Below are 72,089 nucleotides of genomic sequence, written 5' to 3'. Positions count from 1 at the left end.
TTTTTTTTCCTTCATATTTCAATTTTTATGACTTGCTGTTTACGTTTTCATAATCAGTAAAACATTATGGGTTTGTAAAGTTGGGAAACAAACTTTATATTCCAATTGATATGGCAATTGAGGTGACATTTTCTTATAGGGTCATGTGATAATTAGCTTTTAAACTTTATTATCTCTTATTCAATTGATAAATTTATATTGGTATCATATATCAATTGATGTTAATACAAACTTTGTAGTATGTGAGTACTCTTTCATAATATAATTTGTTACTTCATACATTGTTGTCAAAATTCAAATTTTAAAAAAAATAAATAAATAAACAAGTTATTCCAACTTATTATAGGTTTTAGCAAAATATTTTGAAAATCGTAAATACTTAATGGTAAAAGCAATTTGTTACAATTTGGTTTTGCAAATTGCTTTAATTTCTAGCATTTTGCCTCGTGGGATCAATTAATTTGCTCCAGAAGAATGCAATAAAGGGATCTTATTATTATTTATCTTAGTTTAAAATATTATTATTGATATAAGAACAAGAAGAACTTGAGCTTATTAATTGCAACGTGTAAAATTCATCATTTTCACAGGCTTTTGCTTATTTATAATTTAACAACAGATCTTCTAATTAGCAATTAAATAATTAATGCTTGGTAAGTGATAACCTATCAATTATACAATGAAACATTATATGTTACAAACCTGATTTAGAATCTTTGTATTCCATCTTCAGAATAAACAAATAGATAAATAAATCGATCCTTCTCGATTTTCATAGATTCAAATGATCAACGCTAAAATGTGTAACATGCAAGTGGTTGACTGTATTTGACTCGATATATGCTTCTCGAGTGGAGTGAAGTACTCCTAAAAATCAATTAAATAATTAGTGTACTTGTAACATATAATTTTTTATTTCTTTATCAATTTGATTCCCGCAATTACACCATTAATTTTTTTGCTTATAAATACTCATTACATCAGGCATCCTTCACAAGAAATACTTAATACTTTAATATTGTCTCTCTCAAAATTAGTTGCTTTAACTTGATCAGTAATCCAATGGAAGTGGCATCTCGATCTCATAACAATGAGAGTGCTGAACCTTCATCAAGTCATGTGCTAGGGTGGATGAAGGCCATTGTTCCTCACAGAATCATAAACAAAATCGCTGAGAAAGCAAAAGAGGCAAAGAAATTGGGCATAGATGACCCAAGAAGGATTATTCATTCATTCAAAGTAGGTCTGGCCATCACTTTGGTCTCACTGTTTTACTACTTTAAACCACTCTATGAGGGTTTTGGTGTATCTGCAATGTGGGCTGTTTTAACTGTTGTAGTCGTCTTCGAATTTTCTGTAGGTAAGCTTATCAACTCTCCTGAGATCACTATTAATTATTAACTGTGTATCATAGAGATTGATTTTCTTCTAAATATTTAAAAGTATATTTGGCCGATTCTGGACCCAGATATCCAAATCGCCATCAAATAAACAGCTGATTTAAGAGTTAAAAAATGTAAATGTATTTAACATTTTTTTCTTTTTGGTAAATTTTTCAGGAGCAACACTAGGAAAAGGATTGAATAGGGTATGTGCAACGTTGCTAGGTGGTGGTCTTGGTGTTGGAGCTCATTGGTTAGCTTGTTATTCTGGAAAAAATGGAGAGCCAGTAGTAATCGCAGTCTTTGTGTTTATAGTAGCTGCAACGGTAACATTTGTGAGATTTTTTCCGAAAATGAAGGCAAGATATGACTACGGGCTAATGGTGTTTATCCTGACATTCTGCTTGGTTTCTGTATCTGGTTACCGAGAAGATGAGGTTATACGCATGGCTCATGAAAGGGTAGTCACAATCGCCATTGGCAGCTGCACTTCTTTGCTTGTATGCATTTTGATATGCCCAGTGTGGATTGGAGAGGACCTTCACAATCAAGTAGCTGACAACTTGGAAAAGCTTGGCAAATTTTTGGAAGGTATTTAACCACCAATAATAATTGTATTATGTTGCATATGCAAATAATGAAATTGTATATAATTCACTGATTATTATTGTATTTTTTAATTTATCAATTTTGCAGGATTTGGAGGTGAATATTTTAAAATATCTAATGATGCCCAGTCTAATACCGACAAGTCATTTCTGCAAGGATATAAAAGTGCCCTCAACACAAAAAACAGTGAAGAAAACATGGTGGGTAATAATTAAGCTCGATCGGTCTCCTACATAAAAAATAATTATCAAGAAAATATAAATTACAATAATAAACTTAATTTTTTTAATTTTAATTTTCAGGCAAATTTAGCTAGATGGGAACCCCGACATGGTCGTTTCAAGTTCCGCCATCCTTGGAAACTGTACCTTAAAGCTGGAACCCTAACTCGTGATTGCGCCTACAAAATTGAAGCTCTTAGCAGTCACCTTAATTCAGAGAATTCGGTAAATAAATAACTCATTATTACGTATAAAACACGATATGACTCGCATAATTTATTTTCATTATTTTAAAATTTTGTTTAACTAATGTAGTTATGTCAGATTAATTTGTACAAAGAATTCGTAATTTTAGTTTTACAATTAACTACGTAGTTACTTGACAAATGTTTTTTAAAATTTTCAGACTCCATGGCCAGAAGAAATCCAAAGCAAAATTCAAGAATCATACACAATGATAAGCTCAGAAACAGGAAAGGCCTTGAAGGAATTAGCATCAGCAATTAAAACAATGGCGAGATCGTCATCAGTTAATACCCACATTGCCAATTCAAATGCTGCAGCCGAGACCCTCAAATCCCCGTTCAAAATATCCGTTTTGGAAGAAGATACTGATCTGTTAGAAATAGTTCCAGCTGCTACAGTTGCGTCACTTCTAATGGATGTTGTCACATGCACTGAGAAAATTGCAGCGTGTGTTAATGATCTTGCCTCCCAAGCAAATTTCAACAGCCCAAATAATAACAATAACATGATTCCGGGAAATTCAAGATTACTCCACCGAGGGTCAGTACAGCCAATTTCCGGGACTGAAGGACCCCATCATGTCATCACGATTGGCGAATAATTAGCAGAAATTGAACTACAAATGATAGTGCAAGGAAGCATACTAACTCATAACAATATGATGGTCAAGTTGATTTGGCGGTACTAATCTTGTCATTGTTAAGAAATTAATTTAGAGTTAAATATTTTTTTTTCTTTGGGGAATTTTAACCTGTAAACATGTACTGGTGATCTTTCTTTTCATTTTTTTTTTGAGCCATCAGTTGTATTTTTCCTCTCCTTATTGTTCTGTGAAAAAAAATTTTAATGAGTACTCTTATAAAATTAATTTTTTTTGGGCAAAACTTAATGCAGCAATAAATGAGAAAACTTAAATGTAAATAGAATTTGGATCATCATCCAATGCAAGTTCTATTGCGTTTTTAACGATCTTTAATCAAATATTAATTAGTAATAGTGTAGAGTTAATATTTAATTATTTTTCTATTCGTACTTATTAACCATCAATTTTTCCACATAATTTTGTTCAAGAGAGAGGGAATCTTTGTCCATAAAATAATTAATTGCCCTGAGCGTGAGAATAATTACTGTGGTAAAATCGGTGAAATACAAGTGATGAGAAAAATTACCGTGCTTAATTTTGGTGGAATATAATCAATCCTATAAGTGGCCCTTACCCAACCCACATGCACAAGTTAAAGAAAACAATGATGATACAGCCATAAAAATTGTTAAATTTTATAGAACATTTTTATGGCATGGATTGATTGATTGAATTTAAGAGCAATTATGGAAGTGATTGCGGGCTCCTTTTCCAACCAAGCAATCAATCCATGCCGTCTAAAATGCCAACTCAGTTTCTTGAATAATATTTGTACAATCCCTTTACAAAGTTTGTGTGAGGTCATACGGCATGTGCACATGCGAAATAGCAGTCCACTAGTTTTGAATAAAATACAACAAAAGCATGCCCAAAATTACATTTCTCATCTCCAGTATTAAATGAAAATACTTGAAAAGCCTATCAAATTAACTAAAGGAAAATTAAATTACCCCGTTTTAAAGTCTGGCTTCGCCACTACCAATGGTTACAATTTTCTTATGAACTATTGATCTACAGTGTGATCAAATTTATTCAAGCAACGGCCGGGTGATTGGGGAGGACGAGCAACTTGACAAACTGTCTAACTCAGGTTCAAGCTTAACATTTTGACTAGAAATAAGAACCTTTAGCTCCAATGCCTGGTAGAATAGAAGCCCAGCCCAATCTACCGGATACTAATGATCATAAATCAATGTATACGCCTACAATCTCAGCATCATTAGGCAAGAAACATTCTAGATGTCTCTATCGTTGCAGGTAACGGAAGTTATCAACAAGATTGAGCCATCGTTTCGCATAAAGCCAAGAGCAAAACAAAGCTTCGTCGGAGTCCTTTGCCCTTGGGCTGTTGTGCTTTTTATTTTACTCTTGCGGTACCAAGATATGATTGAAACTAATGGCTAAATGCTCCATTAATCTCTACAATTCAAGTTAATTACTCAATTAGTCTTGTATTTTAAAAAATTACTCAAAACCACCCTATTGTCACAATTGCTAAATTTTTGGGAGTACAATAATAATTCTGTCTGATATAGAAAAGTTAAAATTCAAATAAATCTAAAATGTGATGTGACGTGAAAATAAATAATAATTCAATATATTTTAATAAAAACATATATACAATGGATACTTTTAGTGTAATTTTTTATAATATTAGGTCTAATATATTGCTCAAATTATAAGGATTAAAATAGCATTTATATGAAATTAATCATAAAAAATTATCAAAATAATGTATATAGTTTCTAGAATCATTATCTACTAACGGATCTCTTACTAATCTCTTACTATAAATTAGTAATGGACAAGTTAAAGGACAAAAAAATACAAATCTCAATACACCACAGGACAAAGTAAACTATATTAGAGTGTGTTTTTCTTGTTTTTTTAGCTTATTCCTTACATTATTAAAGTAAAGGATCCTTTACTAGATTCTAGTTCATACTATCCGTATAACAAGTTAACAACAATACTTATAAATCCGACAAAAGTAATGTCACTTATTTGTTAAATTTCTCACCAATTTTTCTTATTTCTAAAAAAACCTTATTTTTATTAAAGAATAAAAGATCTTTTCAATTACGTTAAGCCACATCAGTCTGCACAAAGTTATTTGTACAAATATTTATGGTTGTATAATTATTCTTTAATATAAGTCTAGAAACTAAATCATTCTTATTGTTCTTATTATTCCACGACAGTAATTTCGTAATTCCGTACATCCGTGGTGGAAACACAATGAATTTTTCGAGTGTAAAGCCATTGTTGCTTTTCTGGCGACACCAAATCATCCCCGGTCTCGAAAGGAACCAGCTAAGGCCAATTCATGGACGGCCTTAGCAATTTTCTCAGTGCATTCAACCAACTCTATTAAAAGTTTAGCCACTAGTATTATCTCCAGGAGGAATGCTTCTTTCCACAGGTTTGTTTTGAGATGAGAGTTCAGTTTCTCCATAGCATCTTTTGCTTTTGCAGTGTGGGGATTTGCTGATTTTGCCTGCGTCATTTTCTTCGTTGATGATGCTATTTCCAACAAAGCTTTACCAGATTCCTCGCTAATCTCTATGCACATCTTTCGATTTTTGCTTCGGATTTCTAAAGAAGTCTGCAGCCAAAAAAGCACAAGTTAAGTTTATTAAGATTTTCTCAAAATATGAGCTTTTGAAAATCTTAGGCAGGTGAAGTTCAGGATAAGAGAGGATCTTTGATCCAAAATTGGAACGAATTAATAAAATAAAAAATTACAAGTATATACGTACTTGGATATCAAAATTAAGGCAGCAATTAAGAGCTTGGATTTTGTAGCCACATTCCCGAGCTAGGGTTCCGACTTTCAAATACCGTTTCCAGGGATGACGAACTTGAACCGGCCATTAACCGGTTCCCATTTTGCTAAATTTGCCTGCAAATACACTATCTAAATTAGTAAGATGCTTATTTCTTGGAGAAGGAAAAAAAAAAAAATGAATAACATGGAGCTTTTTTCTTTTTCATTCTCCCCACCATTGTCTCTTCACTGCTGTTTGAGTTGAGAACGCTTTTATATTCTTGAAGAAATGACTTATCCTCATTAGATTTCTGATGTTCAGACAATTTAAAGTATTCTCCTCCGAATCCCGAAAAGTTTTGTATTAATGTTTCTGCACTAATGGTGCATTTCAATGTTGTCAGCAATAAGGTTGTGAAGATCCTCTCCAGTCCCAACAGGGCAAATACAAACACAAACAATGATAGTAGTACAACTACCAATAATTATTGTCAATAGCCTGTCATGAGCCATGCGTAAAATTTCATCATCTCGATAACCAGATAAAGATATCATGCTGAAGGTCATCATGAAGATAGTCATCCCATAATCATATCTTGCCCTCTGGAGCAAAATCGGATGAATGTCACTGTTGTAGCTGCACATGCATTAAATTAATTAACCAAGAAGCATTGAATTATTAATTATTTAATTATTACTAGAAGTAGTAATTGCTATTATTGATCTGATGAATTTACCAACCCATTATAAAGAGGAAGATTGCTAGTAAAATGGGCTCCTCCGTTGTTAAGGAAGCTCATAATGCATTCAAAGAAGTCACACACTCGGCACGTGTGAGTAGAGAACTAGTCAGCAAAGTTAGTTAAGAGTTATGTCAGCTCTGCAAGTTTGTTAAGCATGCCTTACGTTCCGTTTTTATTGTTGAATTAGTAGTTGTATTTAGTTTGTACTTGATATTAGTTTAGTATAAATACTGATGTAAATCTCATTTTTGTAATGAATAAGAGAATTGAAGAAATTCCAGAACATTCATCTTCATTTTCTTAGCTTCCAAACAGATTTTACAGTCTCTATAAAATTTCCACATGGTATTAAAGCAGCAAACAGAACAAGTTCCAGTAACCAACAAGCAAATTCCAGAAACTTAATAACCACAAATGCAAATCAAATTCATAATCAACAAGCTCAGATCAATTTCTCTTTCAATACTCCTATCAAACTAGATATATAGATCCAACTATTTGCTATGGCGATCACAAGTCTTAGCCTCAATTAGAGGCAATCGTTTGGAAGGCTTCATTGATGGAACAAATCCAGCACCTGATGAACATCTTGTTCTTGCTGGAGCTAACCGATCAACTCAAGAAATTGCCAATCCAGCATATCATAACTGGAGATCACAGGATCAAACTTTGCTTGGATGGCTCTTATCATCGATAAGTGAAGGTACTCTAAGTCTCGTTATAAACTGTGCTAGTTCCTTTGATGTTTGGCGAACTCTTGAAAGAAAATTTGGTGTACAATCTGAAGCTAGATTTCTTCAACTAAGATATGAGTTGAACACACTTAAGAAAGAATCAATGAGTGTTGAGGATTATTGTATTAAGATGAAATCAATAGCTAATAAATCAAAGAGTGGCTTTAAGCAGTAAATCAAAGACACCAATGTGAGAGCTAGGCCTACTTTGAGTAAATGAACAATCCTTCTTGGATCATCTTTTCCTAGTCTGTTCGACTTCTCAAGCATTGCCTTCAAAAACTGGCATGCTCCAGTGAGAACTCCATTAGCGTTTGCTTGCTAATCGGGGGTGCCATTAGCTTTAATTTCTATAGAATCGAAAGCAATGTCTAATGGCTATTGAAATGAGGGACAATGCAAAATACTTTATTTATAAAGTTAAAAGATGTATGGTGAATCTTGGATATGCAAATCAGGTGTTAACCAATTTGGATATGAAACATTAATACCAGATCTGCAATACATACCGGTCAAAATTGGAAAGGGAGTAGTGCTACACGTTCTAATTTTTTTTATTCTAGAAAATTATCCTAAATAATGTGATATCATCAATTAGTTGGTGAAATAATATAATTAATTCATTTTTATTTTGTAAAAAATTAGTGCCCACTCAATAAATGACACATTATTTAGAATGAAATTTAGAATACAAAGTTTGAATTGTTTATCATTACTAAATAAAGCACACTGTTATTATAAATCAAAATTGTTTTGCAATGTGAAAACGCAGAGAGTTTAGAGAGGAAATTAAGAGGAATTTGTCCCTTTTTTCCGTTCCGAGTTGTTATTTGCTTTATTTCCCCTTTATTATCATTACTTTGCTTTAATTTATTCCTACATTATGTGGGAAATTAAATAATTTAGGTACATTGTTTGCACTTATGGTGGATAATAGCATTATCTCACATTTCATCTTCACATATACATTAATCATTTGACTATTATAGAAAGTTGGACTTTTATGTTGACTTATGTATTATATGCTCCTTTAAAACATCTATATGCTTTTAAGTTTCTCTGTATGTTAGCAATTAGTAGGGAAAAAGCCACCGCACTGCTATGGTTTGCTTCAAAGATCACATAGACCCCCTTAGTTTCATAAATACCATTATACACTTTGATTCTAACAACTTAAATAAATATAAATATAGTAATAAGATAAAAATAATAAATAAATGTCATATATAATGTTAAATAAAATATTGCAATCAGCATAATTAATAAAATATCATATATAATGAAAATTATTTTTAATATTAAGTTATTATTAGTCTATCCCGTAGAATTTTATTAATACTAAAATCTATTAATTCAAAATTTGACTTTAAGATTATATTAATATAGACATAATTAAAAAAGATATTATAAATAAAATAATAAAAATTTAATAAATTACTGTGAATGTTAGTTACAATTATTTTAACATTATTAATATACTAAATAGATTTTATTATTAAAAAATGACATATTAATAATGTTAAATAACTTTCCTAATATTCAAAATAATTTATAAATTTTATATATTATATCATTTTAATTTTAGTTTATATTATTTATTATAAAATTTTATAAAGTCAATTATTGGGCTGTGGTAATAAAGGGTATAATAGTAAACAAGGGATCTATGTGGCTATTTAAACAAACTTTCGGGGTGTAGATTCATTACGGCATCAATACTGTGATAGATATAAATATTGTAAATTGCACATAGAACTAGTAAATATAAAGTAAAACCAGTAAATTCTTACAAGATTATTAATTATTTAAAAAATTAACATTGTTTCTACAGAGTTTTAGTGAAAAATATTTTATTCATTTACAAAAAATATTTTCTTTAATTAAACAAAGAAAAATTACTCATTAATTAAACAAAAAAATTATACTAAAAAAAATGGAATAATTTTTATTGAATTCGTTTAACCATAAATTATATATTTATTCTAGGACATTTGTGTAGTTTTTTTTTTCTCATTTTCTATAATAATATCTATTTATTACACAAGTTAATTAAGCATAAAGCATAAAGCAAAAAAAATAAAAAAATATTCTTATATTACTAGATACATATATGATATATCAATAAAATTAGATCTTATTTTGAGTCTTATGAATATTTCATACAGTTTCAAACTTTTTACTTGTACTTATAGACGATGTAGGGTTGTTATTGAGGAAGCGTAAAAAGATGCAAAATAATCTCATCTTACAACAACTATGAAAGATATTAAGATAATATTTTTTTTCAAAATTCGATTTTGAAAATAAATTTCATCCTTAATAAAACATCACATGTATTACAAAAATGCAAAATTAACATTATTCAATTTAATTAAAAAATCAATAAATATATAAGGTAATAAACATTATAATAAGTTTTTATTTTACAATTGTGATTTTTTTTTTGCAGTAACTCTTATATTAATTTACTTATTTTACCTTTTATTCATAAGTTTTAGGCATAATATACAAAATTTATGTTTTATTTTGCACTTAGTTTTGTTTTACTTGTTTTATGTTATATTTGTGAGTTTTTGTTTTATTTTCTAGTAATACATCAATTTACCAACTTTATAGTAATTTACTTGTTTTACTTTCCTTTTACAAATCTTATGTTCTATTTCCAAAATTTATGTTTTATTTTACAGTTAGTGTTGATTTCCTAGTTTTATATTATATTTGCAAGTTTTTATTTTATTTACCATTAATACATTAATTTACTAGTTTTTTATTAATTTACTTGTTTTCCTTCTATTTACGAGTCTTATGTTTCATTTCCAAAATTTATGTTTTATTTTGCGCTTAATATTGATTTACTAGTTTTATGTTATATTTCTAAGTTTTTGTTTTATTTACTAGTAATACATCAAATTACAAGTTTTTATAGTAATTTATCTGTTTTACCTTTTCGTTACAAGTCATTTGTTTCATTTCCAAAATTTATGTTTTATTTTACAATTAATGTTGATTTACTAGTTTTTAGTTATACCTACAAGTTTTTGTTTTGTTTACTCGTAATACATCAATTTACTAGTTTTATATTAATTTACTTGTTTTATCTTCTATTTACAAATCTTATGTTTAATTTCTAAAAATTATGTTTTATTTTGCACTTAATGTTGATTTACTAGTTTTATGTTACATTTGCAAATTTTTGTTTTATCTACTAATTATACATCAATTTATCAATTTAATATTAATTTACTCATTTTATCTTCCATTTACAATTCTTATGTTTAATTTCTAAAATTTATGTTTTAGTTTACAGTTACTGTGATTTACAAGTTTTATATTAAATTTACAAGTTTTATGTTTCATTTACATAATTTATGTTTGATTACGGTATTGATATTTATATTTAGATGAAGAGAAGGTAGTTGGTGTTTTTGGAGTGCTACTCTATAATCATTCATTACTTACCATGTATATATGCAAATTATCATGATTGGTTGAGGCATACATATGCATAATTTTTTTCAAATTATTTTGTATAAATTAATGTGGCATAATAATATTGATTGAATAATTAAACACAAAATGAAAAAAAAAATAGTCTACTAATAGTCTGAACTCATAAATTTATAACAAAACCTAAAAGTTAGGGCTCTAGGGAGAGCTTTATTTAAGAGTGAATGAGGGGTGAATCGAAAGGCTTTTAATCCATTCCCAAACTTAATGAACCAAAACTTGCATCAATAAAAGGATGAGTAATAATATATCTACAAACTCTTGTACAATTATTTTTTCTACAAACTGATGTAGTATGATTTAATTAGTCGGATTAGATGTCTCTTGGTCCACATGATTTGTTTTTATTATTTTGTATTTTTATTCAACCAATGAATTAATATCAATTTAGTTTATACAAAAAAAGTTTATATAAGAGTTTGTGATTGTATTATCACTCAGAAAGGATATATATTCTTACATTTCTCAGTGTTGGCATTCATGACGATTTGTTTAAGTAGATGCAAATCCACTAGATTTCCCAAGCTAGTAAATTAAATTATGAAGGCAACAAGGAAAATTTCTAATGAATTATATGATCTCAATATTATTTTAACGACAAAGATATAATCAATGATACAAGAAGCTCTTTTCAATAATAGAAGAAAACTAATTTATAGAGTACCAATGTAATACTACTACATCGCAAAAAGACAGAAGAACACAAATTCAGCTCAATGAACATCAAAACCCTCACTATCAACCTATGGTCGTCTTCTATCTAATATGGGTGATAATATATAATACTTTGGGCATCTCATTCTGGTAAGCTTGATGGCTGATGAATTGTAATAACATGTTCGGGTTCACTGATCTTTGAACTTGTTCGCAATGGTGCTTGTTTAGGTTTCTCACTCTTGAATTTTGCAAACGAAGCAAGTTCTTGAACTGATTCTGCAATTTTCTCAGTGCAAGCAACTACATCAACCAATAAAGAAACCACTGTAATTGCCTGCATCACTTCTGAAATTTCAGTTTCCTTGCACAAACTAGCACTGAGCAAGGATTTTAGATTTTTGGCGGCAATTTTGGATTTTGTTATGTGGGAATCGGCAGAGCAAGGTTTTGTCATTGTTTTGATTGAAAATGCCAATTCTTTCAATGCCTTCACAGCTTCAGAACTCATATTTATGCATGCATCTTGCATTTTGCCGCGGATTTCTTCTGGTATCTGCAAGTAATTGATTTAGATCAATCAGCGCACGTCAGTGGCTGAGCCAGAAAATTGGCTCATGGACGGCAACATAAATAATAAATTAAATAATTAATGAAATAAGATATTAACTAACTATGTCATTTTTTAAAATAGTACCTTAACAAATTTAAGGACAAATAGAAGTCTAGATCGTCAATTGCATACTCTGGGGTGTGAACAAATCCGCCTCAGGATTCTTTTTTTCAAGGCTTCAACAATAAATTTTGAAAAAAGGGGAATTTCAGAATTACCTGTGTCTCGGTATTTAGAATTAGATAGCCATTAAGAGATTCAATCCTGTAGGCACAATCGCGGGTTTGGCTTCCAATCTTTAGATACTTTTTCCAGGGATGACGAAACCTGAACTTGCCGTGACCAGGCTCCCATCCAGCAAAATTAGCCTGCAAAAAATGTAATTGAATTCTCATTTATTTTTAATTTCATTATGTTGCAAATTTATGTGATTTATGTAAATCAAATTGGTGAATTTTAATCGTGAGAACTCACCAAGGATTCTTCAGTTTGTTTCGAGTTGAGCACACATTTATATCCTTCTAAAAATGTCATCTCCGGTTCCCCTTCTTGTGAAATTTTCAAGTACAGAGGCACAAAAGCTTCAAAGAAATTGGCAAGCTTGTCAATGTTGTTAGCTACCAAACTGTGAAGATCGTCGCCAGCCCAAACAGGGCAAATGAAAATGCAGACAAACAGTGCCGTAAAGATGCCGATGAGAATGGTTATTACTCTTTCATAAGCAATGCGCATCACTTCATCGTCGTGGTAAGCAGAAACAGATATCAAACTGAATGTCAAGATGAATATCATCAGCCCGTAATCGTATCTCGCCTTCATTTCAGGGAAAAATCTTAGGAATGACACTGCTGCAGCTGCATATTATATGTATTGATCACAACCCATAATTTTAATTTCATAAACTCGAAAAAACATTCTTGTCACAATGGGGGAACCCTGGGGCAGCTGCGCCCCCCCCCCCCCCCCCCCCCCCCCCGGTTCAAAAAATTCAAATGACATATTTTATTTAGTTAATTTAAGTTATATATTTTCCCTCTTGGATTAATTATATACATCAAATTCATTTCAAAATAACAAACAGATCACGTAAATAACATTATTTTATAATTTATTAGTTCAATTGCATAATTTAAATGCCCAAAGTCCAGTTGAATCCATTAAAAATAAGGTCTAAACATCTAATTTGATATTTGTTCTGATTTTGCCCAAATGCCCAACTGAATACCAAAATTAAATGTATTATTTAAAAAAACAAAAATTTCTAAAACTATATATCTACTCTTCAATCTTCACGATTTAGCTGCCATCTCTTAAAGTCTTTTAGCTTCTTAAGATTTGTAAGGAGAAATATTAATAAGATTAGAAAAGTAGTGAAATAAGATTGTAAATATTTTCCTCGTTAATATTTTATGGCGGTCATTTTGCCCCCCGATTTAATTTCCTGGCTATGCCATTGATTCTTCATTGTAAATTCAATTCAATTTGAGAAAAGTACCTAGTAGGAAGACGAAGAGCCCAAGGAGTATGGGCTCACCCTTTTCTCCGGGGAGGCTTGCTAAGTGGTGAGCACCAAATCCTAGAGCTGAAGCCAGAAATGTAGCTAAGCCTCTGTTTAAACCTCTGCTAAGTGTCCCTCCTGTGACATTATAATGTAGCACCCACAATTTGTTAAACTATATAACGAATTTGCGAGATTTGTAAGTGAGAGGAAAAGGCTTATACCTACAGAGAATTCGAATACAACAACAACAGTCAAAACAGCCCACATAGCAGAGATACCAAAACCTTTATATAGAGGTTCAAAGTAATAGAACAATGATACCAATGCAATGGCTAGTCCCACTTTGAATGAATGAATAATTCTTCTTGGATCTTCTCGTCCTAATCTCTTTGTCTTCTTTGCAAATTCAACGAGTTTGGCCATTAATTTACCAGGCAAGGACTTGATGCTCCCCCGAAAATGAAAGATCATTCCTTCCTTGTTATCAGTATCAACTGTCTGAGATGCCATTCGTACAGTAAATGCTTTAGTTTTTGCAATGGAGGTGTCCCTTTTTATAGATGCAAAGAAAGAGTGTCACGCCTATGTGTTAACAGAGAAAGACACTAGTCTAGATGAATCTGTCGAGTTATATACTTACACTCTTTCAGGTGAGATTGAGAAAATTGTTTATTCGCATGTTTTGGTGCGTAGCTAGCTGTCATTGACTCATTTGTACGTGCCCTTAGACCAGGGCCGGCCCAAGGACATGTGACGCCCTCGGGGGAAAATATGAAACGCGGCAATGAAGGAAAGAAGAGTGAAATGGACAGTGGCTACCATGTTTGTGCGACACATGTCTTTCCTAAAGTATTTAAAAGTCTCACCTAGAATGGTCTTGGTTGACCCCGTGGGAGTTGGTTGTATCAAACGCCAAACTCTGATTCATGAATCATGATAACAAAAATGCCGATATTACAAACCCCTTTCTTCTTCTTCCTTCTCATTTTTATCTCCCACTCAGGCACTCACACCTTTCTGTCTCACTGACAATACTCGCTCATTTCTCCATGTTTAACACCTTATTTCATCAATGATCATTATCCTCTCTCTCAAACCCTCATTTAGCACACCACAAATTTAAAAAGAGAAAAAAAAAGATAAAAACAGAAAATTGTATTGACAATTGTGTTCTTTATTTTGTTAGCACTTACTATCTTGTTAAAAATTTTTAAATTGATTTTTTATGCCTTTGAATTAAATTCCTTGGTCCACCATTGGATAAGGCCATAGAAAACTGACTAAGTTGCCTAAGGGATCTTTGTTTTCTTAACTTAATGATTTAGAATGACTTGACTTAATTAATTAAATTAATTATAAGTGTTTATTTTATAACGGGGTGTAATACCCTAATTCTTCTAAGGGTATTTAAGTCTTTTTAATTATTAGTGATCTTTTTACCCTAGCATAAAAAGAATAAGATGTCTTTCCCATTAAGAGAGAGAGAGAGAGAAAGAGAGATCGGCTAAGATAAAAAAAAAAAAGAGAAAAAGAAGAAGAAAGTCTTCTTCTTCCTTCTCATTTGCAGAAAATATACTAACACGGTGTTATTTCGAAAATCATAGGAATTTGTCAAATTTATTTTGATTCTGAACTTTGGATATGTTAAACTAGACATCTTATAGAATGTTTTCAAATTTGTTTTAAGCTAATCGGATGAGATTTCAATTAGTTACGATTTTTCAAATTCAGGTCTGAAAACTTGGCAGTTTTTTATTTTAGTGAAGAACATAAATTATGAAATTATTTTTACCATAGCTAGACTTCTTCAAAAATTATGAAATTTGGATCAGTGATTTTTATATATGTCTAGTGTGATTCTGTAAATTTTCATGATCTTATGATAAAACAATAAATTATTTGTATTTTTAAAGCAAGTATGTTCAAAATAGAAAATTGTTTGGCAGTATTGATGATGTCTGAAACGTAAATTATTTTCAATAGTTTTTGCAGGACTTAAGTTATGAAATGTTTATCAATGAATTTTCAATATGTCAGCATATGGTCTGTAAAACTTGAGATTCTTTCAATGAGGGAATAATTTATTAAAAATCGGAGAACATGGACTGTTCTGTTTTGAGGGCTGAATATTGAGGACATTTGAGGTTGGGTTTAGAAGCTGTTTAAAATGAGATATTTGAGGACATTAGAGTTTATGATTGAGACTTGATTATATCTTATGAGAATTTTATTGATGATTTTAGGTCGATGATTGTTGTGAGCGAAATGCAAAATCAAGTGCACCAAAATAATCACAGAAAAATAAAAGACACAAAATTTAACGTAGTTCGGCAATATGTCTACATCCACGAGAGTAAGAGAAAATAATTGTATAACTAATAATTATTAGAGTACAAAATTTGAATAAAGAAAACTCACTTTGCAAAACTCAAATACACTAGTACTCTCACACACCTGAAAGGAAAAACCTCTCAATTACAAATTCTCCAATTGCTCATTTTGTTAACAATTCTACAATTGAATTGTTTCTCTCTCAATTTTGGGATGCCATAGAATGAAGAAATGACTTCAATTTATAGGCTTCAAGCTTGCACTATTCCACCTAACCCAAGCAATTTGTCAATGGCGCCCATTTATCTCAATTTGACAAATATGCCAACTTTTGCATTTTTCTTCATTTGGTTGGTGGCCTTTTGAAATTTAGATGCTACATGCATGTGCCCAACATTGATTTTTTCAACAATGATATCAATATGCATTTTGTTACATGATGATGCCAAGAGGTAAGTAAACTAGACTTTTAAATGAATTACAATAAACAATATATATGTTTGATTAGTCTGAAAAGCCTAATTTTGATATGTATGAATATGGATTTATAAGTCTCTGCCCATATGTTTATGTGATGTGTTATTATGTGTTGAGTGTGATTATGTACATGAACATATGTATGTGTGAAATTTCATTGACATAAGCACGAAAATGCATTAAGTTTTCTATGATTGAGAAAGTGGATTTTAACAAATGAAATTTATAGTTTATGAGATTTTGCATTGAGGACCACCTCTTGAAGTTGTGTGGGGGTCACCTCTTGAGACTAGCGGAGGCCACCTCTCGAGGACCGACGTGCTGCGAAGTGCCACGCATAGTGCAAAGTGTCACATTACAGGATATGTATTTTGTTAAAAGAAAATGTGAAAGTTTAAAAATGACGGAAAGAGATTTTTAAAAATTTGTTTCAAATATTTTGAAAAGATCATGGCATATCATCCATTTGCATTATGTATAAGTATGTATGTATTTTGGTATAAGAAAAACTAGTTTGCTTACTAAGTTTTGTACTCATTATAGTTTATTGTGATTCAGTTTTCAGAAGTTAGGATTGATTTATGATGAGCAATGAGGACTTGAATTGAGGACGATAGATGGTTTGACCAAATTTTTAGATTATTCCGCTGCCTATTATATTCGAGACTTGAATTGTTATCAATTGTAAGGAGATATCCTAGTACGCAAGGGAGTTGTGGTTAGATTTGCCCTCAGAGTTCGTGATGGGTGTTACACGAGGATTTTATTTTATAATGGGAAAATCCCTAGGTTTTATACAATATCCGAAAACATCCTTCCATTAATTCACCGTATTTTAATGTTATTTGCTAATAATTTATTGAGGGGAAAATAAGATATTCAATTAAAATGATACAAAATATTTTAAATTAAAATTTTTACAAAATTAAACAATACTAGAAAATATGAAAAATTCATTAATTTTTTAATGAAGTCAACGATGATATAGTTTGATATAACCAGTGAATTATTGTCATAAGCAACAATTATAATAAACACAATGTATTTAAATCATTGGAAAAAAAATTCAAAAATACCACCAATTTTTATGTGCTTGCACTGTGCTGAATATCTTATTAATTTTCAACTCAATTCAAATCATTTCACCAAATTTGAGCATGCCACATGACTAGTATTCTAGTAAACACCAAATGTTTCAATATAATACAGAAACAAAAAAAGACAATCTACAACGGGTAGATTGTTGTTGTACAATTTTCAGCAATTTATTTTCATGTCACAAAAACTCATCTCCAATTACAGTTGCATCATGCATCCTTGCTGCCATAGTAAACACAACTCTTATAGTTAAATCATATCTTTTTTTTTTTTTTTTGTGTAGATGAATGTTTGTTGTCTAAATCATACATTTTCTATCATTACGGTTAGAATTTCAGTATCAACAAACACAATTTCCATCCCATAATAACAATCCTTGTACACACATCCACATTATCATTACCTAGTATGAAAGTTAAAAAAAAAAAAAAAACCGCTACTTAATATAGAAGCAAAAAGAATTAATTCAACTCATGTTACGATAACTGGTGAAAACACCATTGAAATTTCTTTGAAATGTCATTATTGGAAATAAAAGAATGATTATTTGAGAAATATGTCGCATCAATATTAACTCAACTTGCTTCCGAAATTTATTTTGAACTTTACCATCATTCTTTTTTTTACCATTCTTGTCTCCTCAAGTCGGCTGACAATATAATTAGAGAGTATACTTATACGAATATAAAAATGTGATTATTTTTTGTACTTAAATCTAAGGTTTATAGGGCTTTTATGGCGCCAAAATGAAGAGTGGAGGGCAGCAAAATTGAAATAAGTGCAAAATGATAGCTTGAAATAGAAGTTTTTCATCTTTTTTGGGATTGCGTATTTAATAGGATTAGCTAAAAATCATTTTTAGTTACATGTCAGCTTTTTTTTTTTTAATTTTCTCTTAATTGAAAATCCTATTTTGCCCTCAATGGATTACTAGCAAATGACATTAAGCTAACAGTGAATTAAGAGAATAATGTCTTAGGCTATTATTTAAAAATATGGGTGAAATGAGCTATTGCACGAAATCCTATGGGTGAGAAATATTTTTTTCCTTTTTATAATTTAATGAGACTTTTCAGATGATTTTGATGGAATAAAAGAAGCCATCTTTTTTTTTTGCTTTTTACTAAATGTAAAAATATAACTACTTTATTATTAGTTTTCCTTACCTACTCCCAAAATCCACGCATCATCTACCCAACTAATATAAACTCATTATTATTATTATTTTGGCCGACATCCCTCCTCATTTTGCTGTTACTTCACTCGTTAAGTTCTTGAATTTTCCATGCATTATCAATTGTCATAAATATTATTCTGAAGCTTTTTATATAATTATACAACATGTATTTATAAATTTTTTTTAATGAATTGGATTCTAATTCATGCCTTAGTGTGTGATTCTAGGTTTAGGCCATTGGGGTAAGGAAGTGCTCTATCATTGTCCAATTTATATTGCTTTTGCTTATAATTTTAACATTTAAATTTGATAAGGGTACAAATGTAAAAGCATAGGTTTTCAGTTTTTTAAAGTTAAAAAAAAAGTTAACACTTATTTTAAGATATTCAGACAATAAATAAACATGTTATTCAAATTTAGAAAATAAATAAACATGTTAGTTAGATTCAGACATTCAAAGCCTATTCACAATTGAGATTACTTGGATCTATTTAGATTTCAAATAAAAAAATAAATGCCACCTAAGAGTAATTTGGGGTAAATGCTCATTACCTTTCTATAGTTTGTAAAATGCCTTAAACACATCCTTCATTCTCAAATTTCCCTTAATTTGACAATTTTATTCTTGATATAAATTTGGATAATAATTCAAATAAATGAGACAAATTATTAATGAATATTTAATTATGAATGATTAATAAAAAAATATTTTCACTATTATTCAAATTTACTCTGTAATGTAATAATCATGTAAAATGAATTTGTCTAAAAGAGAGAATATTTGAAAACAAATGATAAACAAATTTCTAATTTGAAATATTAGAGGTAATTATCTAATTTTCTAAATTAAATTAGAAGATATTTTAAAAATTCATTCATTTTATTAGAATTTAGTGTTGATCAATATGTAACATACAAAAAATATTAATGTGAAAGGAATTAAGTAATTAACAAGCTAAAAATTATTTATATTATAATATTTTTTTTAAGATAAGTTAAAATTTTACTTGACAGAGAGAAGCATGAGCCAGGAATGATGCTTGTTAGACGGATGAAAATTAATCTTAATTTGCGCATATAATCAATATGAGGTAAAGAAATGAGAAACTAGGTTTTAATTTCCGTAGGAGAAGCAAACTAATTTACAGTACACATATAATACTAATACACTGCAAAAAAACAGAACCCTTCTGTCGTTGGCTAGTGGTACATTCATCACAAATTCACCTCAGTGAACATCAGAACATACAAAATTAATCATCACCATCAAAGTATCAAGCTATGGTTTTATATATAATACATTATATGGTCGATAATTAATACATAATACTATGAAGGCAATAACGCATCTCATTCTGGTAAGCTTGATGGCTGATGGATTGTAATAACATGTTCGGGTTCACTGATCTTGGAACTTGACCGCGATGGTGCTTTTTTAGGTTTCACACTTTTGAATTTTGCAATAGAAGCTAGTTCTTGAACTGACTCTGCAATTTTCTCAGTGCAAGCAACAGCATCAACCAATAAAGAAGCCACTGTAACTGCTGGTATCAAGTCTAAAATTTCAGTTTCCTTGCACAAACTAGTACTGAGCAAGGATTTTAGATTTTTGGCAGCAATTTTGGATTTTGTAATGTGGGAATTGGCAGAGCAAGGTTTTGTCATTGTTTGGATTGAAAATGCCAATTCTTTCAGTGCTTTCACAGCTTCATAACTCATATTTATGCATGCATCTTGCATTTTGCCACGGATTTCTTCTGGTATCTGCCAATAATTGATTTAGATCAATTAGCATACATCAGTGGCGGAGCCATAAAATTGACTTATACGGGGAACATAATAATTAAATAGTATATTAACTATGTGATTATTGGGAGCAATTATGTCACCAACTATGTAATTTCTTAAAAATATTTACAAACTTAAGGGAAAATAAAAGTCTACCAGGTGAATTGCATGCTACGTGCAGAGAATAGATTTGTCCCTGTCACACATATTATTTTTTTCCCTAGAATTTAACAATAAATATTGGAAAATAGGGAATTTCAGAATTACCTTGGTCTCAGTATTTAGATAGCCATTCAGAGCTTCAATTCTGTAGGCACAATTGCGGGTTAGGCTTCCAATCTTTAGATATTGTTTCCAGGGATGACGAAACCTAAATTCGCCGTGACCAGGCTCCCATCCAGCAAAATTAGCCTGCAAAAATACAATTGAATTTTCATTTTTTTTTTTTGGGCATCAAGTCACAAATTTATGTGATTTATAATGAAACTTGTGTACTTAATTTCGAAAGCTCACCAAGGATTCCTCGGTTTGTTTCGAGTTGAGCACACATTTATATCCTTCTAAAAATGTCATGTCCATTTCTCCATCCTGGGGAATTTGAAAGTATAGAGGCCCAAAACCTTCTAAGAAATTGGCAAGCTTATCAATGTTGTTAGCTACCAGATTGTGAAGATCAGTGCCAGCCCAAACAGGGAAAATTAAAATGCACACACACACCGCCGTGAAGCCACCGATGAGAATCGTTGATACTCTCATATGCGCCATGTGCCACACCTCATCGTCACGGTAGCCGGAAACAGATATCAAACAGAATGTCAAGATGAATATCAGCAACCCGTAATCGTATCTCGCCTTCATTCGAGGAAAAAATCTGACGAATGTCACTGTTGAAGCTGCATATATATAAATTTCACACAAACCAATTAGACGGGGACGAGAAATATCACCCAGTAAACACCAAAGGCAGGTAATAAGTTTACCAACTTGAAATAACACTCTTGATATACATTGTGTACGCAAATTTATTTTAGATAATTACCTAGTAGGAAGACAAAGAGCCCAAGGAGGATGGGCTCACCCAATTTCCCGGAAAGGTTAGCTAAGTGGTGTGCACCAAATCCTAGACCTGCTGCCAAAAATGTAGCCAAGCCTCTGTTTAATCCTCTGCTAAGTGTCCCTCCTGTTACGTATATAAAAATAATTTAGCACCCACAATTTGTTAAATCATATGTCAAACCCAAAATTTGCTAGATTTATGTGTAAAATGGGAAGCCCTTACCTACAGAGAACTCAAATACAACAACAACAGTCAAAACAGCCCACATGGCAGAGACACCAAAGCCATCATAAAGTGGTTCAAAGTAATAGAACAATGAGACCAAAGTGATGGCTAATCCCACTTTCAGTGAATGAATAATTCTTCTGGGATCATCCTGTCCTAATTTCTTTGTCTTCTTTGCCAATTCAATAAGCTTGGACATTGATTTTCCAGGCAAGGACTTGAGGCAATGCCAAGCACCAGAGATGATTCCTTCCTTCCTATTATCAACTGGCTGAGATGCCATTTCCATGGCGAATTTTCAGAAAGGACAAAGAGCTTTATTTTTCGGTTTTTGCTGTGGAGTTGTTACTTCTTATAGATACTGAAGAGTGTCACGCGCACAGGCAATAGTTATGACTCTTTATAAGCTTGTGTTTATAGGTGAGAAAAATGTTTGCGGACAATTGAAAATGTCATTTTCACACATTTCACCGAGGTAAACACGGTTTGGTGTGTAGCTGGCTGTCAGTTGATGTGTTGCAGAGCATCCAAGAAAGTTCACTCTGCAGAAAGAGACTTAAAGGTGGAAGGTTATTTTGGACTTTAGGAGTATGATTTTATATCCTAAAGGAAAATGATAATCAAATTAAACAATGACAGAAGGGTGATAAAATTATTGATAAGTTAGTGCGAGTTTATTTATATTTTTTAAATTAAATGAGTAAATCGGTGTCAATTTATTCTTACTTTATTATCATTTTGTTTTCTTTTTCTGTCTGAATATCATTACAACGTTCCAAAACGTAACCCAGAATTTGATACGTTTAACATTTTTATCAAATAAATATAATGAAAAACTTGTGATCTGTACTTAGGCTCCTTGGATGTGACTATCAATTTAATTTGAGTCTAGAAAATTAAGGTGATTTTATTCGATTGATATCTATTTTACACTTGAAACTTTGATCTCATAACAACAATTATTATGGCTCTCTAAAAACTAAATATTAAAGAAAAATCACAGTCACTCTCACAAGTCTTCTGGCTTATGTCATGTACAAGCAACAAAATTGATAAATAATTTTATTTTTATCTTTTAGTAGCACAAGATAGAATAAAGAAAGGGTAATTTTTAAAAACCTCCCCTGAGGTTTGAGGCTGTTGCAAGTAGATGGTGAAAATCATTTTATTTGTAAAAAACCCCCTATCGTCAGTTAAAATTTTCATTGACTAACTGTTGACTTTGAAAAGACAATATACCCCCAATAATAGTTTATAGACCGACACAACTAAAGTACAAGGGCTGAAACTTATGATGCGTAAACCACAGACTTTATTTTTTTGACATTTTTGCCCTTTACAATTCCAAATATTTACAATTTCATAAGTAATTAAAACAATTATTTTCACCATGATCAAGTTATTGATATTTCCTTAAAATCTTAAAAAAATTAAAATTACAAATCTTAAAATTTATAAAAAATATGCTACTGTTTTTCTATTAAATTTTCTGCTGTTTCTCGGTAAATTCGCTGTTATTTTGTATATGGCGCTTGCCGGAAAATGGTCACGATACCTTTTGAATGGGTAATGACGGGGATTGATAGTAAAAGTTTGTATTTCTTAAATTTTTTTACATTTGACAACTCACTAATTCATGTGTAGGTCTATTTAAATTTTGTTCTTGTTTATGGAGCTTGTTGGAAAATGGTCATGATGCATTTTGAATGGGTAATGATGGGGATGGGCAGTAAAAGTTGCTTGTGTTATTTGAGCTTTCAGAATCCATTAAGGTAGTGTTTACTTGTTGGAGTGGGAGTGTGGAGTGTGGATTCCTCCCACTCCAGTGTTTACTTACCTTAAAAAAGGGGGGGGGAGTGGGAGTGGGAATCCGTGGGTCTCACTCAATTTTGGAGTGGGGAGTGGGATTCCCACTCCCATGGGGGGAGGTGGGAGTGGGAATCCACTCCCCCCCTCTTCCCATTTTATCCTTATAATTAAAATTAAAATAAATAAATAATATTTAATAAAATAAATAAATAATATTTAATAAAATAAATAATATTATATTTATTAAAAATAATAATTATATCATATTTATTTTATTAAATTTAATAAAATAAAAATAAATAAATATTATATTTAAATTAATAATATTAAACATTAATTTTAATAAATATTAATTATTTATTTAATTAATAATAATAAATATTTTATTCTAAAAATATATTAATTTTGTACTATATTATCAATAATAATATTTCATTTGTGTTGCTATTATTAATAATTTTTATTCACATAATTTAAATTAAAATTAATAAAAAATTATGATTTACATAATTAAGAATATTAGTAATTGTTATTAATTTATAAATATAATAAAATATTTATTTTATTTTCCAAATATATTTTTTATTAATTTTTTAATTACAAATTATAATTCTGTACATAAGGATAAAATTGTAATTTAAAACAATTTACTCCCAATCCAAGACAAAGTAAACAAATAATTGAGATTCTGATTGACAATCCATACTTTCATTTAGTCTAAGTAAACACCCTACTCCCACTCCCACTCCACACTCCTAATCCAAGGATTCCCACTCCTCAGGATTCCCACTCCAATCCAAAAAGTAAACGCAGCATAAGAGTAGAGGGGAAGAAGAAATGCAAATTGTTTGTGTGTGTGCCGCTTGTGAGCCTTAAATTAATGTGCAAGCCAATTGTCATATTGCAAAACAATTATATATATATTTTAAGTTTGTAATTTTTTTTAAAGATTTTAAGGAAATATCAATAACTTGATCATGGTGAAAATAATTGTTTTAATTACTTATGAAATTGTAAATACTTAGAATTGTAAAGGGCGAAAATGTCAAAAAATAAAGTCAGTGATTTACGCATCATAAGTTTCAGCCCTTGTACTTTAGTTGTGTCAGTCTATAAACTATTATTGAGGGTAATATTATCTTTTTAAAGTCAACAGTTAGTCAATAAAAATTTTAACTGATGGTAGGGGGTCTTTTACAAATAAAATGATTTTTGTCATCTACTTATAACAGCCTCAAACCTCAAGGGAGGTTTTTAAAAATTACCCAATAAAGAAAAGCAAAATTTGAACTCCTCAGAAGACAGGGCCGCCCACCTGCCTCTGTCCTGCTCTCTCTCTCTCTCTTATCTGTATCCCTATTGTCAAAGATTTTTCGAGTTGTAAACAACATTGAACTGAAAGTGACCCAGCTTTCATCTTGATGGCGTTAGGTTTGAAAATAACTATAGTATTTAAATGTCATTCAACTAATGAAAACGACAACCTAATAAGAGCAGCTTTGATTCTGTTTCTTATAGCCCCCACGCTTATAAAAGAGGAGAAATTTTCTCCTCAAATATAGGTGTCAACCGGAGCCTCAGTCATCAATTAGTGATTACGTCTCTGAAATAAAATTTTCTTTACATTCTATATATAAGATAGATGTGAACGATTATTATATGAAATTTCTATGATATGTTGACCTAATGATCAAAAGTTAAAATTTTGTATTTGGTTTGATGTAATATTTGATGTGTCACTTTGTTAATTCATAAGTTCTATAAGACACCATTAATAAATAAATAATCACATAACTAATTAATTGAAATACGAGATCGAGATGTGCATAATAGGTAATGTCACTTTAGAGGAAAATAGCGGGCCAGAAGTCTCAGTTGGATTTAAGTTGTAACTGGGCCTTATCCTCAAAATCTAGTAGAAGCAATGAGTAGGCCTGGCCTCTTGACACCCCTCAAAATTCCTTGTAAAATCCATTATTTTAATTGAAATTACCTAAATAACTAAAAATAATTTAATTTATTTCTTATTTTTTGAATGAAAATTTAATTGAACACAAGAAAAATATTATTTTAACAAGCTTTTTTACACCCACACCATTTCATAATTTATATTTAATTAAAAGTTATTTTTTGAGAAAATTATAAGAGTTTATAGTTATGAAAATAGAAACTGTGTGATAAAATGAAAAATAAATTAAGATTTTAGGATTTGTATGTATTTTATAAATGAAAACTAAAGAAATATTTTCTTTAGGATGAAACCTTATGAAAATATAGTTAATTTTAATATATAAATTTGTATTTTATAACTGGGCTTATTTTAAAAACCAAAATTCAAAAGAGGTGTTATAAAGATTTGAAAGGGATGTTAAAAACTCCACTGATTAAGAATTTTATAATGCGAGTTAAACTATTGCACTCCTCCAAAAATCTCTTAAAACTCTTTTAAGTATTTTATTACTTTGACCTCCATTAAAAGTACATGAAATGATTAAAAAAAGAAAAGTCTAATGAAACCCACTTTTTTTTTAGCAAAAACCCAGTTATAAGATAGAATTAATTTCTTCTGCTAAAATTCTCTCCATCCACATATTATTTGTATATTTTTTTCTTGAAATTTTTTTACACCCGCATGTCATAAGTCCTATCTTAGCAACATTTATCTTTTTTAAGAATTTGAAATTGAGGAGAAAATTATCATGCAAGCAGAAGGATTGATAAAAAAAAAAAGGTAAGTTTTTCTTTAATTGTTTTTCATTATTATTTGTGAACAATTTTTTTTATTATGTTCGATTGTAATTATGAGAAAGTTGAAGAAAAAAAAATGTTGAAATGGTGTTCAAGGAGGAATAGCCATCATTAAGGTTATTTTTTTAATCATTAATGAAAGTGTTATGAGAAATTGTAGTGTTTTTAAATATTTTAATGGGCTGATTAAAGAAAAGGGGTTGGTAGAGAGTTTCGAAAAGATGCCAATAGTCCAACTCCTATGGTGCGTATGATCCCATGGGCTTTCGGCTTGGCCATTTACAGCAGTATGATGTGGGCCTGCTGATGAAAGCCAGGCAAATGTTGTAAATGAAACAGAAAGCATTGTTAATAGTTTGATGTGTTATCAAATCCAGAGTGCTACTAGATTAATGTATCTAAATATGATGATTGAACAATGTTCTGTCATTTTTTATTTTCCCACTTTCACAGTGGGATATATAGTTTGCATATCAAAATATGATATTTGACATGTTATTTATCGAGAGAAGTTATAAATATGATGATTGAACAATGTTCTGGAGGCTGCGAACTTACTAAAAAAGCCATGCTTAAATATAAGTGGAACGTATTTATTATCCAATCTTAAGATGGCAAATAAGGATTGGAGGATGGCAATTACTCTTCTTGAAACTAGCATTCTTAGAACTAAAGAGAGGAGGCGAAAAGATGGGAAAAAGTTCTTTGTTCTTGCTTGTTCTTAGCTGAATCCTTTGGAGCCACTAGAGTCATTAGATATTATGGGTGATTGTTTCACAGTGTTTACTTTTTGTTTCTAATTTTTTTTTTTTATATAGAAAACTAATTTGAAATCTTTTAGATTTATTATTGAATTATTGAGTTGATTGCTTTTAATATTTCCATTTTATCAAGATAAGCCACGGTTTATGTTACATGTGTGTTAAATGTAAAGAATAATTGCATTTGGTTTAATTAAACTAAGTTGTATTTTGCAGTAAATTACTTTAGGGATGTGTTAGTAATATTAAATTTTATTAGAATTAGAATTTATATTATTTAGAGTGTAAATAAGTCCACTCTTTGATTAATGTTTGAAAACAACCTGTTACTCTTTGTATATGGGTGATTATTGCTCTCTTATTTCATGGACATTGTGATCACTAATAACCAGTGCTACACCCTTCATCGAAAGAGTAGTTTACAAGCAATGCTATATCCTATATGTCACGGCTTTACAAGGCACTATCATAATCTACATATTGATTGGAATAATTTAGTATTAACAGCAATGCAAATTTCGACTTTCAAACTCGTTATAAGCTCCAAAACAAATACCAAATTTCAAGGAAAAAATTATAATATATAAGAGATCAGTTCAATGACATATATAGAAGGATCAGTGGACTAGCACTTCTATAATCCTCCAAGCAGACTTCTAATTTTTTATTGTTACTTATTTTAAAATAAAATAATAATATTTATGTGCGTATTTAAATCATTTTATTTCTCTGTTACATTTGTCTTTTGAAGAATCTTAAGCATCCCACTATATCAGGTGCTGGAATGAAATCTTTGGTGGGTCTCAGTGTTTATGATGCCAAATTATATTCTCTTAATTCAATCATAAAATATTTCAATATCTTACGACATTTTGGCTGAAAAGTTGCGCATTGAGATGCCGATGAACCTAACTTCAATATTTTTCTTTCAAAAGTTCCTCAAAGTTTAATAATAAGCTCCACTTACGCATGTCTAAGGCTAAGAATAAGGTACAAAGAGGGGGAAATTATTTTTCTAGCTAAGTGACTAAGGCAGTGCATTATACTTTAATGTTCAGTCAGAGGCAACTCAACTACATGTATTTTGTTTAAAAGACAAATATAGTTTCAGAGTATAATTAATTAAACTGAAAAAGATAGTTACACCCTCAAAATTCAGGAAAATGGTTATGGAGATCTTTAAATTTTTAATAAGAGATACAAAGATCCCTTTATGACCATAATACTTATTGAATTTGGTAACTAAAATGTTGATTTTAAAATTTTTTAGTAAATGTAAATGCAAATATAAATAATTTAATATGTGTAATAGAATAATAATATTAAAATATAATTTAATATTTAAAATAATTTTGAAAATATAAATTTTCATATTTATTTTAATAAATATATGTATTTATTATAAAGAATTTCAATAAACCTTTGGGTTAAATAGATTTTACACTTAATAAAATATATCTCACATATCAGCAATATTAAAATTATTTAAATAATACCCAAAATAATTTAAGTTTTTATATATTTATTTTAATATTGCGTTTCTATTTATTGTAAAATTTACTTTAATATAATAAAATATGTCTAATAGATTGTAAAATAAGAAATTTTTTTTATAACATGGAAATTATTTTAAAATGTATATAGTGTTAAATTTATTGTAATACTATATTTCTATTTATTATAAAAAAAATAGGAGTCAAGTTTTTTTAGTTAATGAGTTAAAAGGTATTATGATAAAAAAAAATTTTGGTATCCCTTATTAAAAACGTAGTGTCTGCATGATTATTTTCTCAAACTTTCAGGGGTATAACTATACTTTTTCCTTAATTAAAATACTAAATCTTGAACTTTTGTGTAAAGTCATTTTTTCAGCACTAGAAGGAAAAAGAAGTGGTGCTTATCTCACTTTGTTGAATTTTTATTGTGTTTGGTGAAATGGGTTTTCACTATATATGGATAAGAATTTTCGTTTTCAGGACACGTCAAGGCTTACCCAAATGGTGACATTCCCTTCAAATGTTAAAATAGTTACAACGTTGACGCTTTTGAGTTCAATTTTTAAGCTTTGTCTAATTACAGCCAAAAAATGCATCACATATCCGTTTGGAATTTTCTTTTCGGCTTTTGTTATTTGCAATAAAGGCTGCCTTTATGATTATTGCCCACTTCAAGCTTGATTGAATTCATGTTTTCAACATAATCCAGTTCCGAATTTTCTTTAAATCCTTTCAATTTTAATGTTCAATGTACCTGAAGTTTGGCTTATTGATTGACTATGAAATTTCGGCTTCAACTTGAAAATCCAGCGATTAATAAAGTGGTAATTGAGATAGACATTTGAAAATAGGGGGAAAAAATAAAGAAAGAAAAGTAATTGAGACAAAATGAGATCATAGCAGTTCAAATAAACTTAATTTCTATTGAGCTTTTAAAAATTTTGGAATATCGAGTAAAGCTTTTAGAGATTTTGTAAGGATACAAGTTGCATGTGCATTTTTGTCTATGTATAATTAAGATTTAATAAATTTTATTATTTTTTAATGACCAAAAGACTCTTTTTATTAATATGACTTTTTGAATTAATAATAAAATCTCAGAGATTTGTGGTAATAATCTTAGTTTATAGCTTTCATCTAATTTTCTAGGCTCGTTTACTTTAGTAAAAAATTTAAAATATAGACTTTGAACGCCTTTGCTTTTCAAGGCAGCATAAAGAATGATGAAGGAATATTGTCAATTGTGGACAAGATCAGTCTATGGTTTTCTAGGAATAAAGTGATATATTAACATGTCAAAAGATTAATATAAAACAAACATTTGCTCTTGAAGTGGTTGTCCATTTTAAGATGTAGTCTTCATCACATGATTTTGATTTCAATTTGGCCCACTTGAGGCTTTAAATGGAAGCAATAAGAAGTCTATGTAAATTGTCTTTAGTAGCTTAGACGATTAAAACTCTCTTAGTAAAGCACAAGAAGTCAAAACCTAGCACCAAATATGTGATAAGTGTAGTAATGTATTAAAGTGATACATGCACTAACAAATCATTGAAAAGTATCTGCAAATTTCTCCATCCTTGGTATAAAAAAAGGGAAAAAAAAACTTTTATATTGAAATTGGTATTAAAGTCTCTGGTGGAAGACAACTCAAATCCCACCTTTGCCTTTGCTTTTTGCACTGTTTGTTCTGTTCATCACTTCTTAATAAATGTCATCTTGTGTGGTTTGTATGAACACTGAATCCACTAACAATTTTAGAGAAGTTCTGATTTCGTACGTAACTAGACATGAAACCCGATCTATTTCCATTAGAGCTGGCAAAACGGGTCATCGGGTCGTGTTCGTATCGTATCAGCTTCGTGTCGTGTCAAATTTAGGTCGACCCAAACCCGACCCATTTAATAATCGTGTCAAAATATTGAGACCCAAACCCGACACGGAAAAATAATCGGGTTACCCAATAACCCGTTTAATATCTATATATTGAACAAAAGTTACATCAAATATTTACACACTATCATACATACTTATGTACATAAATATATACATACATACATAATTTATCGATATTATAAAATATACATATCTACCAATATATTACACATGTACACTATTGAGGTTTTAATTTTATATATATATATATATATAATATTATATATCAATATTATAAAATATACATGTCTATCAATTTTTATACATTTACACTATTGAAGCTCTAAATGTATGTAAAATTTTATAAATAAAACACTGTGTTTATATTCACCATTTTAAAGAATAAAAAGAGAAAATCATCTCTAATATTTGAGTTTTAATTATAAGAATATGTAAATTGTTTTAAAATAGAAAATATAATCGGGTCATTGATCGGGTAAATGAGTCAAGAATTTTAACCCAAACCCGACACGGAAAAAAATCGTGTTGACCCGGACCCGACCCATTTAATAATCGTGTTAAATTTGACGACCCATACCCATTTATTTATGTCGTGTTCGTGTCGGGTAATCGGATCGTGTCAAATTTTGCCAGCTCTAATTTCCATTATACAGAGCGTAATTAGAGGAAAAAAAAACTTATTACAAATTGCAAAGTCATAAAACAATCAATAAATTGGCTAATTTTGAACTCTACAGTCACTACTAGCTGGATATGAGCTGTTGATGCTTGTTATGGAACAAATTGAAAGGCCGGCGCTTATTATGATCATATTCTGTTTTACATACGCAAAATGTGCAAGTTGGATTGACCTCGGCCTGTAAATCAAGTGAAAAATTGGGAACTTGACAACGGTTGTCTCCTAACACATTCTCACTGTTAATTAATGTTATAACTCTGTCCTTTTTTATTTTTATTTTTATTTTGATATTAATACCCTTACAACAACATTAGAGATATTATTTAAAATAAAAATTATAAATTTACTAAGTAACTTGTTTTTTTTTTATTTTACTTTTAAATTTATTAAGCAAATGTTGAGTCAAATATAAATAAAAACTTCTAAATTTATTAATAAATGTTGAGAGTATATTTTAAAGTGTAAATAGCCCTACCATTAGTTTTAATTTGAGCCAAGGTATAATAATATTAGGAATCCTAACAATTGAGTTCTAACTGATGTGACATTTATTTAGTGGATGATAGAATAATAATTTTATTAATTATGAAATTTACTATTAAATAAATGAATGCCACGTTACAATTGAGACTCAAGTTGGAACTCAATTATTAGAATCTCAGTCATTATTAATTAATATAAGCTAGTAATTAAAATTGGAAGAGACAACTTCAATGTTAAGATACAAACTGGACCTCGATGTTAAAATACATATGTGAGCTCTACTGTCTAAAGCCTCTTTAGTGAAGTACAAACTCGAGCTCAATATTAAAATACAAGAAAAACATTGACAAAAATCAAAATCATCCCGCACATATTTTTTGATTCTTGTTTCCAAACCCCATGAATTATAATTTTCAAGCTAATTCGCAGTATCAATCACCGGCGTCAAGCCACTAAGAAAGGCAAATTCCGCGAAGCCCATCATGACAATATTGGTAAGCGGCATCTTCTGCAAAGTCCAACATCACAATACTGGCAAGAGACTTTTTAGGACCAAAAGTCTAAGCAAACCAAGATCATGTATTCATAACTTATGCGTTCTTTCCATATTTAAACTCATTTCTCTTATATATATTTCATACATTTTATACATAATAAAATAACCAAAAGGGAGGGGGAAACTCTTTCATAATTTTAAAATTTATTTTTGCCACTCGCCTTGTTAATCAATTTTTAATACCTCATTTTATTTTAATCTCGAAACAATAATGGGAAAATCACTTTATCGAAAGGTAAATGTGATATTTGAGCGTACAAATTGATTATTGGAGACATTTATAACTTAAAACCTATAAATTTATTTGTTAAATATTACATTTATGATTTATCCTTCAATATTGTGTCTTAATTTTAATATCTTGACACCAAGGGTGAAATAGGTTATTAAAAATTTATTAGGGATCAAGTGATTAAAAAAAAAATTATATCCTGGAGTAAAGTGTCATTCTTCCGAACCAAAAATAATGCTTCTCCTTAATCCTCTACAAAATTCTCTGCATATTTTTCTTCAGTAAAGTCAGCAAAACAAACCAACATCTAGAGTGGAGATTACTGTGGAGGGAAAATAAAATGTTTAAGGTAAGTCAATCATTTTTTGATACTCAATTATTCTTGTTAAGATGTGTGGCCATATTTGTGTCCTCACGACCAAAAAGACAACCTACCAAGCAGTGATCTCTAGATACTATTATGGAGGTCGAACGACGCATGCATTATATTTTGCAGAGACATCAAGTCTACGCACCTGATTTATAAAATCACAACAGATAGACGCAATAAAAATAAATCTTATAGATTTGTGGATGAAAGTTTTCTTATTAAATACATGGTCCAAAGCTATTACATGTGGATATGCGATTTACTATTGCACATGCACAATCCCTTACCTAGTTTTGTTTATGCTTTTACAATAGTGCTCAGGTCTAGCTTAAATTCAGATTTTGCAAAATGTGAACTTTCCGATCTGCACATAATTATTTCTTTTGTTGCATAAACACATGCCCTTCTAGAACAATTCCTAAGTCTGCTTCTAAGAATTAGATTTTATCAATCCCAGAAGTAACTAGTAAGCCAACATCTCCTGAGGCTGCGGCTCAAACTTAATTATGATGATCGAAATTAATTAAATGGCATGGACTACCGTATGAAGCGTAATTAATTGGGAATTCTAAGAAATTTAGGAGAAGAATTTTACATTAAGCCGGATGGAAAGATTTTTGCAAGTACTGTTGCTAGGCCGATAATGTTGACAGTTTCCTCTAATGCTCGACCGAAAGATCCACAGACCAAAGATTATTGCCACTGAGCAGCAGTCAGGTAAATTTTAAGTTAATATATTGCACGAAATTTTAAGTTAATAGATGCCTCCACTTTTATTTCTTAGCAATAAAAAAATACAAAAAGAATAGCACACATCACCAAAGTGAAGTAACTAAACATGTGCTACACTCATTACATCATTCTAATTATATAGTCAAGAGCACTTCACTTTATGTAATAGTATTTTTTTTAGGTCAATTATGATGCCTATAAGTTTTTTTTTTTTTTATTACATGAGATTATTGCTCAAATTACAACTCATATTACATGAGAGTATAACTGATATTTACAAATCAGACTATTACTGGGACCAACTTTACATCAATGCTAATGGAGCTCTGCCCATATTTTAACCCTCACAAATATTCGAGGGATGTCCACTCCTCACTCATGGGTAAGGAAGAGGACTGCCTTCACTCAATTTTTAATTGAGAAAGGAAATACCCCACAATGCTTTTGTGGGGGTTCGAACTGATTCCCTCCAAGTTGGAGTGCAGCAGCCCTGACCACTCGGCCAAAGGCCGAGTGGCTATGATGCCCATAAGTTGAAATCTTGTTTTTAATCATTTGATAAATTGACTCTCCTCTACATATAAGTTCCAACTGTACGGACAAGGATAAAGGATCGGTTGATATTTTTTTGCAAAAGTTGAAATTATTATGTCAACATAATCAAATATTTGTAGTGTAATACAGTGCATCATATATGATAAGTCAAAAAATGAACTACACTTATAAATTAATGTTATGAACGGGCTTAGATTATTTTTCTTATTCAAGTAATAATAAAAATTCTTATTCTCCATACCGAATAAAATCATTCGTATTTAGCTTATTAAACAAACGTAGTTCAAATCAAAGTTTACTTAAAAAAGAAAAAAATCCAGATATGAGTATAATTCTCATGTTTATTCTATTTTTTCTGTAAAGAACAGATTCTAATAAAATAAACTATATTCTCAGTCAGGGATAGAGTTAGGGTAAAATTCTGGAGGGGCCATAATCTCATAAAAGTAAATTTTTGGGTGGTAAAAGCTGAAAACCTGCATTTAATTATCGAGTTAAACAGTTAAAATATTAAACTTGCAGGGCCAAATCACAAAAAATTTTATTTTAAAAGCTGAAATTATAAATATCTTATATGTATTTATGTAATTTTTTTGCTAGTCTGAAAGAAGTTCCCCTCTCATGTCAACCAGAGATAATAGATTTAAAAAACATACATTAGGGATGTTTATTATTACCCCGATAGTCGCTGCTGAATGGCTTTGTTTGGCTAGCTATTCAGTTCGATTCCTGGGGAAGATGAGGGTTACTAATTATAATTAGCCTACTTGGAAAAAAAAAAAAAAAAAAAAAAAGAAAGAAAATTGGCAAAGTGCAACATAAAGGGAATACTACTATTAATTTTGTTTAGAAAAATTCCTATAGTTATTTTTATTAAATTTATATTGTTTTTTAAAAGGTAGAGAGTAGACAAAGTCTAAATCATTTTTTCACCCTCTACTTCTCCCAAAATTTAAACTCATATAGCCAGCTAAAAAAAGATACTTGAAAACCACTCGGCCAAACTTGAAGGTAGGACTATAGTTAAAGTCACTTCATATATCCAAACTTTATAATAACTAAGTTCGGATATAATCATCACATGATAGCTATTATTTTTCAGTATTAATACATATTTACGCCTTCAAACTTCGATCAGCCATTGCAGCAGCTGGAGTTAACTCAGAAACAGTAATCACAACGTGAGGGCAATCAGCATTAGATTTTTCAGCACCACATTGTCCTGAGCGGGGCTTTTCTGTAGAAACAGCAGAATCAATGCTCTCGAAGTTTGCCGCAGATGCAAGTTCGTATGCGGATTCAGCGACCTTTTCAGTGCAATTAACAACATCAATCAGCAGTGAGGCAACTGTGGCCACTGGCACCACAGTTAAGAGATCACAATCTTCCCATATGCCTGATTTGAGCAAAGTATTGAGATTTTTGGCAGCAGATTTTGCGTTCTTAATGTGGGTATCAGCAGATGTTATTGGCTGCTGAGACGTTTTTTTGATTGCCAATGTCAATTCTTTTAGTGCTCTGCCAGATTCCAAACTCATTTCTGTGCATGCCTCCTGAATTTTACTTTTGATTTCTGGAGCTGCCTGCAACAATCGTATAAGATACCTGAGTACTTTGCCACGTGATTAAATGCATGAGTGTACCTAATAATATTCCTTTTAAAAAATTAAAAAAATATTTTGCCCATACATAAACCTTTTAGTAATTTCTATTATATACGATCCGGTCTTAACTTATTTTAAAAAATTGTAAGCTGACATTTATGTAAAATTAAGATCCTTTCATGATTTGATCTTTCTAATTTCTAATTTTATGACACGTATCCCTCAATAATAATATATGGTTGAGATTTAATTATTATTATCTTTTTCTACTAATTATTAATTACCGCCAATACCCATGCATATCCATTTTGCTTGAAGAAGCTCGAATTCCGGTCCATTTATTTTTTTTTTTCTATAAACATATGGAATTTAACGTAATATATTATACCTGAATTTCAGTGTTGAGGTAGCCATTTAGTGCATCAATTCTATAGGCACATTGGCGCGTGAGATTTCCAATTTTAAGGTACCTCTGCCATGGATGGCGAAACTGAAACCTGCCGTGGCCGGGTTCCCATCTTGCAAAATTGGCCTGCGAGTCAACAAAATTAGTGGACTATAGCAACATTGATCAAATTAATTAATTTCATATAATCGAAAGTGCAAGAGAGCTTTTTATACCCACCAAGGATTCTTCTCTGCTTTTTGAATTGAGAGCACTTTTATATTCTTGCATGAAAGATTTCTCATCCTTATTAGACGACTCTCCATCCTCCAATGTTTTAAAGTATTCATTTCCAAATCCTGAACAACATTTACCTCTATTAGTTGGAACGTTTTTTTATGTCATGTATTTGCGTGGTGCACAACAAATATTTGTAAAGTTTCATACCTTCTAAGAATTTTCCAAGCTTTTCCAAATTGGTAGCAATGAGATTGTGAAGATCTTGACCAGCCCAAACTGGGCAGATCAAAATGGAAATGATGATACAGGCAGAGCCACCTATGATGACTGTTGATAATCGCTTGTGAGCCAACTCTAATATTTCATCATCTCGGAAACCCGATACCGATATCAAAGAGAATGTTAATATAAATATTAACAGCCCATAATCATATCTTGCCTTGATAGTGGGGAAGAACCTTATAAATGTTGATGCGGCAGCTGCAACAATAATATTCATAAACACCAACATTTAATTAATTAATATCAACAATGATTGACTGATTGCGAAACTATGAATTTGGATATTCTTATGTGTGTTATTGCATTAATTCATTTACCTTGAATGAAGACAAAAAACCCAAGCAATATGGGCTCGCCAATTTCCCCGGAAAGGCTGGCTAAGTGATGGGCTCCAACGCCTAAACCTCCAGCTACTAATGTTGCCAATCCTCTATTCAGCCCTTTTCCAAGGGTGGCTCCTGAAAATTTAAAAAGAAAAAATACACGTGTCATGATTCTATTGATCGATTGTATGTACAGTGGAGATGTATCTTAAGAAACTTCAAATGACAAACTTACCGACAGAGAACTCAAAAACAACAACTACAGTCATGACAGCCCACATTGCAGAGACACCGAAATTGTCATAAAGTGGTTGATAGTAGTAAAATATTGAGACCATGGTAAGTGCAAGTCCAACTTTAATTGAATGAGTAATTCTTCTAGGGTCATCTTTCCCAAGCTTTATTACTTTGTTAACAACTTCAACCACATTGGCTTTCGATTTTTCAGGCAAGCTCTTAAGGTACAGCCACATGCGAGCAAATAGCCCTGGAGGTTTCTCATGGCTAATGATTTCCATAGGTAAATAGGTAAATTAAAATTAAGGCAACTTTGCATGAACTGAGAGAGAGCCAGAGATCAAAGAGGGACAAAGAAGTTAAGAAATAAAGAAATGGATGGTTTTGGAGGGCTCTAGTGGCCTCTACTTATAAGAAGAATGGCCTCCTTTTTGGGTGTTTAAAATAATATTTTTCAATTTCTGAGGAGTGTTACGTTTGTATGCATGTTTTTGTGTCCTTTTTTATGTACGGTAGTGCTAGTACAAAGAAATTTCAGCGAAAGGACTAATGGGTTGGAACTTGGAAGTGCTTGGCTAAATGTGTTTTTTAGGTCTGGGCTGATGTTGTTTGTTACCCATTAACAGTAGTGGGTGGGCCCACAATTCTGAAGGTAAAGTAAAAGTCGCCCACCATCACCACCGTGTACGCTTTGGCAATGGCACTTTGTTGTTACTTTTTATCTGGCACCAGAGAATGCATATAGGTACGGGGTAGACTATATATGTATGAACTGTTTCCCATGGTTCAAAAGCTAAAGAATATATCAATGTCATGAACATTGTTTGCAAGTAACTCATAATTTAATATATATATATATATTAGTCATTCTCTAGTGTTATTTATTTTTTATGCGGATACACTTTAAAACTACAGAATTTAAGAAAGTTAGTTTTTAACCCTTTAAAACTGCATGATTTTATAGTTCATTCAATCATTAACTTTTTTAAAATCGCATGTTTTAAAAGTATGTCCGGTCCTGAGAATGATTATATATATATATATATGTGCCGAGACTTTGTTAAACCGAATTAAATGATTTGTTTTTGTTTTTGTTTTTTTTTATTGGAATGAGCTTTTGATCAACTCGGGTGATGGACTGTCATTCGGCCGTCGCCCAGTTTGAAAACAAAGAGACTTGGTGATCGATGGTCCATCGTCCGATTTTAAGTTGATAGATACTGTACTTAAAATGTCACGTAAACTTTTCAACATTATGTGCTTTGCATGTTAACATTTTAACGCCGAGGACAAGATGAGGGTGTTAAAATTTATAAAGGAATCTTAGTAGACCCATAAAATATAAAAATCTAAGATGGACTAAGGGTGTGTTTGGGAGTGACGTGCTTTAACTTTTAAGCTGCAGTTACTATGGAGTAAAAGTTACAGGTGTGGAGTAGAAGTTGAGAAAAAAAATTTACTAAACTACCAAAGCACAGCTACAAGTGTTACCAAACACTTTAATAGTTGGGTTTTGACGGCTCAACTTTTTCACCACACTTCCAAACGAGCTATAAATATCAATCGTACAATCTATAATATTGTTTATATAAAATAAATTTGGGCTCCCTAATATCTTTTAGTTAGGGAAAGGTTATTTTAATTTAAATTTTTTATTTAAAATTTTGACATAAACTTCGAGCTATTAATTGTATGCAATTCAGGAATAGGTATTGAAAGTCAAAGTACTATTTAATTATGTCAGTTCATCGACTATTGGATTGTATAAAATTAATATCTGAAAATTTGTATTAAAAATTTTAAGTCAAAATTTTAAGTTGAAACAATCAAACTCTATCTTTTCTATGTATCTTTTTGCAAACCAACTACTGAAATTATTGCAAAATAGGAATAAACCAACTTTAGCAAACATTTCGTATAAATGAAAAGGATCAAAAGCTAGAAATTGACATATTTACATCAATCAAATCGTAGCTACAAAAAGTGGTTTAGGGTTTTATCACTTTTGAATCAAAGAACTAAATAAGCTTATGCTGTTAACTAGATAAAACCCATCACCCTTCATCTTTTATGCCTTCACACGTTGGCCTCTTCTATAATTAACAAATAAAACTGTTACTTTTTGACTATCATATACGTACAATTTTCATTTTTCATTTTTTTTTATCCATCAGATTTTGATAGGGAATATGCTTGAGTTTCTTCTTTGAACTTGAAAGCAAATCTTTTCTCAAATATTCTAACCAAAACTATCGGTATGGGACTATGGGTAATCGCTAAATATGGGAATCAAACAAAGAGAGAGGACAATAATATTATTTAATAAAGAAAAGGTCAAAAAAGGCAAATATTTCAAGTCCTTGTCCTCTACATTTTCTTCAATTGTCACATCCAAATTTTTTTTAATGTACGGCTACAAAACATGTTGTTCGTGGTTCAAATTAAATTCACGTATATATTTGTACGATCAAATATCTCTGGCAGCCTTTGTTCTATTTGATTGATTGATGGAGAAGAACTGATGAACACAGCACCGCTAATAGCTTGAACATTTAGAATATGTGTGGTTGGAATGGATATGCTCTTGTTCGTGCAATTAATTGATTTGGTGAGCTCCAACGTTTAGAATATTTATCTAAAACAACGATACTCTGATTGATGCTGTGCTTCAGTGCATCTTTACGAATGCTTCACTGTCGATTATTCACCTGTTGCATAAAACAACTTTGATGGGGAGCTAAGATAATATCTTCATAACAATGCAAGCCGAAAATGTGGCCATTGCTGTGGGTTTGGGTAGGCTATTATCAATGATGAGGGAATAAGAACGAAAGACACAAATATGAGATTACCTCTGAGATAGTGAGATGTTCGATAAAATGCTTGCTTTCGATTTTTTGGTTTAGCTATAGCTCTCACTGGCATGATGCTTGCACATGATCAAAAGTCAATAGATTTTGACTAAATACTCAGTTCATCCCTTTATTTCATAATATTGTTAAAACATTACTGTTTTTATTTTTCTAATTGTTAGATTTAACTTTTCAATGATAAGTTATTTTTTTTTTTATGTACATTATCATAAAGTAGACTCAATTGAAGGGTATTGCTCAAGATGAAATCTCGGTGCTTGCGCTGCGTAGCACAGTAATGAGCTTACAAATGGCGAATCAATTTTTAAGAGGAGCCTACTAAGGTAGAGTTTTTATCCAAAAATAGACAGAATTTGTATCCAAGCTTGATAAGAAAAACAATAATGGTACATATTCCAAATATTAATTCCAAAACACATCTTAAATGATACGGCAGCTAATTTGTCATCTTACTTATAAATTTCTTTTAAATTAAAATCGACCCCTCTAAAATAATTTATTTTTAATCTTATTTCTTTATTACTCCTGTATGCCTTTTACAACTAAAATTCTTTTCAATCTATGGTTTTTGGCTTGGCTGCAAGCTAAAGGAAGAGAGAGAGGAAGTTTAGGAAGAACAAACCTTCCTGTTTCTTATCAATCATGACACATTTGTAATTTGTACTAAACCATTTTACTATTAGTAAAAAATCTGCACTTATACATACATACATACATATATGTGTGTGTATTCTGCAATAAGATATTGTAAAATTAAATTTTTAAGACATGCCGCCTATATTTATTGATTCTTATTTGTTTATTTTTTATTATTTATCAGGTATCTACATTATTTTCTTGTGATTGAGATAGCAGATTTGGATCAAAAGAAATAAGAGGAATAATAGGGTGTATAAATTTGGTAGAAGTGTTTTGCATTCGATGGTACCATCTCATTGCTGCCCAATCCACTTTTATTGCATTGCAAATGAAACTAAGACATGAATGATTGCTCCATTAGTTCAGGTTGTGTATTTTGGAGAGCAAATTGTCCAGTTATCGACATAGTTTTTTTTATCCTATATTGCATTGCATGTAGCAAACAGTAAGAGGAGGTTACACAAGTTGAAAATGCTCACTGGGCAAGAAAGTATAATTACATGACAGAAGATTAATAGCTTCCGTCCAGTGATTATTCATATTCAATAGTTAGCAGCAGTTAACATAGGGAAGAGTATAAATAAACATTGTATTTATTTCAAAGAAACCCAAGAGAATTAGCTTTTTCTGTAAACTCAATATGTGTTGAAAATTAATCTACACTTAAGATTTTTCATTTATGAAAGACTGAAAATATTCTTCAGCCCTTACTAAAATGTTCACTCTTTTTCTCTTTTAAAGGAAAATTCATTAACTTAAAAAACATAAAATCGCAAAAACATAACATTCTGATTTTATTGTTACTATAAATCAGAATATCTCAAACTGTAAACATCCATGAAATTAAAAATCCACAAAAGAGCTAAATAGAAATATGAGTTATTTGAAACGATAACCAACCGAAACGCTTGTCCTAATCAAGCCAAGAATGCTCTGCTCTGCGCGCTATACTTTTGTTTTTCTTTTTACCTGATCCTGGCACAACGCTTTGCTTTCGAAAGACCTAGGTGGTAGCTTATCATCTGCTCTTGCTCTCTTTGTCAGTCAGATAGCAGCAAGGAGAGGCTGGGGAGAAAGTCTGGCTACCTAATCTTACAGGGGTATCTCTTTCCTTAGTTTCAAAGGATTGAAGAAGCTGTAGGTTTTGGGTATAGCAGGACTTGAACCCATGACCATTTGGTTAAAAGCCCAATGCTTTACCAACTGAGCTATATGCCCCAAAAAAGGTGTAGTAGTAAATAAGGATTGGTGTGGAAAAGAAAAAAATATTCCCTCTCCCTTTGGTCGAGAATATTCCATATTCCCTCTTCTTCTAATCATATTAAAGGAGCAGGCTTGCAGTCGTTTGTAAAAGTCCTGAACAAACCTGTGACCAACCTCTTAGGATCTTGGACAGGCAGGGGGAGCGTCTCGTATTTCTTTTTTGGTATATTCTCATATGATCAAGTATTACCGAGTACTTCGAAGATTAAGGAAGAAAATGAGATCTATTAAGAGAAAGAAACATTCTTCTTCCAACAAAACCTGTCACCAAGCTTTGACAAGTCGCTAACTTGCTCATTTTGTGATAGGGTGATAATTCTATGAACTGAGAGTTATCATAATATTTTTAGACTTAAATCAAGATTACTTAGAGAGTAATTGATGTGTTTTAGTGCATTTTAATGATAGTTTACATTAACAGTTATTTTAGTTTAAGTTTAATAAAGTTTACTTGATTTTGAATAATTGTGTGCTTAAAACATATGTATAATTGTAGGTAGCCGGAAGTTAAATTTTCCTTGGAAGGATACTGTAGCAATAGGTTTACAAAAAGGACAAAAGAACATGGCTATAGAAGAATTAGAGAAAATCTGGAGCAGTGCAGAAGTTGTAGCCATTGCTGTAGCAACCCGTGCTGTAGCAATCCTGGAACAACGACAAAAAAAATCTTGTGCAGAGCAATTAACAGATCGTGATCTATAGTTTCCTAATCTGGAAGATGCGCATCCTAGACCTTTGTTTACCCTAATTTTGGACTATAAAAGGGGCACACATGCAAAAGAAGAGGGAGGCTGAAAACCAAGATCATAAACCGAAAAGAAACAAAGGAAAAACAGATTTCAAGTGCAGAATCGAGGCTGCACTAGTGGAAAATTTACGAGAATCAATTAGAATTCAGTCTTTCTATTTTTTCTTTCGAGTTCTTGTTTATTCTTTGATATAGGAATGTATTTGCCGGTTGAACCTTCATTGTTTAGTTTTCTTTTGCAAACCAGAAACTAATATTATTTGTGGTTGAGTGATAAAAATCTTAATGGCTCATTGATGGAATTTATATGTTGCTGCATGTTTGCTATAGCATTTTGTTGTGATAGTATTCATTTAAAGTCATTATTTTGGTTGACCACTAATTTAATGATATAAGCTAGGAAAGAGACTCAAAGGGTCTCTCTTAGTGGAACATATCATCATGATTCTTGGTTTTAGATTGGGTTTCCTAGATTGAGTTCAACTTAATTCCAAAAGGGCCATGCTTAATCTAAAATTAGTGATGAACTAGATATAGGGATTCACCTTGTAGGTTAAATAGAACTTAAACGTGTAATGCTATATCTTATGTTGGCATAACAATTGGTCACTGTTAGGTTGCATATAGATATAAGATATCCAACATGCGACAGCTGAGGATGTGTGAGAATTCTGCCCAGTGTTATAGCAGATGCTACAGCAACTGAACCAAAATTTGCACGAATTAGTCAAGTCCATTAAGAGAATTTAGTCACTCAACTACTTCATTCCTATTGATTTTATCCTTGTGTTTGACATGAGAATGTGCTTTTCTGCATATTTACTTATTTCATTTTATTAGATAGTTATTAGTTTAATTGTTCAATCTACTTTCAATTCAAGCAAAACTATTAAGGCTGATGTAGCAATTTCCGTGACATCAGTCCCTGTGGAGACGATCTTGAATACTCATCATTATATTACTTGTTGTGTACACTTGCACATTAACACCCATAGCATTTGAATTTAGACTCCAACATAGGGCCCAGTCACCTCCCTTCTTCCCAACCTCTGGCAGTCAAAGCTTTAGGGAGACTTGCTTCGGTCTTTCCATCGATATAAGCAATAGGTATATAACGTTATCATAAATTTCATAGCAAAAATCAAACTCTGAAAATAATTTGACAATAATCTAGCATTATAGTTTGATGACATAATCTTTCCAAATAAATTCTTCAACTCCATCTTTTTATGCTTGGCTTCTGGCTAGCTTATACTTCAATCTCCTTACAACTCTCGATTGACCTGTATATATTAAAAATAATTAGTTAAAAATAAAAAGCTAAAGGTTTGTAACTATTTGAAAAAATATTATGATTTCTCCATGTAATATCCTAAAGATAAAAGGAAAACGGCATCGACCTAGTGACAATAAGAATCACATACTCTTGATAATTATAAAACAAATAGAAAGAATAATACCACATTACCTGCATTGGATGATTAGAAGTAACCATTGCATGAATGGCATTGTTGTCTAATCTATATCTTTGTAGTTCACCACTTATTATTTGAGATCTCTCGAATGAAATAATATATAGGAATTACAAGATCATTATAGTAAAATATTTGACAAGCATTTTGGATAAATTTTATTAATTTCATACCTTGGTTGTCTTCTTTTGTTTTTTTTCTTTAAATAATTTGCTCACTTTTAGATTGCTTTTGCTTGTAAAGCTGATGACCATTACTTCTAACTACTAATGGAGAAAGAATTTTGCTACTATGAATACCACGAAGCTCCCTACACTTTGTTGTGCCATGAACTATATTGTCGCCAGGTTGACTAATTTCACCATTATCTCTATTTAACATCAGTTTTGCTTTCAAATCATTTAAAACCTCCCACGCCATATTGCAATTATTCTCATTATTAGTTGCTAGTTCAGCTACATCATAAAAAAAGTTGCACATCTTATCAAATCTGAAACCTTCAGGTTTGGTGCTGCAATTGTCGTTACTTACTTTCACCTAATTGATGTGACATCTTCTTATGTCCTTTCTCTATCGCCTAAAAATATACTTTTCAGGAACATAAAATATTTCCTTATGAATAAGCACCGCAATGACGTGTCAACATAATATTTCCTTAAACTCAAATAGTCAACATTTGCAATTAATCTCCCAATTAAACTCATTAAAAGAAACTTTAAAATGGTCACGACGACGATCCTCTCCAACTTAAACATCTTCAACTACTACAAACTTTGAAGTTAAAATATTTGTTTGACATGAAAATATCTCACAAAAGATTTTACATTTTAGCTTTTGCTAAAATTCTCTAAATTTTTCCATTGTATAAGCATATCGGAATTGCTGCTCCATGGCATAATGAGTAGCATAAGGGATATTAGATTTAAAATCATTAAAATCAACACGATTTTGTTTTTTTCACCTTGTCTCGTAGTGCATTGCCTAAATTGTCGAACTAATTGTTTTAGAGTAGTTTTGAATTTACATACCTGTCAAAGAACACATGCATACTCTCACTATGTTATGTAGTAGACATTCCTACCCAAAACATATCCTTCACATATGTTGGCACCCAACATTGCCTCTTATTATACAAGCCTTGCAACCATACATTGTTATGAAGATTATATTTTTTAATGACCACCATCTAACGTTCATCAAAATCAAAAGTTGTTAAAGAATCATAAACAACATTCTACAAAGTCAACATGATCAATTCATAGTTCTTGTAACCTTTCAGTTTTTCTAGAAGCATTATATGCTACACACATTGCCTACATCGCGCACGTGGAAAAACGACTTCAATTGCCTTTTGTATGGCCTTATCTTGATCAATGATTATGGCATTTGGAAACACAACCAAACATGCATGTAAGCCGAGATCGAAAAAGCCATACATATGTCTCGATGTCCTCGTTGGAAATCAAACTACATCCTAATATTGTTGACTGTCTATGATGATTGAATCCAACAAAAGCATAAAATGGCATATCATATTTATTTGCTAAATATATTGAATCAAATATAATAACATCACCAAATTCTTTATTTGCAGCTTTACTCCTTGCATCAGCCCAAAATAAATTTTTTTAACTGAGCGTCTTTATCTAAATCCATCATATAAAAAAAAATTGGAGTTGGTATCTTGCATTTTTAAGAAATAATCATGAACTATAGAAGCATCTCATCCCCAAGCTATAAGCATCTTACTTTGTCTAAACATTTCATACAATCTTTTTCTAAGAAAGCTAAATTCTCATGTCCTCCTACTTCAACCACCAAAGAATTAAAGCTTTTATTTGGTTTTATTCCAGCTTGATAATTGAATTCCAACTTTCTTTGAATAAACAACTTCATTGCCCTATTGGTTTGGAGAAAACGAGCCTTACATGGTGTGTTTAGCTCATGATTATAGTCATATGTAATGGATCTTACTCCCCACTTTCTATCAAGGCATTCTGTTGCCCTTACTTTAGCCTTACAATTTGTTTTAGATGTTGACTGTAATATAAAGGGATGACTTGATAAAGAATTTGCCTTGCCCTTGCATGAACATGAAAATGTTACATATTTCAACTGTCCATTGTCTCCTGTGCTAGAAGTTCTTTTAATAATTTTGAATCTCATTATCTTCCTACATATTTTATAGAACTCAAAACAAATCCTGAGCTGTATCAAATACCATGCCAATTTTTGGCTCAATAATTTCTTTAGCGTTTGGTTCATTGCTTATATCATTCTCATCATCAACCTAATTCAAATAAAGCCGAAAAGTCTAACTAATTAAATTCAGCATCAATTAATACAAACACAAAAAAAAAACAATTCACCTCAATAGTAATGATTTCTGGAGAGTCTTTTAATTCTTTTGATCCTAAATCCGCCGTCTCATTTGAAAGCCTTGCTCTTCCTACTGTGTTGTGAAGCAAATCAAGATAGATGAAACGATAGATTGATCATGCGTTTTGCAGCTAATGTTAATTACAATACGATGATTGATGTTCCGTTTTGGTGAGCAATTTTGATGGTTGTCGAAGCCAGTAAAAATAAATACCTACTCTAAATAAATTGTGTATAGTGATTGAGCAGGGTCGTGTCCACAGAGATCGGTAATTATTTAAATCCTTTTAAAATATAAAATGCAAAATGGGGGAATTGTTGACAATAATAAAAATCAAATTAAAATAACAAGAACGCAAATTAAAATTGTAATTCAAATTGGGGAAAGCTCTGGTTGAAGGAATTAACTCAGCTTGATTCGACTACTGATCATTGATTCAAATATAAATTATTACTACTTATGAATAGACCGGTTATAGCTACTGAGACCCTCTAATAGCCAATCTCTCCTTAACTAGTTGATAACCAAGGTACGACCGTTGATTATTTCCCTAATCAATAGACAACCCTAGATACGATCATATGATTTAATCAATTGACAGTCTGAAAAAATAGAGAGACCCAAATCCTAATCAACAAACGCATACGATGGTTCATTTAAATTAGATTGTTTATTCTCATAACACAACTCACTGCTATGTTATTTGTCACAAACATTAAAATCTTCATACGATGAATCCTTTAATTGACAATAGATTAAGTTGATAATTAAATAGTGGCCAATTATCTAATTAACAAACATAATCATGACAATAATTCAGATAATAAACAAATACCCAAAAAATAATAAAACAATTAAAGCATAAGAAAGATCTCACAGTAGTGATGAATCAAAGCTTCATTAACCTTTAACCAGAATAATAGGTTTAGTTCTTTATAGAGAGAAGAGAAAAATTTAGATATAAGATTTCTTTCTTTTCTCTTTTAAAATCCTCTCTTTTCATAATAGATTCCTCCCTTAAATACTCTTCTTTCTCTTCTCCTCTAGAGTTCTTTTTAAAATAAAATACTAATATCTGAAATATTAAATTTGTAATTACAAAAATAACCAAAAATACAAAACACGTTAAACTAAAAACTGCAGGTTCATAGCTGACAGCATGCGCCCACGCTTATCAACAAAGTTCTTCTGACGCTCATAATTTCTCCAAGAAAACAATCATCCCCAAACATCATCTTGTAGCTCAATTTTAGCACCAATCAATAGAATTGCACCTACAAAAATAAAGCACAAGTGAATCACTATTATTAAGTGCAAAACATCGATATTAAGGGAAGTAAACAATGCAAAACTAGTGCATAAATTGCACTCTAACAAATTCCCCCACACCAAGATAATGCTTGTCCTCAAGCATATAACTCATGACTAATCCCAAATCTCCACTCAATTCTCATCCCAACTCATCCAAAAACAATCTTAAAGCATACCTCAAGAATTTAAGTCGATCAACATTCGAGAGATAAGGATTTTAAAGCATAGAATCTCATAAGTTAGAATAAAAACATTCAACCACCAAGAAGATCCATTCAAAATTCAAGTGCAATAAGATTTAATAGCCCTCTCATTGACTTCACTCCATGCACTCAAAGTGTTTAGGGTGTCATTTATGCACTCAAATAAAATCAAAGAATGCTATTACCATAAGCTTGCTTATATATCACATCTCAATCCACAAAACATGAATTAAATGCAAAAATCTAAGGGTCTTAAAAAGGTTGCAACGGTGTTAAATGAAAAAAGAAAGGTCTATGAAAGAAAAAGAGATCAAAATGAGAAGAATGAACTCATTGAATGAACTTATGATATCAAAATGCTTATTTCTACTCAAGTCGCTAAGAATGTAAACATTTTTTTTTGTTTTTTTTTGTTTTTTTGTTTTTTTTTTTTATAAATCAAACAAAAGAAATGAACCTTGCACAATTTAATTCAAGCATAATGCTTGTTGATCTAATTGAGAAACTTTAATACAAGGTAGAAAAAGCAACAAAATATATAAAAAATATATCCACACAATGAGTCCAAAAATCTCCTTAAATTGAGGCTCAAAAAGAAGAAAAATGGTTAAGTAGACGGGGATAATTAGATGGGTAATGGTTAAGGCTCAAACAAAGATAACAAATAAAGGTTTGCGGGTGGAGAAAAAGAAGAAAAATGTGAGAATAGAAAAATGGAAAGTGGTTTGCCCTTATCATTTTAATGCATAAAATCCCGTAATACGGCTTCAACATGCATAACAAAGCAAGTTCTAGAATAAACAAACTAAGATTGATATTCGCATAACAAAAATAATTAGAGCAAAGTGGTTGCTCATCAATGAATCCTAAATCTAGGTTAAAATCTGTGATAGATTGTGAAAATTTTTGTCCCATTAACCTAAACTTTATAACATCTGGAGTATGCAAAGTAAAATCATTTGGTATATTAAATTGAAAAGTAGCATAGAACTCCCTAATCAACTCAACATAACCCAAACAATCACCATCAACAAACTTACGGAAACCAATCTTATCTATCAAAGAATCAAAATTATCCTTAACATTCAATTTTTCAAGAGTCGGGTAATGAATATACTTAGCTGGAAGTATTTTTCGCTTTGAAATATCTTTGTACCTTTGTTTCTCTTGTGGAGTCGTGAATGTGAGGCACCCTCCGAGATTGGATTCAGCAAGTGGCAAAACACTCATGCCCTTTCCATGTTTCGATCTTTGTCTCACGGCTTGGCATGAATCTGAAATTGTGTTCCATGGAACCGTAGTGGGAGCGGCAATCTTGGATTGCTTTGCGACAGGTGTCTTTTTAGATGACTTGGAAGTTGATGCTTTCCTCTTCGGCATTGTTACAATAATTTCACTCATGGATTTCGATTCACGCAGCTAGAATGCAGGGCGTGGGCTGGTTGCGGATGATTGCTGCTCGGCTGGAGCTTACGGGTACACGGCTACTGGTTCAGGTTGCGCGCGGCTGGTTGCTGCGGGAGATGCTTGCTAGTTCACGCGGGCTGGTTTGCTGCAGGTGTGCTGCAAGCGGCTGGAGAAGAAAACAAATTATGGTGAATTAGGGATTTTGTGAACAATGAATTTTTTTTTCGTTTTTTATTTTTATTTATTTTTAAATTTTTTTAAATAAATAAAAAAAATAAAAGAAAGAAAAATTTTTTTTTTTCATTTTTCGTTTTTATTTTTTGTTTTTATTTTTAATTTTTTTTAAAATAATAAATAAATAAAATAATAAACCTTTTTTTTTTTTTAGTGATAAATCACTTGAGACACTAAAAATTTCAGAAGTACTTTTTTAATAAGCACGTGGGCACGCCTTAAAACTATTTTACTTTAAAATCACAGAAGTACTTATTAGTTAAAACGTGGGCACACCTTACCAAAAATTTTCTTCTAGCCAAAATAAGCAAAAACATTATTTAAACAATCTGAATCAAAATTAAAAACAAAAGATATAACAAAAATCAAAATAAATAAATCCTTTGGGTTGCCTCCCAAAAAGCACATTTGTTTTATATCTTTGGCTAGACACATTCATGCATCAACCTCCATAAATGAGACTCTCGAGAGCCACATCCTCCACAATATTCACCGAAAAACCTTCATAAAAAGGTTTTAACCGATGACCATTAACCTTAAAAACTTTGTCAGAGGTCGGACTCCGAATCTCAACTGCACCATGAGGAAAAATATTAGTAACAATAAAAGGTCCAACCCAGCAAGAACGTAATTTACCCGGAAAAAGTTTAAGCTTAGAATGAAAAAGAAGAACTTTTTGACCAATAGAGAACTCCTTTCTCAAAATCATTCTGTCATGAAATGTCTTCGTCTTTTCCTTGTAAAAAACTTCCTGCACTATAGGGTTAATAACATTCACAGAAAATACCGAATGTTCCTCACTAAGATATTTCATGGCATCATTCATATTGAATTCTATAACCTCTCCATCAAACTCCATAGTGAGAGTTCCTTTATGTACATCCATTTTAGTCCTAGCAGTCTTAAGAAAATGTCTTCCTAGCAAAATTGGGATAGAATTAGAGGAGTTATCCTCTTCCATATCAAGTACATAAAAATCAACAAGAAAAACCAACTCATTAACTTGTATTAAGACATCTTCTAATACCCCATCATGATATGCATTAGACCTATCAGCTAGTTGAATTATCACGCCAGTTTCTTTTAATGGACCAACATTCAAAGATGAATAAATGGAACGAGGCATGACATTAATAGAAGCTCCTAGATTTAACATAGCTTTTTCAACTCTAACACTACCAATTTTATAAGGGATAGTAAACATACCTGGATCCTTGCACTTAGGAGGTAGTTTCTTTTGGAGAACTGCTGAAACATTCTCCCCCATGTGAACTTTTTCATCTCCTCTTAATTTTCTCTTGGAGGTGCACAATTCCTTAAGGACTTTAGCATATCGAGGTATTTGTTTTATATCATATAATAAAGGAATATTTACCTCAACCTTGCGAAATGTCTCAAGGATATCATTCTCTTGTTCCTCCTTCTTGGATTTTGTAAATCGGCTTGGAAAATGAGGAGGTATCACCACAGGTAGGGGTTTCACTCTGGTGGGTTGCGCATCTTGAGATTTAGGCATCAATTCATTCTTCTCAAGCTCATCTTTTACATGCTTTGTCACTTTCTTACTAGGCTCTTGCAACTCATTCTCACTTCTAAGGATGACAGCAATAACATTTCGCTTTGGATTCACCTCAAATTGTGAAGGCAATCTACCTGATACTTGAGACTCTAGACGACTCATTGTAGTCACCAATTGACTCATTTGGCTCTCCAAATTCTGAATGCTTGTTGTAGTTGCCTGCTGAAATTGTTGAGTGTTAGTCGCAAGTGATTTAACAATTTCTTCAAGAGATATACCTGACTTGAAGTTTGACTGTGGAGGTGCTGGTTGTCTTGGTGAGTATTGTTGTGGGAATCCTGACGGCCTAACTCCATAGCTGAAGTTGGGATGATCCTTCCATCCTGGATTATATGTTTGTGCATAAGGATCATACCTCCTCTGAGGCATGCCTGAAAATCCTCCAACTGCATTGGCTTGTTCAACGGGTTCTTCTTGAAGTGTAGGACACATATCAGTTGAATGACCCATATTAGAACAAATGCCACAAGTCTTCACCTGTTGCACATTACTTACAACAAACTTTTTCACAAGAGAGGTAAGTTTATCTAAACGTTGTTCAATAGAAGAAACATTTACCTCATTCACCTTCCTTGAAGTGGGATCTTGTCTGCTGCCAAATTGTTGTGCATTGGCAGCCATATTTGAGATCAACTCCCTTGCTTGAGTAGGGGTCTTGTTCACCAACACGCCTTCACTATCAGCATCTATCATACTCCTATCCATCAATGACAGTCATTCGTAAAAATATTGAATAAGAAGTTGATCAGAAATCTGATGCTGAGGACAGCTGGCACACAATTTTTTAATCACTCCCAATACTCATACAAAGTCTCCCCAAGAAGTTGTCTGATCCCACAAATGTCTTTTCTGATGTTGGCATCACTTGAAGCAGGAAAGTACTTCTCGAGGGAGTGCTTCTTCAAACCATTCTACGTTGTAATCGATCCAGGAGGCAAGTAGTACAACCAGTCTTTAGCTAGCCCATCTAAAGAGAACGGAAAAGCGCGCAGCTTAATCTGCTCTTCAGTCACGCCTTGTGGTCTCATACTTGAACATACAACATGAAAACTCATTGAGATGTTTATGAGGATCTTCACCTGCAAAACCATGAAACTCGGGTAATAAATGAATAAGACCATATTTTAATTCAAAATTTACCTCCAAGTCTACATATTGAATGCAAAGTGGTTGCTGATTCAAGTCTGGTTCAGCTAACTCTCTAAGAGTTCTTTCTACAGGTGCAGCTCTATCCATCACTTGTTCTTCTTAATCGCTAGATGATTCAACCAAATCAGGCACCGTATTTGTTTCAGAAAGCAAAGGCGACGAGGATCGTTGCTTAGCTCGCTTCGTCTGTTGTCTCTGCTTGCGAGCTGTCTTCTCAATTTCAGGATCAAACGAAAGTGTACCTGTACGAGAAGAACGAACCATACACCAAGTAAAATGTAAAAAGGATTAAATAAATGACACCAATCCCCGGCAACGGCGCCAAAATTTGATGGTTTTCGAAGCCAGCAAAAATAAATACCTACTCTAAATAAATTGTATATAGTGATTGAGCAGGGTCGTGTCCACAGAGATCGGTAATTATTTAAATCCTTTTAAAATATAAAATGCAAAATGGGGGAATTGTTGACAATAATAAAAATCAAATTAAAATAACAAGAACGCAAATTAAAATTGTAATTCAAGTTGGGGAAAGCTCTGGTTGAAGGAATTAACTCAACTTGATTCGACTACTGATCATTGATTCAAATATAAATTATTACTACTTATGAATAGACCGGTTATAGCTACTGAGACCCTCTAATAGCCAATCTCTCCTTAACTAGTCGATAACCAAGGTACGACCGGTGGTTATTTCCCTAATCAATAGACAATCCTAGATACGATCATAGGATTTAATCAATTGACAGCCTGAAAAACCAGAGAGACGCAAATCCTAATCAACAAACGCATACGATGGTTCATTTAAATTAGATTGTTTATTCTCATAACACAACTCACTGCTATGTTATTTGTCACAAACATTAAAATCTTCATACGATGAATCCTTTAATTGACAATAGATTAAGTAGATAATTAAATAGTGGCCAATTATCTAATTAACAAACATAATCATGACAATAATTCAGAGAATAAACAAATACCCAAAAAATAATAAAACAATTAAAGCATAAAAAAGATCTCACAGCAGTGATGAATCAAAGCTTCATTAACCTTCAACCAGAATAATATGTTTAGTTCTTCATAGAGAGAAGAGAAAAATTTAGATATATGGTTTCTTTCTTTTCTCTTTTAAAATCCCCTCTTTTCACAATAGATTCCTCCCTTAAATACTCTTCTTTCTCTTCTCCTCTAGAGTTCTTTTTAAAATAAAATACTAATATCTGAAATATCAATATCGTAATTACCAAAATAACCAAAAATACAAAACACATTAAACTAAAAACTGCAGGTCCGTAGTTGACAGCACGCGCCCACGCCTTATCGACAAAGTTCTTCTGATGCTCATAATTTCTCCAAGAAAACAATCATCCTCAAACATCATCTTGTAGCTCAATTGTAGCACCAATCAATAGAATTGCACCTACAAAAATCAAACACAAGTGAATCACTATTATTAAGTGCAAAACACCGATATTAAGGGAAGTAAACAATGCAAAACTAGTGCATAAATTGCACTCTAACAAATTTCTTGTCTCACTTGAACGACTTCGTTAAGTGTCGTTTTGGGTTTAAATAAAGCACGAGAGAAACACGTGCTTAAGGAAGCTGTCAAGTTTGTTAAGAATTAGTTATAACACATGCTCATCACGTGCATTTCTGGATTCATCGTGGTTTGTTGAAGAAGCTGTTATAAACAACTGATTCTGTTACAACATGAGAGAGTGCTAAGGGAGCTAAAAAAGGTAGAGAAGATTCATGAGAAAGCTTCTTGATATACTCTGTAATAAGCTCTGTAAACACGATGTAATCATCTTGAGGAAATCAATAAAGCTGATCCTGGTTTCCCCACACTCTAGCTGAACCATGTTAATTCCTCTATTCTTGCTGCTAGTTCTTTGTTTGCTTTTCAATTCATAGTTTCCTTGTGATTTGATTTGGTTGGTTCTTTTAGCATCTTGATTGTTTGATTTGAGATCTTGGGGAGTAATTGGAGTTGAATTCTAGAAATCTGTCACTCCAAACTCTACAATTGGTATCAAAGCTTGGTATACAAACCAAACACAAGTACGGCTGCTTCGAAGATCGATATGGAAAAATTCACTGGGAAGAATGATTTCAACATGTGGAAGGTCAAGATGGAGACATTGCTGATTATGCAGGGGTTGGGTGATGCTTTAGAACCAGTCACTAAGAAAGATGGAAAAGAAGCCTAGTCATCCTCATCATCATTAACAAAGCAAAAAGTACCATAATCTTGAGTCTTAGGGACTTTGTTATCAGGGAAGTTGCAAAAGAAATAAATAGTTGCTGACTTGTGGGCAAAGCTTGAAAAGGTGTATATGACTAAATACCTAGCTAATAGGATTTACATCAAGAAAAAGATGTTTACACTTAAAATGGCTGATGGGTCATCTCTTGATGACCACATAGATGAGTTCAATAAAGTCTGTGATACACTGGAAATCATTAATGAAGGATTGGATGAAGGGAAAGCATTGCTTCTGGTGAGTTCTCTTCCACCATCATATTCTAAATTTATTGATGCACTCATGTGGGAGGCAAACTTTGTCACTGGATGAAGTTAAGGCTGCTCTGAATACTAGAGGCTGCAAGAGAAGTCAGGGAATATGAATATTGGTGAAGTGTTGGCTGGTAAGGCTAAATTTGATAAGAATGATGGAAAGAAAAAGAAACAAGGAAACAATAAACAAAAGCCCAAAAATAATAAGTGTTTTTAGTACCATAAAGAAGGGCACTTCAAGAGAGATTGTCCAGAAATCAAGAATAAGAAAAATGAGCAGAATGGGGCTGCAGCAACTACTGAGAAAGAAGGGTATGAGTCAGTTGGGGTATGTGTGGCTACAGAACATGTGCCAAAAGGTACCTAGATTCTAGACTCAAGTTGTACATTTCATATGTGTCCCTTTAAGGATTACCTGTGAAATTATCAGAGACTGATGGGGGAAGGGTAATGATGGGAAATAATGCAATATGTAGAATTGTTGGGATGGGAAATGTAAATCTTAAGTTGGATGATGGTATAATAAGGGAATTAAAGGAAGTTAGATATGTTCTTGAACTCAAAAGGAACCTAATATCCCTAGGAATGCTTGACTAAATGGGGCTTAGTATTAAGCTTGAATCTGGTGAGTTGAGGATTTCAAATGGTGATGGGGTTGTCATGAAAGGTTATTAAAGAAATGGGGTATATGTCTTGGATGGTGAGGCCATAACAGGCTTGTCAGGAGTGTCAATCAGCTCAGGTAATGATAATACCTTACTGTGGCACTTAAGATTAGGACATATGAGCTTAAAGGGGTTGAAGGAGTTATAGAAGAAAGGGGTTTTGAGAAATGGAAAAATTTCATACTTGGATTTTTGTGAAGACTGTGTCTTAGGCAAAACAACTAGGAACAATTTCAGCAAGTCATTTCATTTAACCAAGGGCATCATTGAATATATACATTCAGACCTTTGGGGATCTGCACAAACAATGTCACTAGGTGGAAACAACTTTTTTCGTCCTTCATTGATGACTATTCAAGGAAAGTATGGGTATATGTCTTGAAGCACAAGGACCAGGTATTTGGAAAGTTCAAAGAATAGAAATCTCTGGTTGAAAATCAATTGTTCTGAGGGTTAAAAAACTTAGGCCTGACAATGGCCTTGAGTTTTGTAATTAGGAGTTTGATAGTTATTGTGGAAATCATGGCATTGCAAAACATAGAACTGTAAGGTTGACACCTCAACAAAATGGATTAGCCAAGAGAATAAACAGAACCCTAATGGAAAAAGTAAGGAGTATGCTGGTTCAGTCACAACTTCGAAAGAACTTGTGGGCTGAGACACTATTGACAACATGCTACCATGTTAATCTCAGTCCTTCTGCTGTACTTGAGTTCAAAACTCCATTTGAAATATGGCATGAGAAACCAGCAAATTATGACAACCTCAAAGTGTTTGGATGTCCAACATATGCATATGTCAATCAAAGGAAATTGGCCCTAAGGGCTCTCAAGGGTCAGTTTATTGGATATCCTGAAGGAGTTAAGGGGTTTAAACTATGGTGTACAGACCTTAATCCCCCTAGGTGCAAAATCAGTATGGATGTAGTGTTTAATGAAAAAGCTACCTTGGATATAAAGAAACCTTATGACAAAGATGCACAAAAGGATGGAAACAAGACCAAAGTTTACTTTGAGGTGGAGCCCTTCAGTAAAGAGACTTCAAGAGATGAAGATGATACAGATCATGGATTTGATAACCGGGAAGATGATCAGGAAAGGCAGACAGAAGCTTAGCATCAGGATACCAGCTGACCAAAGACAGAGAGAAAAGAAAAATAAGAGCACTACAGAGATATGGATATGCAGACCTGATAGCCTATGCCCTGGCAGCATCTCATCAAATTGTTGAGGATGAGCCTAAGAGTTACAAGGAGGCTATCCAAAATTCATATAAAAATGAATGGAAGAAGGCTATGGATGAAGAAATCTCTTCATTATAGAAGAACAATACATGGGAGCTTGTGAAGAGGCCTGGAAATAGAAGAATAGTTGGCTGCAAGTGGATCTTTAAAGTCAAAGATGGTTTAACAGCTACTGAACTAAAGGGTATACTCAGAGGGCATGAGTGGATTTTAAAGAGGATTTCTCACCTGTAGTTAGGCATGCATCAATAAGAGTATTATTGGCTTTAACAGCTGTAAAGGACATGGAGCTTAATCAAATCGATGTCAAGACTGCTTTTCGGCATGGAAGACTACATGAGGAAATTTTAATGAAACAGCCTGAGGGGTGTGTTGATTCTAAGAAAGCTGACTGTGTGTGTTTGTTGAAAGTCAGTGTATGGGCTGAAGCAATCACCCAGGCAATGATATCTTAGATTTGATGAGTTTATGGTTACTCATGGTTATCTGAGTTGCAGCTTTGATATTTGTGTTTACTACAAGGTGATAAAATCAGATAGCTACATATATATGATATTATATGTAGATGACATGCTGATAGCTTGTAGTGATAGAGAGGAGATTGAGGCCTTGAAGTAGCTGCTCAGTTCAGAATTTGATATGAAGGATTTGGGTCTAGCCAAGAAGATATTGGGAATGGAAATTATAAGGAACATAAGGAAGTGTACCATGATTCTTTCTCAGAGAAAGTATCTAGAAAAGGCACTTGAAACCTTTAGGATGTCAAGCTGCAAATCAATAGTGACCCCTTTGGCATCACACTTTAAGTTGTCAAGCTTACAATGTCTAAGAACAGATGAAGAAAGGGGTCAAATGACAAAAATTCCTTATGCAAATACTGTTGGTTGCATGATATATGCAACGGTCCTTACAAGACCTGACATATCACATGCCTTAAGTGTTATAAGCAGGTTTATGGCTTCACTTAGTAAAGAACACTAAAAGGCTGTAAAATGGGTGCTAAGATATTTGAAGGGTACTCGGGGATATAGTCTGGTATTTGGAAGATCAGATGGTAAAAATGCAGGCCTTTGGGGTTTTGTTGATTCAGATTTTGCTGGGGACTTAGACAAGAAAAGATCTTTAACATGTTATTTGTTTATACTTGATGGTTGCTTGGTTAACTGGAAGGTAAGCCTACAACATGTTGTTGCTCTGTCAACAACTGAGGCTAAATATACAGCTGCAATAGAAGCTGTCAAGGAGGCTTTATGGCTAAAAGGTTTGATAGTTGAATTGGGAATAAAGCAAGAGACCGTTGAAGTTTACTGTGACAGTTCAAGTGCAATTTACTTAAGCAAGAACCCAGCACACCATGAAAAAACTAAACACATTGATATCAAATTGCATTTCATAAGAAATGTGATTTCCAAAGGTGTAATTAGGATGGTGAAGGTGCAAACTGACAATAACCCTGCTAACATGCTAACCAAGGTCATCCCTACAACTATGTTCAAGAGCTGCTTGGACATAGCTGGACTTAGTAATTTCTAACATGCTCAAGTTGGAGGAATCAAGATCAGGGGTGATTTGTTCAAGGTGGAGAATTGTTGTGTTGTGAAGCAAATCAAGATAGATGAAACGCCAGATTGATCATGCGTTTTGCATCAATGTTAATTACAATACGACAATTGATGTTGCGTTTTGGTGAGCAATTTCTTGTCTCACTTGAACGACTTCGTTAAGCGTCATTTTGGGTTTAAGTAAAGCACGAGAGAAACACGTGCTTAAAGAAGCTGATCAAGTTTGTTAAGAATTAGTTATAACACATACTCATCACGTGCGTTTCTGGATTCATCTTGGCTTGTTGAAGAAGCTGTTATAAACAGCTGATTCTGTTACAATAGGAGAGAGTGCTAAGGGAGCTAAAAGGGTAAAGAAGATTCATGAGAAAGCTTCTTGATATACTCTGTAATAAGCTCTATAAACATGATGTAATCATCTTGAGGAAATCAATAAAGTTGATCTTGGTTTCCTGTGGATGTAAGCTAGTGTGAACTAGCTGAACTACGTTAATTCATGTGTTCTTGCTGCTAGTTCTTTGTTTTCTTTTCAGTTCATAGTTTCCTTTTGATTTGATCTGGTTGATTCTTTTAGCATCTTGATTGTTTGATTTGAGATCTTAGGAAGTAATTGGAGTTGAATTCTAGAAATCTGTCACTCCAAACTCTACACTTCCTGAACGACTCCTCTCTATTCATTTAGTTTGCAGCCAAGCAATTGAAATCCCATCAATTTATATTTTTTTCTTTTTTAGAAATGCAGATTTTTGAGTAATAGTTAAATAATTTGGTGGAAATTACAAATGTGTCATGATTGAGAAAAAACTGAAAGCTTTGTTCTTCCTAAACTTCCTCACTCTCTTTGTTTAGCTTGCAGCCAAGTGAAAAACATATAGGTTGAAAGAATTTTAATTGTAAAAGGTGTTTGATTATAAAGGAGTAATAAAAGGATCAGATTTAAAATAAATTATTCCATAGGGTCTATTTTAATTTAGAAGAAATTTATAAGTGGGATACCACTCAACTGCTATATCACTTAAAATGTGTTTTAAGATTAATATTTGGGATTTGAGGTTAAAATTATAATTACAACAATAAAAATAATAAATGGGGTGTTATTACCCAAAAAAAAAAGTGAGGTGGAATTATTATCAGTTTATCACCCTTATTTTGGAGAAAAAAATTCAAATAGCAACGTTCATCGCCTCTGAACCTGGCACCTCTCTTCTCCTGCTCTCTGTAGGCATCCATCCTCTTCTCTATTGCCATTGCCGATCTGAATTAACCTCTCCGCTGGCGCCGTCAGAATTAACTGGTCTCTCCGTTGATGACACGGATATCGGCTATAAATTTAGCGGAGCTGCAGAGAAAGAGTTTTTAACTTACAAGAAGTAGCAACTGCCGAGCAAGCATTCCTCTCATTCACTCGCCTCGAGGCAGTTCACTTATATGAATACGGCAGCAAGCAGCGGAGCCATGAAACTGCAGCCGCACAAGGCTTACAGGACTCGCCAATCGGGCTCTTCGGCAAAAAGAAACCCAAATCTGAATTTAAATAAACAATATTATTCCTTTGCTTTTGCTGATTTTAATTATCATTTATTGTTATTATCATCTAACAGGCATTTGGTTTTACTTCATCTGTGAAAGCCAAGCGATCACAGATGCGAGCGACAGAGAAAGAGCAACGTCGGCTTCACATTCCGACTATAGACCGCTCTTATGGTGAACCACCACCATATGTGGTTGTAGTTCAGGAACCCCCCAGGTTTTGCATTATTAATTTTGTTTAAAAAAATAAATTTCATTTATTATGCCTTAATTCAGTAATAAATTTTGAAATTTTTAGATGGTGATTTTAATTTATGAAATGGTGGTGGCAGATTGGCTAGTCTTTGTTAATAAAGTGTCTTATTAAGCATTACACTAAGCATAAAGTACCTGAGGTTCGAGGACCTGTTACTGTTGTATCAGGTTAGGTTTGATCTAGTTTATGTAATTTCTTTGTTAGATTTGAAATACAATGGAATTCATTCAGAGGGATTTGATGAAATACGTTAGGAAAGAAAAGGCAGCTACAATTTGTGGATTGCCCGAATGATATCAATAGCATGATTGATTGTGCAAAGATTGCTGACTTGGCACTGCTTCTCATTGATGCAAGTCACGGTTTTGAAATGGTGAGATGTCATTTCGAACACTTCTATTTGGTTTGGACTTCACTGCATATGTGTGTCGATGGAGCTGCTGCTGCTCCTTTTTCCTTTTGCGATCTCCATAACATAGTTTTATGTTATTGGTTTTGTATGATTTTCTGTTTTCCTGTGTCTAAGGAGTTAAGCATATATTTAATAACAATGCAGTTAAAACAATTTCGAATTTTGGTAACTGGGTTTTGTTTCTTACAGGAAACTTTTGAGTTCCTTAATTTAATGCAAAATCATGGATTGCCAAAGTTTATGGGAGTTCTTACTCACCTTGATAAGTTCAAGTATAAGAAGAAACTAAGAAAAATGAAGCAGCATCTCAAGCATCGCTTCTAGACAGAAACATACTATGGAGCAAAACTATTTAAATTATCTGATCTCATTCATGGGAAGTATTATATACAGTATGTTGTGTTATGGACATCTCACCCAATATTGTAGTTAAATTAGTAGTTTCAAATCGTAGAATTCTTTTTGAGGTTAATTTTTTCTTTTTTCTTTCCCTAATTCATTAGGTGCACAAAAACAGATATTTGCAATCTTACAAAGTTTATTTCTGTTAAGAAGTTTCCTTCTTTGCACTGGAGAACTTGTCGTCCTTATGTTGTGGTTGATCGTTTCGAAGATGTTACTCCTCCTGAAAGAGTGCATATGAATAATAAATGTGACAGAAGCATCACAATTTATGGTTATCTACGAGGTTGCAATCTGAAAAAGGGAACTAAGGTTATGCATTGTAAAGCACTTAACCTCACAATTGCCATTGGAAATTTTTTCTTTTGAGAATATGCTTAAGGGTTTATTTTAGTTTATTTTTTTCCTTTTTATACAATTAAAGATGAGAAGCAGGTTCATTTCTCAACATAAGGTTATTGTTGCATATGGTGTTTCTGAAAATTTAATGAGTTTTGGACATATGTTACTTTAAGCTTAGGTGGTTTTAGGACCTACTTTTCATCTATATGGCCATTAGGCAAGGACTTCTTTATCATTCTGGTGAAAATTGGATGTAAGTTGTGATGAAAAAGAACTTGATTAAGCATAACTTAGAGAGGTCTTATTTCATAATAAGCAAATCTCAACCTCATTGGCTTCATGGATGCAGGTTTTATATGTAAAATGTAAAATTCAGATTTGGAAAAGGTGATCAATTAGCAATTTGTAAAAAATTTTTCCCCTTGGTTATGCTTAAGTTACATAGAGCTTTGTGCATTTGGCTTAGCAATGCCTGATATGGACGTACATTGAAGGTGAAACTATAAGAAACATTAGGACAAAAGCTGACTAATGAGAATTTTCTTTTTTCTATGACAGAGTTGCAATTTACATGGCATGTTAGTTAGCATGACAGCCCTGAAGGTCATTTGAGGCTTATGGATTAAGATTGTTAACCTTCTATTAAATGTTCATCTATCTTGCCTTTATCCAATCAATTAAACATTTATAATCAAATGTTCTTTCTTTGAAACTGGTGCACATTGCTGGTGTTGGTGACTACAGTTTAGCTGGGGTACAGGGTTAGCTGATCCATGTCCTTTACCTTCTGCTGCCAAAAAGAAGGGACTACGTGATAAGGAAAAAAATTTTTATGCACCCATGTCTGGCCTTGGGGATCTCCTTTATGACAAGGACGCTGTCTATATAAACATCAATGACCACTTTGTTCAATTTTCTAATATGGATGATGAAAATGGAAAATTAAACTGTAGAGATTTACTATTTTGTTTCTTTTTTTTTTTGGGTTGATACATAAAAACCTTTAATATCTTTTGTGGATCTTGTTTTGAATAATATAAAATGGAAATAGCTCTTGTATTCTTGATGATATATTCTTTTGACTTATACAACCTGGCAGGATAAAGAGGCAAATATCTTGTCATCTTCACTGTTACCAGGAAAGGCTCAAGATGTTGGTGAAATGTTGGTAAAATTGTTTCAAAATACCAAATATTCAATTGATGAGAAGTTTGAAAAGAGCTTCATTTCTGTTTTCAGCCGGAAGCCTAATATCTCATCAGATGCTACCAACAATGCAAAGATATGGATGATGATACAGATTATACTCATGACAAGTAGTATCAAACTGAGGAAGTGAATGCCGATGGGTTTCGTGAAAAAACACGTCGCTGTGGAAATGGAAGATTCAAAGTCCTCAGATGAAGATGCAGATATTAAAAAGGGTGAAATATTAAAAAGTGTTAGCGATTCTGATGAAGATAACTTTGTGGAATATGTTGAATTTAATGAGGTACAGCATCGTAGAAGAGCTATCTTTGGATATGGTGTAGATTCTGGTGATCAGAAGGTACTTAATTGTGACTGGTATTATCTCCATTTTTCACGAACCAATGTGTTAATACTTAATCGGGAAGGGGTGGCGGAGTGTCAAGAAACCATATTTCAGTTTTTGTTTCTTTATAGATGCTGGTCTATGTCTCCTTGCTTTGTTGAATCTGGTATATATTGAACTCGATGCACGTATTCTTTGAGGCCATGTCAACACCTCACACTTGTCAAAACTATGCGGTTGTGCATATCCTAGATTTGAATGTTTTGATAATGTAGCCATACAGGATTTTCTAAAAGTTATGTAACTTTTATAATAAAACCATTTCATCTTTTATTTGTTGCTTTGTAAACTTCCATTGCCCCTTGGTCTTGATGCTATGTGTTGTACATGTCACTTCATAATTTAAGTGGCTTTTCTTTTGTGGGGCAAGCTTTAGAAATTGGGCTTTTACTAGTCATCACCTTTATTATGCTTTTTTATTTTCTCAAATATGTTTCTTTCGCAACTCAGTTCACATGTAGTATCTAGCCGCACCTTTTATTTACAATAATAATGTTCCGCATTTTTGCTTCATTGCAGGATTCATATGAAGAGGGTGAGGATGATGACAGTGATGAGGGCGCAGATGATGACAACGACACTGTTGATAATCAATTATCTTCTGGTACAGAGGAAAGGGAGGATAATGGTATTTCTTTCATACTTACTATTATTGTGATGCAATATTCAGTACTGGACTTAAAGGAGAATACGTCCCCTCTTTTATTTGTAACTATAGTTTATATATAGCTGACATGAGCCAAGTTAAGACGAGTAGAGTGGTGTTTTCAATCATGAAATGCAATACGATGTTTCCATTGAATAATTGTCTCTACAAATGCTAAATAGTTTAAATGGATATTTTCTCTGTTTTGATTTTTCTGTGGAATTTTCTTTTCAGTTTCTGAACAGTCTTAATTGTTGCGCTATATGAAGATGACATGGAAAATAAATTAATGTTGACTAAGTCCTCCTTGAGACGATGCACGAATCTCATTCAGCTTGTATACCGGAAATCAGCATCAACATCAGAAACTGTCCAAAGAAGTGCACGATAGTAGCAAGGGTGAAGAAAATGATGATGATGAATTTTTTAAGCCGAAGGTCAAAGGAAATAAGGTCTGTCTTGATATTATTTGTACGGTTATTTACTTGATTGTTTTTTTTTCTTAATTTGAGGTTTTGCTCAACAAGTAATACTTTTAGATGTGTTGTTAGTTTTAGCATTGATACACAAGCTTGATGTTAACTGAATGTAGTTTGTATTTGCATAGTCTCTAATTCCTGTTCATTTATTGCAGAAGTTGAGAGAATGATTGGATAGTGGGATTGTCAATACTGATGAGTGTTCCAAATTTAAAAGTTACGGAGATCTTAAAAGCTGGAAACAGGAAGAAGCATATGAAAGCATCCGAGACCGTTTTGTTATGGGTGATTGGTCCAAAGCTGCTCAGAAAAATCAAGTTTCAAAGGGTAAATCTGAAGATGATGACAGTGATGATGCTGTCTATGGTGATTATGAAGATTTAGAAACATGTGAGAAGCATGAAGGGCAATGTGAGGATAATTCTGGCAGTGAAGGAATTGAGAATGAAGATGAATCAGCAGTTGAGGAGTGGAGATTGAAAAAGCTCACACTACGTGCAAAATTCGATGCACAATATCCTTTTTCTTTTGACTAATACGATGTTTATTATATTTATTATGCATGGATCTTGTACCACTGCCTGCTCCATCTCCATTGATGGATTTTTTTTGTCCATGAATTTGGGTGTGGCTGTAGTGGGATGATGCATCCCTCATCTGTTGATAGTTTTGCTAAAAGACATTAGTGAAGTTTGGTTGTTGTAAGTTGTATTAGAGAAACTATATTTTGGTTTTAGTAGAATCTGCTTTGATGGCCTTTGACTTTGATTTACATATGATGCATCTGAATCTCCTGAGGAGGAAATGCATGAAAAAGATGTGGCAAAGTTTCATTGTGTCCAGCCTAACGAAATTGGACTGGTTGACAAGGTAGACTTTGTTTGCATCATAATGTGTTCTGCATGCTGCTGTTATGTTTTGAGTGCTAACTGGTGTTTGGTTCTTCCTGATGAAGGAGAAGATTGAATTTCGCAAAACAAATGAATATAGCTGAGCTCAATGATCTTGACGAGGTCACTCGATTAGAGGGTTTTCAAACAGGAACATATCTTGGAATGGAGATACATGATGTTCCTTTTGAGATGGTTGAATATTTTGATCCTTGCCATCCTGTTTTGGTTGGAGGAATTGGTCTTGGCAAGCAAAATGTTGGATACGTGCAGGTATGAATACTCAAATAACCTTAAAGGTGCTGTGGTGATATATGTTTTCTACTTCTCCCTTAATTTGGGCTGTCTTCTCTTTCTATCCTTTTCAAATACATCTCAAAACTTTGTGGATGTTTGTTGGATAAAACATATTGGTAATTATGTGCTGCTTAACTCAAAAGACAGACTCAGTCATCCTGGAAAAGAGAACTTGCTCATGAATTATTTGATAAAAACTCCTTTTTTATTTAGTCAAGTTTGATGCCTGAAACCATGTGTGTATTATGGGACAAAGTTTGTTTTTAACTTCTTGTGGGTTTTTTTCATTGTATAATTTCAGAATATATTTTCCTTTCATTCTTAGTGATTTGTAGGTGTTATATTTTCATTTTTGTCATTGTAACGAGTGGACTGGTGCTGCACACTGTATTTTTTTCCTTGGTTCTTCCCTAATCAATAAGATTAATTAATCCTTATTTTTTATATTGAAAATGATGGCCTACAAGTTCACAGCTAAAGTCATTGCATTAAATTTGGTAGAACTTCGGGATATATTCTTTTATTTTAATTTTTCTATGTAATATATTTTTCTTGTTTCATCTCAAGGCTACAAGATTTTTCACGGCTTTGCTTCCAGGCGAGGTTAAAGCGACACAGATGGTGGCACAAGAAGGTACTCAAGAGTAGAGATCCCATTATTGTTTCTATTGGATGGAGGCGTATCCAAACCGTCCCTGTTTATGCCATAGAGGACCGTAATGGGCGGCATCGCATGCTGAAGTACACTCCAGAACACATGCATAGCCTTGCCATGTTCTGGGGTCCTCTTGCCCCGCCTCAGATGGGTAGTTGCTGTCCAAAATTTATCCAACAATCAGGTCAGCATTCTCTAGTTGCTACAACCAGTCTATATTTCAAAGGGATGATTTTTGTGCATTTCATGTGAAGATTATGTTTCACCTCACATCTTTTTATTAGTTATCTCTAATAATTAGCATTATTAGTTATCTCTATAACTTGTGATAATATAGTGATAGACTATTTTTGTTTTTATCTTTTTATTTTCTTCAAATTAACATTATTTAGTTTCATAATTTTTCTTAATATTTTTCAGATAAAAACATCATAAACTACAATAAAATTGATTAACATATACTAATTTAGAATAGTCAGAGATTGTATTTAATTGAATATGATTTATATTATGATAATATATTATATTATTTATATTCTTTGAGATGTTTATTATTTGTTTCACATTTATAACTTATAAGGTCATAAATATAAAATACTAGTTTTTAGATTTTTTAAGTTAAAAAATAATTTAATTCAGACAAAAAAAACATATTATTCATATTCAGAAATTCAGTTATATTGAAAATTCAGACTAATTTAGATCTATTTAAATTTTAGGAAAAAAATTGCCACCTAAGAATAATAATAAACTCTCATATGAATAAAGTTCTTCATTAATTCTTGAATTTTGAGATAATCCAATAATTCTCCGTCTTGCTACCTTTCCAGATATGGAATGAAAGATGTGCCTATTCTTTCAAAAAGGGAAAAAGAGAAAGACGTGCATATCTTCTCTTTTATTTGGCCATCTCTAAGGTGCCACTTGGCACCCTACCCCTCCATTTGTCTTCTAGCAAATGCATCGTTGGATGAAAATCAAGCTCAGCTACTGTGTAATAGCACACGTCACACATAAAATAAGATTGTGATAGGGGTAATGAAAAAGTAATAATTTTGTAGCAACAATGTAGTTATAGGTAACAATTCTATTGTTGTTCTACTGTACCAATAATAACGTGAGGTGGAACAACATCATGCATGAATCAAGGCGCTATTGAAGCATGCCAAAACGCAAAGAAACGTGTAGCACAAGAAAGTTGCAGGATCGAAAAAATAGGCCACGCACCTGTACCATCCCCAATATTTTATTTCCAAACAATTTTGTAATTAATGAAATTCTCATTACTTATTTTCTAAATGTTTTTCATTGTTGTGAACATAAAAATTATTTTCTTGTTGCTATTAATAACAGTATTGCTACAATTTCTTTTTTTGCTAATCCCCCATACAAATTGCTATTAATGTCAAGTTCATTGTTTCTAAAAAATCATTTGATTTATGGATGATGTTGTTGCTCCTCACATTATTATTGATACAGTAGACCAACAACAGACTTGTTACCTATGACTATATTGTTGCTACAAAAGTAGTTACCTTTTTACTACCCCTATCACCAATCTATTCTAAATGTCACGTGTGCTTATTACTACCGTAGACCGAGCTTGATTTTCATCCAACGGTGCATTTGCTAGAAGACAAATGGAGAGATTTGGTTCCCAAGTGGCACCTAGACGTGGCCAAAGCCCAAAGAAAAGAGAAGATATGTAGAGATATGCACGTCTTTCCATCTTTTGCTTTTTGAAAGGATAGACACATCTTTCTTTCTATATCTTGGGAGGAATAATTTTGGTAGCAGGATGAAGAACTATTAGGTTATCGCAAAATTTAGGATTAATAGAAAACTTTATTCATATGAGAGTTTAAATACTCTTAGATCATGTAATGCAATTACATATCTAAGTTTTAGACAAGTGTAAAACTGTTGGTATAAATAGATTCATATCCTTTAAAAATTATTTATTTATTTATTTTATTGAATTAATAAAAATTTTATTTTCCTTTGAAAAAAAAAAAAAAAAAAAAAAGACAATGGACAGATGAACCAATAATTGAGCTGCCTATTTGGGCGTGCAGGAATTAAGGCTGCCTAATACTACCCCATTAAGTAAGCCATACAAAATCTAAATGGCAACACATGGACCGACATATCATTGTCTTATCTCTATATACATCATTAAAGTACCGAGTCTTCCTTTCCAAAATGAAAAAGCACCTAGTCTAGTCCAGCACATGATGATTTTTATGTAATTAGTAATTACTTATGCAGTAATGATAGAGTTACAATCACCTTGTATAATTACATACAAATTAATATAACATGATGATCTTCATGCCATTTTGATTTATACACACTAATTTGTGCAAAATTGTTTGTGGCTATATATCATCATTGTTATTTATCTCATCATTAAAGTACATAGACAAAGAACATGTGTCAAACAAAATTTTCATATTTTATGTAATTATTTATCTCATAATATTCTATAATTTTTATCTGATATTTCATGAGTGTCCACCCGATGATAATTGGGTATGTGAAGCATCGCTGGTAACTGAAAATACTACAGTATATATTGTTATTTTTAAACTACAATTTTTATTGAATATAACATTAGGAGCAACCAGGCAAGACATGCATGTCTTATACAATTAATAGGGCCTCAATAATGAACCCATTATTTTCCCCTAAAAGCAAGTTATACTTTAGAGGTGTTGACGCAATTGACTTGCTGACCTCAGGTGACTCTTAACTCATTTGCTCTCTCGAGTTGGTTAGTTGCTATAAATTTGGCTTTCAGTGTGTTTCTTTGTATATCTTTCTTTGATGTTTATTTCTATCTAATCATTCAATTCTTGTTGTATCATCTTTAATTGTTCTCTACTGTGCATTTCCCAATGGTGTTTCCTATTACCTGTTTTAAATTCTTCTCAGTCATGTTCTCGATGCTATTCCATGTTTTGGATTTTCCACACACCGCTTATTCCGATTCTATGGAGGAAGCTCATGTACTTTTAAATGGAAAACTAGCCTTCAAAATCATAATGGTTCTCTCTTGCCTTCGTGGACTCTTAATAATACAACCAAAATAAGCCAGTGTGATTGGTTTGGAATTCATTGCAACCATGCCGAAAGAGTCAATAGCATGGACCTCACAAGTGCAGGCTTAAAAGGTACACTTCGTGATTTCTCATTATCATCGTTTCCTCTTCTTGCGTTTCTTAATCTTAGCTTAAATTAATTCTTGGAAATCATTCCGGCACAATTTGGCAACCTTTCAGTGCTCAAGCTCATTGATTTATCTGTTAATCAGTTTTCTGGAAAAATACCGCCAAAAATTGGCCACTGACTCATTTGAAGGTATTTTACTTGTTTATGAATTGGCTAAGCGGCTCAATTTCACGTGAAGTAGGCAGATTAAGCTTTTTCAATGAACTTTCTTTGTGCTCTAACTTTTTGGAAGGTTCAAACCCTCTTCTTTGTGTAACTCGACAAATTTGGCGACCTTGTATGATATCAATGCCCTTTCTGGTTCAATTCCAAATGAAATAGGAAACTTAAAATTCTTTTCCAATCTACAAATGTCCAATTATACATTCAGTGGCTCAATCCTTCTTTCTTTAGGTAACTTGGCCAACTTGGCTATTGTATCTTGATATCAATGCAATTTCTGGTTCAATCTTGGATGAAATAAGAAACTTGAAATCTCTTTTCAATCTACGATTGGGTGACAATACACTAAGTGGCTCTATCCCTCTTTCTTTGGGTAACTTGACTAACTTGGCTACCTTGTATCTTGATAGTAATGCACTTTCTGGTTCAATTCTGAATGAAATCGGAAACTTGAAATCTCTTTACTATCTAGAATTGACTAGCAATACACTCAGCGGCTCAATCCCACTGCCTTTGGGTAATTTGACTAATTTGGTTGTCTTAGAATTGAGTGACAATAAACTTAGTGGCTTAATCCCTCCTTCATTTGGTAACTTGACCAACTTAACTACCTTATATGTTTATAAAAATTCAATTTTTGGTTCAATTCTGGATGAAATAGGAAACTTGAAATCTCTTTCCATTATAAATTTGAGTTTAAATAAACTCAATGGCTCAATCCCTCTTTCTTTAACGAACTTGACCAACTCATTAGAGGTTGTTTGTCTTTCTTCTAATCATATTGTTGGTGAGATTCCATTAGAACTTAGGAAGCATAGTTCTGTGGTCTAACTAATTTTGAGTGGTAATCAACTTTCTAGACGATTATCTCCGGAACTTGGATCACTTATTCAACTCGAGTACCTTGGCCTAACTAAGAATAGACTATGCAACTCAATCTTAGAAAGTCTCAGCAAATTGGTTAAATTGCATTACTTAAATTTGAGTAACAATCAATTTAGTTAGGAAGTTCCAAATAAATTTGAGAAGTTGATTCATCTTTTAAAGTTAGTTTTGAGTCATAACATTTTCGAAGAAGAGATACTATCTCAATATGTTGTATATAAAGCTTGGAGAAGCTGAATCTCTCCACAATAACCCATCTAATTTCATTCCAAGATGCTTTGAGGAAATGCATTGGCTGTCACGAATTGACATATCTTACAATGCGTTACAGGGACCGATTCCTAACAGCACAACATTCAGAGATGCTCCAATGAAAGCATAACAAGGGAACAAAAGATTGTGTGGAGATATCAGAGGTTTTCCATCTTGTAAAGTATTCAAGTCACGTAAGCAAACCTTGAGAAAGATTTGGGTTGTTATGTGTTTCCTCTCTTTGATTGGATTGTTTTTTTTTATTTTTGATGAAGGAAGAATGGCTCACAAACACAATAGAGTACCCCTGGATATACTCCCAGGTTGCTTTCAATGTTAACTTTTGATGGAAAATTCGTGTACGAAGGAATCGTTAGAGTAACAAATAATGTTGATGATGAGCATTGCATTGGAAAGGATGGACAAGGAAGTGGTTACAAAGTTGAGATACCATCTGGAGAAATTATTGCGTCAAGAAATTTCATTACCACTCCCAGGTGAGATGGCATGTCAGCAAAATTTCTTGAATGAAGTTAGGCCTTGACAGAGATATGACATCGTAACATTTTGAAATTATATGGATTTTGTTCACATGTCCGACACTTGTTTTTGGTCTATGAATTTCTTGAAATGGGTAGTTTGGCCATGATCCTGAGCAATGATGCAGTAGCAGAGAAATTGGGCTGGACAAAGAGAAGGAATGTGATAAACGTGTGGCTGATGCATTGTCATATTTGCACAATGATTGCTTTCCACCAATTGTTCGTCGAGATATATCAAGCAAGAATGGACTGTTAGATTTAGAGTATGAAGCCCGTGCTTCTGATTTTGGAATTGCCAAGTTCTTTAAGCTAGACTCATCCAATAGGACAGAACTTGCAGGCACGTATGGATATATTGCGCTAGGCACGTACTTTATTCGAACTTGTTAAGTATACTAGTAAAAGCTTACTAGATTATAAGTTAAAAAACAAAAGTAATTTCTTTTTTGTTTTTCCCTTCAGAGCTTACATACACACTGAAAGTTGCAAAAAGTGTGGCATGTATGGTTCTGGATTGTTAGCATTGGAAGTGATGAAGGGAAAGCATCCAAGACATTTTATTTCTCAATTTGCTCTTCATCTTCAAACTTCGTCATAGTACCTCATGAAATATTGGACCCTCGCTTCCAACCCCATCACACAATGTTCGGGGTAAATTGTTATCAATCATGGAAGTCGCTATTTTCATATTTAGATGAGTCCAAAATCCGGACCAACATTGGAAAAAGTCTCATTTGTTACAAACTTTGACATAGGATAGTTGTGTATTACAATCGGGGTATTTTCTGAAGGCCATAATTTGAGCTACAAGTATTCATTTTTAGCGTATAATATACCTTTTGAAGCTTGCGATGAGATGAATTTAACCCAGAATGCTTGTGCCATTTTGACTTGGGGTCAAGCCAAAAATTTTGCTTCTTTGCTAGTCGTTATTTTAGTTTTTAGATTTTTTTTCCTATTTTTCTTAATTCTTCTAGGATTTTTATCTTTTTTTTATCTAGAACTTGGATTTGAGTGTCGTTTGCTTTCTTTTCTTATTTTGACTAAGAGAATTTAATTATCATATTATATTTCGGATTTGCCTATTTTAGTAAATTCTTA

The 72,089-nt window shown here is 32.3% G+C and overlaps 5 protein-coding genes and 1 pseudogene across 6 annotated transcripts in view; 3 read left to right on the top strand and 3 right to left on the bottom strand.

Annotated features, from left to right (window-relative positions):
• Positions 1-1,062: 1,062 nt before the first annotated feature.
• On the top strand, positions 1,063-3,059 carry LOC18035643 (aluminum-activated malate transporter 2). Its single transcript, XM_006424050.2, has 5 exons — positions 1,063-1,360; positions 1,560-1,973; positions 2,079-2,191; positions 2,294-2,437; positions 2,619-3,059. Exons 1-5 carry the CDS (start codon positions 1,063-1,065, stop codon positions 3,057-3,059), a joined length of 1,410 nt encoding a protein of 469 aa, XP_006424113.2.
• An 8,528-nt stretch (positions 3,060-11,587) lies between these two features.
• LOC18033706 (aluminum-activated malate transporter 2) lies at positions 11,588-22,141 on the bottom strand. 2 transcript variants are annotated; one of them, XM_024179006.1, is made up of 6 exons: positions 21,771-22,141; positions 21,531-21,671; positions 21,005-21,384; positions 20,759-20,902; positions 20,062-20,467; positions 11,588-11,656 (listed from the first exon to the last, which is right to left on the bottom strand). In XM_024179006.1, the coding sequence occupies exons 1-6, from the start codon at positions 22,060-22,062 to the stop codon at positions 11,649-11,651; spliced, it is 1,371 nt and encodes a 456-aa protein (XP_024034774.1). In that variant the 5' UTR covers positions 22,063-22,141; the 3' UTR covers positions 11,588-11,648. The 2 variants fall into 2 exon arrangements, with proteins under 2 accessions (XP_024034774.1, XP_006424111.1); XM_006424048.2 differs by lacking the exon at positions 11,588-11,656 and having other exon boundaries at positions 19,781-20,467.
• A 13,064-nt stretch (positions 22,142-35,205) lies between these two features.
• LOC18033649 (aluminum-activated malate transporter 2) lies at positions 35,206-37,442 on the bottom strand. The gene is made up of 6 exons (XM_006424047.1): positions 37,160-37,442; positions 36,919-37,059; positions 36,527-36,799; positions 36,320-36,438; positions 36,083-36,226; positions 35,206-35,673 (listed from the first exon to the last, which is right to left on the bottom strand). The coding sequence occupies exons 1-6, from the start codon at positions 37,440-37,442 to the stop codon at positions 35,206-35,208; spliced, it is 1,428 nt and encodes a 475-aa protein (XP_006424110.1).
• A 12,691-nt stretch (positions 37,443-50,133) lies between these two features.
• On the bottom strand, positions 50,134-51,975 carry LOC112096439. Its single transcript, XM_024179869.1, has 3 exons — positions 51,489-51,975; positions 50,898-51,359; positions 50,134-50,192 (listed from the first exon to the last, which is right to left on the bottom strand). Exons 1-3 carry the CDS (start codon positions 51,973-51,975, stop codon positions 50,134-50,136), a joined length of 1,008 nt encoding a protein of 335 aa, XP_024035637.1.
• A 5,515-nt stretch (positions 51,976-57,490) lies between these two features.
• On the top strand, positions 57,491-66,115 carry LOC18033663 (annotated as a pseudogene).
• Positions 66,116-70,779: 4,664 nt separating this feature from the next.
• LOC18034138 (MDIS1-interacting receptor like kinase 2) overlaps positions 70,780-72,089 on the top strand; it is a 9,818-nt gene continuing 8,508 nt past the window's right edge. The window contains exons 1-2 of the mRNA XM_024179868.1: positions 70,780-70,943; positions 71,114-71,328. Coding sequence (XP_024035636.1) covers positions 70,780-70,943; positions 71,114-71,328 — 379 coding nt within the window. The remainder of the gene's footprint in view (positions 70,944-71,113; positions 71,329-72,089) is intronic.

The sequence above is a fragment of the Citrus clementina genome, unplaced genomic scaffold, assembly GCF_000493195.1.
Source record: "Citrus clementina cultivar Clemenules unplaced genomic scaffold, Citrus_clementina_v1.0 scaffold_8, whole genome shotgun sequence".
NCBI lineage: Eukaryota > Viridiplantae > Streptophyta > Magnoliopsida > Sapindales > Rutaceae > Citrus > Citrus x clementina.
This window is presented reverse-complemented; position numbering and strand designations above follow the sequence as displayed.

Bases quoted from the DNA above. Each gene is read 5' to 3' on its own strand.
- LOC18035643 (XM_006424050.2), top strand. From the start codon at position 1,063: ATGGAAGTGGCATCTCGATCTCATAACAATGAGAGTGCTGAACCTTCA. The intron at 1,974-2,078 runs GTATTTAACCAC...TCAATTTTGCAG, and splicing joins GCTTGGCAAATTTTTGGAAG to GATTTGGAGGTGAATATTTT. The intron at 2,438-2,618 runs GTAAATAAATAA...TAAAATTTTCAG, and splicing joins ACCTTAATTCAGAGAATTCG to ACTCCATGGCCAGAAGAAAT.
- LOC18033706 (XM_024179006.1), bottom strand. From the start codon at position 22,062: ATGGAAATGGCATCTCAGCCAGTTGATAATAGGAAGGAAGGAATCATC. The intron at 21,385-21,530 runs GTAATTATCTAA...ATATATATGCAG, and splicing joins GCTCTTTGTCTTCCTACTAG to CTTCAACAGTGACATTCGTC. The intron at 20,903-21,004 runs GTGAGCTTTCGA...GTATTTTTGCAG, and splicing joins AACAAACCGAGGAATCCTTG to GCTAATTTTGCTGGATGGGA.
- LOC18033649 (XM_006424047.1), bottom strand. From the start codon at position 37,442: ATGGAAATCATTAGCCATGAGAAACCTCCAGGGCTATTTGCTCGCATG. The intron at 37,060-37,159 runs GTAAGTTTGTCA...TTAAATTTTCAG, and splicing joins TGTTTTTGAGTTCTCTGTCG to GAGCCACCCTTGGAAAAGGG. The intron at 36,439-36,526 runs GTATGAAACTTT...AATGTTGTTCAG, and splicing joins GCTTGGAAAATTCTTAGAAG to GATTTGGAAATGAATACTTT.
- LOC112096439 (XM_024179869.1), bottom strand. From the start codon at position 51,975: ATGGATAGGAGTATGATAGATGCTGATAGTGAAGGCGTGTTGGTGAAC. The intron at 51,360-51,488 runs GTATATCTCTTG...TGAGTCGTCTAG, and splicing joins ACAGTCAAACTTCAAGTCAG to AGTCTCAAGTATCAGGTAGA. The intron at 50,193-50,897 runs GTATGTTTACTA...CTTTTTATGAAG, and splicing joins TCCTAAGTGCAAGGATCCAG to GTTTTTCGGTGAATATTGTG.